General features: G+C 47.2%; 4 protein-coding genes across 4 annotated transcripts; all 4 read left to right on the top strand.

The window, feature by feature from the left end:
• The first annotated feature begins 10,613 nt into the window (after positions 1-10,613).
• Positions 10,614-10,961, top strand: LOC140223186 (uncharacterized). The gene has a single exon (XM_072294730.1). It carries the CDS (start codon positions 10,614-10,616, stop codon positions 10,959-10,961), a length of 348 nt encoding a protein of 115 aa, XP_072150831.1.
• A 2,679-nt stretch (positions 10,962-13,640) lies between these two features.
• On the top strand, positions 13,641-20,185 carry LOC117862263 (uncharacterized). Its single transcript, XM_034745797.2, has 3 exons — positions 13,641-13,982; positions 14,120-14,457; positions 18,004-20,185. Exons 1-3 carry the CDS (start codon positions 13,877-13,879, stop codon positions 20,077-20,079), a joined length of 2,520 nt encoding a protein of 839 aa, XP_034601688.1. The 5' UTR covers positions 13,641-13,876; the 3' UTR covers positions 20,080-20,185.
• Positions 20,186-21,168: 983 nt separating this feature from the next.
• Positions 21,169-22,341, top strand: LOC117862087 (senescence-specific cysteine protease SAG39-like). Its single transcript, XM_072294500.1, has 2 exons — positions 21,169-21,649; positions 21,755-22,341. The coding sequence occupies exons 1-2, from the start codon at positions 21,334-21,336 to the stop codon at positions 22,339-22,341; spliced, it is 903 nt and encodes a 300-aa protein (XP_072150601.1). The 5' UTR covers positions 21,169-21,333.
• Positions 22,342-36,316: 13,975 nt separating this feature from the next.
• On the top strand, positions 36,317-37,444 carry LOC117862174 (senescence-specific cysteine protease SAG39). Its single transcript, XM_034745702.1, has 2 exons — positions 36,317-36,752; positions 36,858-37,444. The coding sequence occupies exons 1-2, from the start codon at positions 36,317-36,319 to the stop codon at positions 37,442-37,444; spliced, it is 1,023 nt and encodes a 340-aa protein (XP_034601593.1).
• Positions 37,445-71,683: the final 34,239 nt, after the last annotated feature.

Raw genomic sequence — 71,683 nt, forward strand, 5'->3', positions numbered from 1 at the left:
TGTGGTGCAAAGATGCAGAGGAAACTATTCCTGTAGAGACAGGGATAGTGCCGAAACCTTTGACTACAGCATCTATTCCGCTGGAGGACTTCATTGTTGAAGAAATAGCAGAGGTTGACGATGACCGTCTTGGAGCTACTATGTCGATGCTTCAAGACGTGATTCGCTCAGTGGAGGAACCCGCTGCTGCATCAGGCTCAGGGAGTGCTGGCCTATCATCATCCTCTGGCAGAGCGCTGGCTGTTGTTGAGAAATCCAGACAGTCGACTGATCCAGGTAAGTGCTTGTAATTTGTTATTGTAATCATAGTCGGTAGTTGATATGGTAAATGTTTGTAGGTGCTTCTCTGGGTACGATTCCTCATCTTGTGGAGAGTACCCAAAGGCCAGTACTCGGCCCGCCTTCTGACTTGGAGCTCCAGAGGGCCATGGATGTGTTCCGGGGTGTCCAGGTAGATATTGCTGATGTTACTGCATGACCCGAGTAGTCGTGAGGCGTGAAACTCACCACAGCGTACTTGGATCCTTTCAAGAAAGAAACCATCAGCTGGAGCAGGAAAATGTCCGATTGAGAGAAGCGCTTCAGGTTCATGAAGTCGGGGCGAAATCCTTTGCCGTGGAACGCGCGGATCACGCCGTTCTGCAGGAGAAACTGGAGAGCCGCTATAAGTCCTTGAACAAGAAGTATCAAGGTAAGCATTGCGATGACTTTGGGTGTGTCCAACTGTAGTTGGCTGTGGCCTGAGTTCTTTTGCTTTGTAGAGCTCAAGAAACAGGAGGCATCTGCAAGGAGCCAAGTTATTGATTGGAGGAACGCTCATGACCGAGTGGCAGATGAAGCCGAAACATCTTCGGGCCGCGCTCACTAAAGCACAAGCTGCATGCGAGCATCAGTGGGACCGAAAGATGCAGAATGGCGTGATGCTTGCCATGGCCATGGTGGCATGCAGAGATCATGCCCAGACCTTGGGAAAGCTTCAGGGCGAACTCCGAGAGTTGTCTAGAGCGGCCGAAGATTTGGTGAATGCCATAGCCCCCGTGGAGGAAGGCGCAGGACCAAAATCGCTAGTAGAGCGACTAAGAGCTACCCCGAGTAAAGTAGCGGGATTTTGCAAGACTGTTTGCAAATAGGTTCTTGCAGTCGTGAAGTCCTACTACCCGAGGGCAGACTTGGCGGCAGCTGGTGATGGCGTGGCTCGCAACTGCACAGAGGAGGCCTATGCGTAGTACCTTGAGGAGGCGGAGCCCATTGCAGCCAAGATGTCAGAGTTCGTCTCCTTAGAAGAACTTTGAGCTTTTTGTGTGTACTCTTGTTCTTGTACCGAGTATGTTGATACTTTTGAATATCAAGATTTTGGATTTTGGAGTTCGTTGTCTTGCGAAAAATGTTGTTAAATCCCGAAGTATTGCAACTCTGTTGTGCCCGACCCTTCGAGGGTGGAACTCCGCATCGCCCGATCCCAAGTCCTGGAGTTCGAGGCGCTCGACCCTTTGAGGGTGGAACTCCGCCTCGCCCGACCCCGAGTCCTGGGGTCGGAGGCGCTCGACCCTTCGAGGGTGGATCTCCGCCTCGCCCGACCCCGAGTCCTGGGGTCGGAGGTGCTCGACCCTTCGAGGGTGGAACTCCGCCTCGCCCGACCACATGTCCTAGGGTCGGAGGTGCCCGACCCTTCGAGGGTGGAACTCCGCCTCGCCCGACCCCGTGTCCTGGGGTCGAAGGCGCCCGACCCTTCGAGGGTGAAACTCCGCCTCGCCCGACCTTAGGTCCCAGGGTCCGAGTAGTCGGAACCCCTGACATGTAGGCTAAGCTATGGTTGTAGTAGTCCCGAGTGTCGAGTAGTCGTAATACTGTGTAAGTACTTGTCTTCTGAAGGGCACGGGTGTACTGTACTCGTCTGTCCTTTGTTGATGTACGGATGTACTGTGCTCTTTTGTCCTTTGCGGAGGCACGGGTGTACTATGCTCCTTTGTCTATTGCAGCATGAGTGCAGTCACATGGGCAGAGTCAGGAGTTGTCAGGCTTATTGATCACGGGTGCACAGTAACTCTTAGGCCGGTGGTAGTTGGATCTTTCGGCTATAAAAAGGGCCATCTGCTGGTCGAACCAACTCAAGCTCCTGAGTAGCAATGGATTGCCTGCGGTTGCTTCTGATTGAGTGTAGAGAGCGAGCAAAGAGCGCACCGGTGCTAGAAGATTCCTCATAGATTAAGGCCACCTTCCCTCCACAGACTCTTGCGCTCGTAGGGATAGCCGCGATGCTAGAAGAATCCTCGTAGGAGGGTTCGTCACGTGCCTCATCTTGCAGCTACTGATCCAACGGAGTACGCGCTAGAACTTGCAGCGAGTGATGGGTGACGAGTGCCATGGTCGTCATCCCGCTCTGAAAGTGGAGGTGCGGTCGTAGAGTAGATGGGCTTCGCAAGGCTAGCAAAAGAGCAGCCTTGGTTCCCTCTAGGCGCGTCTTGCCGGATTTGACATCACCGTTGTCCAGGCGATGGCGGTGATGGAGTACCTGGCGGTGCCTTGGGTAGGATACCTGGGCGCGGCTGCGTTTTGCACAGCTTCCTTGCGTGTGGGCCCTTCCTGCGGTCGGCAGACCTGAGTGGCCTTGTGATATAGTAAAAGCCTGAGGCTTAAATGCAGCCTGCCAGTAGGCAGTTGCTTGTAGTCTTTGTTAAGCCGAGTCCTTGTACTCGTATGTAACTTGATGTACTCTTGTTTTAGTAAAGATTGATATGAAGAATTTGTATCAGGGCAAGTTTCCTTGTTGTACTGATAGCTCACCGGAGCTAACACCCCTTGAAGTCGGTAGTCGAGTAGTCATCCCGAGTAGTTGCCTTGAAGTGAGTACTCGAGTGCTGCTATGGGTAATAGGGATAGAGGTGTTCTATATTCCAAGAGTTTGGCACCTGTTCTCCTGAAAGCTCTTGGAGTCTGTAAGATCCGGGTCCTGTAACCTTTGATACGATGTAAGGACCTCCCCATGGTGAATTGAGTTTATGCAATCCTGACGTGTCTTGAATACACTTAAGGACCATATCGCCCGAGTTGAAAGATCTTTCCTTGACGTTGCGATCGTGATAACGCCTTAAACCGTCAAGGTATCTGGCAGATTGCACTAGTGCTGCACATCTTGTTTCTTCCAGACTGTCGATATCCGTTCGCCGCATTTCTATCGCAAGCTCTTCGTCGTATTGTTCAACGGATGGAGATTGCCACATGATGTCGGCGGGTAGTATGGCTTCGGAGCCATATACCAGAAAATAAGGTGATAGTCCCGTAGTCTTGCATGGTTGGGTACGTAGGCCCCACAAAGCATTAGGTAACTCTTTGAGCCATCGACCGCCTTTGGTGTTGCCGACGTCATGTAGTCGTTTCTTCAAAGCATCGAGTATCATGCCATTAGCGCGCTCGACTTGACCGTTGGCTCGCGGATGAGCAACCGAGACATAGCGGACATCGATGCCGCTGTTCTCGCAATATTCCCAAAAGCCGTGATTGTTGAAGTTTGACCCGAGATCTGTGATAATCCTGTTGGGAAAACCATAGCGGTGTACGATTTCATCCAAGAAGTCAAGGACTCGGTCCGCTTTTGGGCAAGTGACTGGTTTGACCTCGATCCACTTGGTGAACTTGTCAATTGCCACGAGTACTTTGTTGAATCCTCCTAGCGCAGTTGGTAACGGGCCAATCATTTCGAGCCCCCAACAGGCAAATGGCCATGTTGGAGGTATTGTGACTAGCTTGTAAGCCGGTACATGTTGTTGTTTTGTGAAGAATTGACAACCTTTTCAGTTTTGGACTAGTTGCTTGGCATCGGCCAGAGCCATTGGCCAGTAGAACCCTGCTCTGAAAGCCTTGCCAAGTAGAGTCTGCGAAGAGGCGTGGTTGCCGCAGATTCCTCTATGAATCTCTTTTAGGATTTCTCAACCATCTTCTCTGGTGACGCACTTCATGAGTACTCCAGATGATGCACCTTTCCTGTAGAGCTTGTCTCCGACTAGAACGTAATTCTTTACTCATTGGGAGATTTTCTCAGCTTGATTCTTGTCGGATGGTAGCTGGTGATCTTTGATGTAGTTGATGAAGGGTGTCCTCCAATCAACTTCTATCATCATGATCTCTCGGGAGGCGTCAGTAGTCGGGACTACTGGCGGTGTGACCTGTTCAGGTATGGATGGCTTGCGTAGTTCGTGTACGAAAATTCCTACTGGAACTTCTGCACGAGTTGAGCCCATTTTGGATAAGACGTCGGCAGCAACGTTGTTATCGCGGACGATGTGATGGAACTCAAGCCGGAGAATTTGTTTTCCAGTTTACGGACTTCTTTGCAATAAGCGTCCATGTTGTCCTTGTTTCTGTCCCACTCGTCATTGACCTGGTTTATGACGACTAGGGAGTCGTTGTACACCAGTAGTCGTTTGATGCCGAGGGAGATTGCGAGGCGAAGGCCCTGTAGCAGAGCTTCGTACTCGGCTTCATTATTAGATGCTTCCCAGAATATTTTCAGCACGTATTTGAGTTGGTCTCCCTTGGGGGAGATGAGTAAGACGCCTGCGCCAGCCCCTTCAAGTTTGAGGGATCCGTCGAAGTACATTACCCAATGCTCTGGTCGTTCGACTGGAGTTGGAACTTGATTTTCAGTCAACTCGGCTATGAAGTCGACCAAAGCCTGAGGCTTGATGGCTGTCCTTGGCTTGAAGCTCAAAGTAAGAGCTTCGAGTTCAACTGCCCATTTGGAGATTCTACCCGTGGCATCTCTGTTATGGAGAATTTCACCAAGCGGGAAGTCAGAGATGACTGTGATGTTGTGCTCTTGGAAGTAATGGCGCAGCTTCCGGGAGGTGAGCAGAATAGCATATAATAGCTTTTGTATCGGTGAATACCGAGTTTTGGAGTCCGAGAGTACTTCACTGACGAAGTAGACAGGTCGTTGGACCTTGTAAGCGTGGCCCGGTTCAGACCATTCGACTACTATTGTTGTGTTGACGACATGAGTAGCAGCGGAGATGTATAGGAGCAAGTCTTTGTTCGGTGAGGGAGCGGTGAGTACAGGAGGCTTTGACAGAAAGTCTTTGAGTTGTGTGAAAGCCTGATCAGCCTCTTCCGTCCATTTGAACTTGTCCTGGCGTTTGAGAAGCTTGAAGAAGGGTAGTCCTCGTTCTCCAAGTCTCGAGATGAACCGGTTGAGAGCGGCCACGCAGCCTGTGAGTTTCTGCACATCCTTAATGTTGGCTGGTGCCTGCATGTTTGTGAAGGTAGATATCTTTTCCGGGTTGGCCTCAATGCCGTGATGGCTAATGATGAACCCGAGTAGTTTGCCGGAAGGTACTCCGAAGACGCACTTAGTAGGATTGAGTTTCCATCGGAAAGCGCGGAGACTGGAGAAAGTTTCCTCCAAGTCGGCGATGAGTTCCTCCCGGTGTCTTGTTTTGACGACGACGTCGTCAACATAAGCTTCGATATTGCGATGAAGTTTTTTTTCAAAGCACATCTGTATGGCCCTTTGGTAAGTTGCTCCTGCGTTCTTGAGTCCGAAGGACATTGTTTTGACGCAGAAAGCTCCAAAGGGCGTGATGAATGCTGTTTTGGCTTGATCTTCCTCTTTGAGGCTTATCTGATGATAGCTGGAGTAGCAATCGAGGAAGCATAGCAAGGCGCACCCAGCGGTGGAGTTGACCACTTGATCGATCCTGGGTAACCCAAAAGGATCTTTCGGGCAGTGTTTGTTGAGGTCGGTGTAGTCGACACACATTCTCCATTCATTATTTTTCTTACGAACAAGCACAGGATTGGCGAGCCAGTCAGGATGGAAGACTTCTTTGATGAATCCTGCCGCGAGTAGCTTGGCTAACTCTTTTTTGATGGTGTCGCGTCTATCCTGAGCGAACCGGCGTAGTCGTTGCCGTTTTGGAGTAGCTTTGGGATCGACGTTGAGGGAATGCTCTATCAGTTTCTTGGGCACACCTGGCATGTCGGCCGGCTTCCAAGCGAAGATATCGTGGTTAGCCCGAAGGAAACTGATGACCGTGAATTCCTATTTAGGATCCAGCCCTGTTCCGATCAGGGCTGTCTTAGAAGGATCACCGGTCTGGAGGTCGATCGATTTGAAGTCTTGCTCACTGGCGGGTTTCACCTTTGTGGAGCCCGACTTGTTTTCCGGGATCTCGAGTTCAGTTGGATGGAGTTTCTTTGAAGCTGTGAAGACTTGCTGCATGGGACTAGGAGATTGAGTAGTCGCAGCAATTTCCACGGCTTCGGTGTCGCACTCGTAGGATCTCCGGAGATCTCCTCGTAGCGTGAGCTCTCCTTTGGGACCTGGCATTTTGAGTACCAGGTAGACATAATGTGGTATGGCCATAAACTTGGCTAGTGCTGGCCGTCCGAGTATGGCGTGATAAGATGTCTTGAAGTCGGCGACCTCAAATCTGATGTACTCGGTGTGGTAATGTTCCTTAGTTTCGAAGGTGACGGGAAGGACAACTTGCCCCAATGGTATGGCCGCGTTTCCGGGCACAATGCCGTAGAAAGGTGAATCCGTTGGAGTAAGCATGTCCGTGACATCGAGGCACATTTTCCTTAATGTTTTGGTGAAGATAATGTTGAGGCCGCTCCCGCCGTCGATGAGTACTTTGGTTAACTTTGATCCTGCCACGACTGGATCCAAGACTAGTGGAAAACGGCCCGGTTCTGGAAATTTCGTCCATTGATCTTTTTTGCAGAAAGAAATTGGAACTTCCGACCACTTTAGCGGTGTGGGGTCCATCGGCTCGATGGCCATGATCTCCCTGAGTACGAGTTTGTTGGCTTGCTTGGATGCTGTGCCAGGAATGCCACCAAAAATGACGTTGACAGTTTTTGAGGCTGGTTGGAAATCGCCGTCCTCATCTTCGTCGTTGCGGGCTTTGTTTTTACCCTTGTCTCTGTTTTTGGCGTACTCTTTAGGAGTTGGTGGTGCGGGCAAGTCTTGCATGACTCGGCGCATGCTGTAATAGTACAATGCGGAGTGCTTGCTAGTCGGGTGCCATGGGCACTGCTTTTTGAGTAGCTCCGTGAAGGTTGGTCCGTCGTCGTTTCTGCGCTGTCCCTTTTTCCCGGAGCTGGTCATGGCAGCAACAGTGTTGTCGGGCTTCCTTTTGCGATTATGATTACCTAGATAGGAATTCCGAGCATCGTTATGACGAGTTTTATCTGTGTCATTGTTGTGGGTGTTGTCGCGTCCGCGGTTATGGTGGGAACCGAACCGTTCGTGTTCTTTGTCTTCTTCATCGGCCCACTGTTGCACCATGAGTTTGAGTTCTTTGACATCGGCAGGCCGTCGGCGACCGAAGTCTTGGTATGTTCATCGATCATAGAGTTCGTTTTGGAAACACTCGATGACGTCTGCTTCGGAGATGTTTACTATGGTAGCCTTCTTTTTGAAGAACCATCGTAGATAGTCGTGCAGGGTCTCGCCCTCTTTCTGCTTAATTTGTTGTAAGTCAATCTTGTTGCCTGGTCTAGCCATGGAGCCGGTGAAGTTGTTGGTAAAAGCTTTTTTCAAGTCTGCCCAGGAGTCGATGGACTTGGGTTTGAGTGACTCGAGCCAGGTCAGTGGTGCGGGTTCCATGCATATGGGGAAATGAATGACTTTGGTGTTGTTGTTACCCCCGGCTGCTTGGACGGCTAGCGAGTAACAGCGTAGCCATTGAACTGGGTCTTGCTTGCCATCGTATTTGGTAATGCTGGTCGGTTTGAACTTTTCAGGTAATTTTGTTTTCATTACCCGGTTTGTGAAAGCAGGAAAGTGGTTGTAGCTGTCGACTTCCCGTTCGCGCCGACTGTTGAGGATTTCTCGTAGATCGCTGACGTTGGACATCTCGCGGATTTTCCGAGTGGGGCGAATACTTTTAACCGAGTTGGTACAGCTGGCTTCACCCACATCCTTCTGTTGAGTAGGAGCTTTATGCTTGCTTCGACCTTGGCTGTGTTGCCGGGGTTGGTTTACTGCATCATCATTTTGAGGGGCGACATTTTTATCTGCAGCCCCCCTGCTTCCGTCTGTAATGCGAGGAACGGACGGGATTGGTGATTCTTTGTCAAGCAGCTTGTAAGCTTGCTCCGCGAGTTGTGCGATTAGTCCGTTGCCACGCTGCACGAGTTGAGCTGTGGCTGCGTTATCCGTATCTTGAGGCATCAGTGTCGTCAAAAGGTTGATTGAAGCAATAGCCGCGAGTGGAGTATTATGCTCCTGAGCCTGAACTGCGTTGAAAGCCCGTTCGAGATTTGTAATTGGGATATTTGTAGCCATCAACTGTCGACGTTCAGCTCGAGTGGTATTGCGCGCCCTTCATTGGTTGCGCTGCTCGGGAGTTTCATTGTCGGCTGTAGACTCATCTTCAGAGATGTTGTCAACTTGTGCTAGTCGCCTGGGGGTTCTATTCTGGCTAGTACCCGGATTGTTATTCTGAGTGATAACCAGTATCTCCCTGTCCGGGTAATAGCTTCCGGAACTTGACGTAGCGATTTCTGTATAGCTTTCTTCATGGTTGGACGTAAGTGGAACACCCTCTTGATATGGTAGGTTGTCTATATGGGCGACGAGGCACGAGTCGTAGTCACGGTCGAAGAAAGATGGACGCAATCCCGGCCAGTGGACGAATCTGCCTTGTGGTGTCAAAGTTATTACCAGCCCTTGGGCTGGGCCAGATAATGGTATTTCTGGTGAGTAGGATGAGTCGGAATCAACGTCCTCGTCATACCCGAGTTCAGCTTGGGTTCGAGCAAGAAAACCTTGGTAGACTTTTGTCGCGTTGTAAAGTCCGTGCGGGAACCGCCTTGAAGTCGAGACTGATTTGGATGCTGACTGAGGCCGCTGAATCCGAAGTGAGTCCGACCCTAAGTCCAGGGGTCAGCTGAGCCTAACCCTTTGAGGGAGTAGCTCCGCTTCGCCCGACCCTGAGTGGAAATCTGCCTCGCCCGACCCCGAGTCCTAGGGTCGGGAGCGCCGGACCCTTCGGAGTAGTTCCGCCTCGCCCGACCCCGAGTTCTGGGGTCGGGAGAGCCAGACCCCCGAGCGAGACTCCGCCTCGCTGGACCCCGAGGCCTGGGGTCGGCGGAGCCCGACCCTTTGGAAGGGTAGCTCCGCCTCGCCCGACCCCGAGGGAGGCTCCGCCTCGCCCGACCCTGAGTACTGGGGTCGGCGGAGCCCGACCCTTGGGGGAGACGTTGGAGTAGTCCGAGGCGAAGTCGAATCCGTCGCGTAGTCGAACTCGAGCTTGTTGACTTTGAAATCTTGATTTTTTCTGGTCACTTCTTCTGGTTTCTTCTCCTGAGTGTCGATGATCTGGCGCCGGAATGATCCCGAGCCTTCGGCGACGCAGAGCCAGGATCCGAAAACGAAGGTGGCGCTGGCTTCGATGAAGAAGACGGGCCTGATGATGACTTTCGCCATTGAGTTCGCGCTGAGAAACTCGACGAGTTCCCTTACCTGGCACGCCAGCTGTCGGTGTTTTAGACCAGCAACCCGCCTAGGGAGTACCCTAGGTGGTCTTTTATGCGGTAAGGGTCGTCGAGAATCAAGGAATCAATGGTGACGCAAGGAACACGATTTAGACAGGTTCGGGCCGCTAGATCGCGTAATACCCTACGTCCTGTGTGTTGGTTTGTATTGATGTATGTTTTGGTCCTGAGGATTGTTTTTGAGGGGGGTCCCTGCCCGGTCTTATATACACAGGAGGGCAGGGTTACAAGTCTGAGTCCTAGTCGGGTACTATTATAGAGTTCTACTCGGTATCGGTCCGAGTAGTTTTCCATAAACATACAAGACTAGTCCGAGTAGGATACGCCCATCCTTGTCCTGATCATGTCCGAGTACGTCCCTTAGTGGGCCATCCAAGGCCTACTCGTGGGTCTAGGGAGTAGTCCCGACATGCTATTCTCTTTGCCTCACGATATTTGGTCTAGCTCCATGTCGACCGCTCTTTCTCGATCCTATGATTCGGAATCCCTTTGTAGGTTAACTCTTAACCTTACGTAGCATGGCCATATATTTTCAGATCCGATCACTCGAGGGGCCCAGAGATATGACTCTCAATTAGAGAGGGGCAAATCCCATCTTGATTTGACCATGCCTCACAGCATGCTTCTTGACAAACTCGAAAGTTACCTTTTTAACTACCCTGTTATGGTGTAGCGTTTGATAGCCCCTAAGTAAGTCAATCCACATGTCTCTACATGTCTCTACATGTACCCAATATTAGTTTGACATCTCTATGTCCATGACTCGTGAAAGATAATCATCAACTAATACATGTGCTAGTCTAATATTCATGTGTGTCCTCACATGAACTCCGACTAGGGACAACTTTTAGAATAACCATACAAGTAAAGAGTTTCACATACAATTCACATAATTGCAAATCATTTCAAGTGGCATTTAATGGATATTCAAGGAATACAATATAAATCATGGATACAAATGGAATATCATCATCTCTATGATTGCCTATAGGGCATACCTCCAACACAAACCTGCCATCAAGTTCAAAAGCAAAAGGCAGAAATGAGACTACTTCAAACAAGTGAATACAATCATACTTGACAGCCTCTCAATGAAGCCAGAATGGGCACACATGCCAATCACTTTCACAGAGGAAGACTTCAAGTTGAAGACAGCTTCACACAATGATGCGATGGTAATTGAAGCCATCATTGCCGGTTGGCAGATAGGAAAAATCTTGGTGGACAACGGTAGCTCTGCAGATATAATTTTTGCCAATACATTCAGAGAGATCAAGATTGATCCACACCTACTTGAACCAGCAGAAGTCCCACTGCTTGGCTTCGAGGGGAAACCAGTCAAGGCCCTTGGAAAGATAACACTTCCAGTATCGTTCGGGAATCTTGATAATGCAAGAACAGAGTGCATCACTTTCGACATGGTCGATATGCGTTACCCCTATTTTGCCATCCTCGGGTAAGGTTTGATCAACAAATTCGATGTGTCCATCAGGAAACTTTTTCTGTGTATGAAAATTTTGGCTCTAAAAGCAGTCATCACGGTATATGGTGATCAACAAATGGCAAGAAACATAGAGAAGGGTGCAACCCCAGGGCAAAAGAATGTTCACCATCTTGCAACACCCAGTGAAGCTAAAGAACAAGAAAAGATGAAGCCATATGTCAAACCCAAGAGGGACAAAGAAAAAAAAAATAAGTGTAGATGGTGAAACAAAGAGGGTCCTCTTGGACGGTTCTGTTATGGAAAGGCATGTCACAATAGGGGCTAACCTCGAGCCCGATGAAGAGAAGGAGTTAATTGATTTCCTAAACAAGAACAAGGATGTCTTCGCATGGTCTACAAGCAATCTTTAGGGAGTTGGTAGAGAGATCATAGAACATAGCCTCGATATCAGGCCCAGTGCGAAGCCAAAAAAGCAAAAGCTAAGAAAGATGTCCAATGAGAAAGCCCAAGCTGTGAAAGCTGAAGTAGACAGACTGCTGGAAGCTAATGTGATCAGGCCCATCATTTATCTGGAATGGTTGGCCAATACTGTCCCAGTCAGAAAGAAAAATGGAAGGTTGAGGATGTGCATAGATTTTACTGACTTGAACAAAGCTTGCCCCAAAGATGACTACCCATTAGAAAGGGTGGACAAAGTAGTGGATGATGCTGCCAATAGTGAAATGTTGTCACTACTGGATCTCTTCTTAGGCTACCACCAATTCAGAATCAATAAAGAGGATGCGGGAAAGACAGGGTTTGTAACCCCTTATGGAACCTTCTGCTTCGTCAGGATGCCAGAGGGGCTAAAAAATGCAGGACATACCTTCTCAAGAGTGATCACAATCATCCTCACCAAGCAGCTTCGCAGGAACATTCTTGCATACATGGATGAAATAGTCGTAAAGAGTGATAAGAGGGGAGACCACATCCATGACCTCGCGGAGACCTTTGCCAACTTAAGAGCAGCCAACCTGAAGCTAAACCCTCAGAAGTGTGTATTTGGAGTGCAACGAGGTAAGGTTCTAGGTTGTTTGGTCACCACCAAAGGCATTCAGGCCAACCGTGACAAAATCCAAGCACTCCTTGATATGAAAGAGCCATCTTCGGTAAATGATGTTCGCTGATCGGAAGGGTCGCCACCCTTAACATGTTTATTCCCCGAGCTGCAGAGCAAAGCTTGTCGTTCTTCAAAGTTTTGAGAAGCTCCAAAATGTTTGAATGGGGTGAGGAGTAGAGCAAGGCTTTTCAACAACTAAAAGACTACCTACAGAACATGATCAAGTTATGCCCTCCCGAACCAAAATCACCCCTATTGCTCTACGTCTTAGCCTCGAACACAGCCGGCAATGCTGCCCTGATCCAAGAAATAAAAATGGATGGCAAGCTAAAGCAGATCCCAGTTTACTTCACATCAGAAGCACTCGCCGGCTCGAAGCTATTCTATTTAGAGTTGGAAAAAAATCACTTATGCAGTAGTCATGGTAGCGCACAAGCTGTGCCACTACTTCGAGGGTCATAGAATTGTGGCTGTCACAAATCAGCCTGTTCAAGATCTCTTCTCAAATAGGGAAGCTTTGAGCAGGATCACTAAATGGGCATCAGAATTGTCAGTATTTGTGGTCGACTTTGAAAGGAGGAGTGCCATAAAATCACAAGTCCTGGAAGATTTTGTAAAGCATATTCTAGGAATGTAGTGGTTGAGTAAAGGTGTTTGTGGAATGTAAAATAGCATAAAATCCCAACCTCGTTCTGTCTTAACCTCGCTTGGATTTGAGAAACAACATTGGCGCCCACCGTGGGGTTCGTTCGAGGCTAGGCACATCCACATTATCCAAGTCGATTGTTATCTTTGCAGGACCGCACCTTTGCAGCAGGGGGCAGAACGCGAAGCTAGGCGCATCTCAGTCGCGAGGCCAGGGGAATCTGGACTACCGAGGCTAAGTTAATCCCAAGTACAAGGCGATGGCTTCAGACGCGAGGTCAAATGGTGTGGCGGCGTTGAAGCGGTTAAGGCAGAAATCACAGAGCCTTGTGAGAGCACAATTCACGAAGCTGTTGGGCGGTGTGAGAAGCGTGACCTCCAAATAAACTTCGTGTAAAGCATATTCTTGAAATGTAGTGGTTGAGTAAGGGCGTTTGTGGAATGTAAAATGCCCTCCGGGACATTATAAAAAGGGAGCTCTACCTGTTGTAAATTTAACGTTCACTGTTGAATGAAAAGACGTTTTAAGTGAAATCCCAACCTCGTTGTTTCTTGACCACGCTAGGATTTGAGACACAGCACTCTGCCAAACGCACCCCGAAGTAGTTTAATTTGGTCATGTGTCAATACATGTGATATGTCCCTGTGAGTCTGAGATGTTGCATCTGCCAGCGTTCTTAACTCGGGTAATCTGGATTACTCGATACCCGTACTCGAAAACTCAGGTACCTGGAAATTTAGGTCCCTCTTTTGTCGAGCGGTTTTGAAAACCCGAACTTTATATTACTCGTATTACCCTACCTGAAATTCTCGAATTACCCGAATGCCCACCGCTACTAGGCCATGAGAACTTTACTGTTCCGCAATTCAGCTCAACTCCATTGGATGCCATCGGATGGGAAGGTATGGCGGAGCGGGGTCAGGCGTCTCTCTTACCTAAAATACTCTATTATCTATGTTTACGATCCGATTCCCTTTCCGCGAAGAAGTAGAACAAACTTTCCTCCAGGTATGTTCCGATCGCTGGCAGTGTGGCACGCCCGTGCATTAATTGTCGTGCACTTGCCATGGCCAAAACTGACCCTCCGGGCCCTTCTCTTTTCCATGCGCCGTCTCGGCGTACAGGCCTTTTAATCACCATATAAAACCCAAAACCCTCTCTCCCTCTTTCTCTCCCGAAAATCGGCATGGAGTTCCAGTACCGCGCCGGCGACGAGCGCCGGAGCCGCTCTCTGCCTCCGACCACGCCCTCGACACCAGCGGCGCCGAGTACATCCGGCTCCGGGTCGGCAGGTGAGATCTCTCCCTACTCCTATCCCGGCCCCAGCCGATTCTAATTTCTAACTCGGTTTGTTCACCGATCGGTCGATCGATCCCCCTGTTCCTTCTCAATGTTTTCATCGCGCGCGATGCATGCTGTTCGATTACAGACAGCCACGGCGGTGGCGGTCCGGCACAGAGCGTGGGGAATCCGGTCATGCCCTCGCTCTCGCCTGCAACGCCCCCACCGCCCGCGACGGCGGCGGCCGACTCCGCTGATGAGTTGAGGCGCCAGGCGGAGAAGGCGAGGATCAGGGAGCGGATCCTGCGGGAGGAGGCGGAGCAGTGGGAGCTGGAGCTGGAGGTTAGGCGCGAGATCAGGGAGCAGCTGCTCCGCCTCTCGTGGCCCGCGCTCGGGAGCTCGGCGGCGGGATCGGGCGCGCCGGTGGCGCCGCCGCCGGCGAGGATTGTCACCGGCAACGCATCTCTGCCTGTTGCCGCGCGTGAGGTACGGCTGTCTTTCCGCCTTTTTCTGTTTGGTAATTTACGTGTTTGTCCATCTCGGTCGGCCTCACGTTTTCTACGTCCCATCAAATCTTTTCTGGTGAGCACTAGCTGCAGCCATCATTGCTGCATTACTTTATGCTGCATCTTTCGAGCAATCATGTGTCATTTGATCGTCTTCTGTGTTAGATTTTTCACCTGAGCGAATGGCAAATCCAGTTACCTATCAAATTGCACTGTTTTTTTTTTCCAGATAATGAAATCTTTAGATCATGCTGTAGATCTGATATTTGGTAGAAATTTCATTTCAAATGTGGGTTGCTGCATAATATTTTGGATCATTGAGTTGATTCTTGATTCCATAGGCCAGGAGTGTACAGCACTGCTTTTGTTTTGTCGGCATCCAACATGTGTCATGTGAGACTCCTTAGCTTGCTTTGATGGATATGAGTATATGACTGATCCCACTCAAATAATGGTTTCGAAAAGGACAAGTGCTAATATACGACAACAAAGATATAACTCATGCTACGAATAGTCCAATTAGCGAAACAACTTTTTGTGTACCACTAGCTGAACTCCAATCATTGTTGTATGTGCTAATAAAAACCACGCCAATAATGTAAACAAATCGAACTATGACTTGGAGACATGTATGTCGCCACCATATTAAAGTAGCATGCTTTTATGCTACCAAAGTTTGATTGTTTAATGCAGTAGAAGTGCCTGGGACTTTGGATACCAGGGGCTAAACTTTAGCCCTGTCACATTGGATGTTCAACTACTGATTAGGAGGACTAAACATAAGCTAATTACAGAACCCCTGTGCTAAATCGCGAGATGAATTTATTAAGCCTAATTAATCCATCATTAGCGAATGGTTACTGTAGCACTACATTGTCAAATCATGGACTAATTAGGCTTAATAGATTAATCTCGCGATTTAGCCTAGAGGTTGTGTAATTAGTTTTATAATTAGTCTAGGTTTAATACTCCTAAATAGTGTCAAACATTCGATGTGACGGGGGCTAAAATTTAACCCCTCCTCCCAAACACCCCCCAAGTGTGCTACCGTAGAGCACATTTTGCATAAGTTTTCTTACAGCTCTACTCACTAATTAACCAAGGCCATCATTGACAAAGCCCCACACTTAGCCATCGTTTGTTTTTATACAGCTATTTTTATCCTTTTCTAGAAAAGAACTTTTTTGTTTTCTTCAAATTTTCTAAATCCCCCCCCTTTTTCAATGTAGGTACTTTTCTAGCAAGACTTTAGTCACTGGTAGAGCCTTTAGTCCCGGTTGGTAAGGTGCAAATATCCCGAAAATCCATCCGGAATAAACCAATCGGGACTAAAGGGGGGTCCTTTTGTTCCGGGTCACTCAACCGGGACAAAAGACCCCCCTTTTATCCCGATTGGTAATACCAACCGGGATAAAACGGGTCACCACGGCAGGCGCTGCAAAAAAAAAAAAAGAAATCCCAGGCTCCCAGGAGGCCCCCCACATGCGCACGCCGCAAATCACAAGTCACGCAATTTTTCACGCGAAATATGCAACCGGGATAAAAGACCCCATTTTATCCCGGTTTGTATTACAAACTGGGATAAAAGGGTTCGAGGGATTTACTCCTCTTTCAGCCACCCCGTTGGGGACCCTTTTATCCCGATTTGAAACACTAACCGGGATAAAAGACCCCCTTTTATCCCGGTTGGTATGATAAACCGGGATAATAAAAGGGGGGGCTTTTATCCTGGTTGGTGTTTCAAACCGGGATAAAAGGCCTCTCAGGGTCTTTTTTTTTCACTAGCCTTTGCAACCAGGATAAAAGGTCCCGGTTGGTGAGCCCCCACTAGTGACCGAGCTTTAATCCCGGTTGGTGAACCTTTTATCCCGGGCCAACTTTAAACCGGGACAAAATGGGGCATATGGAAGGTGAATTCTCTACTAATGAGTTGAAACTTATGATTTGTCATAACTTGGTCTCAAATATGTTACCAAAATATGAAACTGGACTGAGACAAGTGCTACACTTGCTTATCATACTTGAATGCTGATTGAAACTTGCTCGAAACATGCACGGTTTCCTCCTGAAGTATGCTTGGAATGTTAAAATTCATGCCAACTTTGTTGTTTGGATGTTTAAAACACGAACCATAAGTGAAGCTTCTATATAACGTACCAAATATGTTGTTCCTGAAATTACTTCGAATGATAAACTCTCGTGTAGAAGTATCCTTGTAAATTATTTCTCATAAATAATCCCTTTGTCATTTGCCATAGGTGTTCCTCCCTTTTCTATGACTGCAAAATTTGTCTATTTTATTTCGGCAAAATGGGCGTTTTGATCCCTCAACTTTGCTCTGAGCTTCAAGTTCGTCCCTTAACTTTTGCTTTTTGGTCAAACTCATTCTTGTGCTAATGTGGGGCTCCATTTTGGCATGCGACTAATATGAAAAGTTCTTTTTGCCCTTTGCTCCTTCTTCCTCTCCTCAATTTCCGTGGTTAAGTACAATAAGGGCCTGTTTGTTTGAGCTTCATGGCAGCTTCTCAGCTTGAACAGTATGATCCAAACTGTTTATACATATTTGCTGAGAGAGTATGAATACATATATGGAGCCTGTATATTGTACCATGAGTATGTGAGCACATGCTGATTGTAGAGTATGCATACATATATTGAGTTGTATATATACCAAAAAGTATGAGTACATAAATTTTCATATTGAATTTGTATGAGCACATGCATGACTTTAAAGACTATCACTACATACATTTTTAGAAACCATATTATGTGTTAGTTAACAAATATATTTTTGCGTGTATATATCAAGGGGAATATGAGCACATACATGTTTGGTCTACATGTGTCAAGGGCAAAAAGCACTTGTCGCCTTAGTTTCATGCCAACAAATTGCACTGTATTGGCACAAGGGCGAGTTTGACCTAAAAACGGAAGTTGAGGGACCAATTAAAGTTGAGCGAAACTTGGACCTCATGTCAAACATAAGGGACAAAAATGTCTATTTTTCCTTTTATTTCATATATGGTTTGTTGGATCAGGGATGCTTAAAACTGATAACAACAGTATTTCGGTATGCACAAAAAATTGGATAACCAGTTTGTCATATTGTAGACTTTGCGGTATATGATGCCAATGGCAAAACTGGTACACATTTCAATTGTCTAACAAAAAGACACCTACAGTCTTGAAATTTTAATAGTAAACTTTGACAGGAATTGCTCTTTGATAAGAATACCCACGGCATGTTTGTTCATTTTTTTTAACTCCTATTATGTTGACTGAAAAGCTATTATGTTGTTTATTTAAACTAAAAACTAACCAAATTTAATGTGTCTTGTTAGTGTATTGAACCTTTTTAATATTCAAATACATGGAACTTTCTTTTGTATACATAACATATAATCATGGTTTTGATGATCAAGACAATATATATTGCTGTGAAAATTGGACTTCATAGGTACTTCTGTTTTTTGCTCATTGAGAAATTTACTCTTGAAGAAATTGATTGTGATAATCTCATGCGCAGGCCCATCCTGAAGCAAACGTAGCAGCCACCTCACGGGTCAAGCGGAAGAGCCCTGATCATGCGGCAGCGTCCACAGTATCAGCAGCAACAAGGAGCAAGAAGCAGAAGATCACCTTAACCTGCATGGTGTGTGGCATCTCGACAAACAGCGAGAAGGCCATGCAGGACCATGTCAATGGGAAGGTGCACAAGAGGAAGGCCACAGCACTTTTGGAGCTGCCAAAGCCAATGACAGAACCAGAGCCTGAGGCAGGGCACGAGGCAAGGGACGGAGAGTTGGCTCAATCGGGGGACTACACACCAACTAAGCTCACAATGCTAACGAACACAGGAGCGCTGAACGAGGTGATGCAGATGGACGGGTATCTTCTCTGTGAGGTGTGCAACGTGAGGACAGCAGATCGTGTCACCATGATGTGCCACCTCGAAGGGAGCAAACACATATCCAAGGGCCAGAATAAGGGTCAAGCGTCCAGCAAGCCACCAGACCAGGCTGCAAAGGAGGGCGTGAAAGGCTTGTCTGTGCCAGAAGCTGACACATCAGCTGTTGCCACTGCTGATCCTGAAACGCTGGTTCTGGAGTTGTATGGTGTGTCACACACCGTGCGGATGTTGCAAGGCTTCCTGCTGTGTGAGCTGTGCAATGTGAAGGCCCCATCGATGAATGGAATTCGGCACCATCTGTTAGGGAAGAAGCACAAGAATAAGGCAAATGCTAGCTCTGATGTCTCTGCCAACGTCTCCACAGGTGGAAATGCGGCAGCAAAAGTACAACTGATGGACAATGACACAGCTGTCATCGCTGCCATGGCAGTTCAGGTGGAAGCACCATTGGCGAAGTCAGTGGAAGCAAAGGTTGGTGATGATAGTGAGCTGCAAGTAACAACTATGGCTTCCACAAAAGAAGACGCTGCCACTGGGGACAGTACCGAGACTCATGGAGATAAAGAGATGAAGGCCAGTGCAAGTGCTGCTGTGGCTGAGGAAAATAATTTCTGTCGTTTTGACTCTCTGACCATGGAAGTAGATAATGTATGCCATCCTATACAGCGGGTGGATGGCTTCCTCGTCTGCCCTTGCTGCAACGCTAAGGCACCATCTGAGATCATCATGCGGTCGCACCTTACTGGGAAGAAGCACAAGCACAAGATGAGACTTGCTGTACGAAACAACAAGAAGGATGCATCTGTCCTTTCCACCGGGGGTGATGAGGTGCTAGGAAAGAGCTCAAAGTCCATGGAAGCCAATGTAGAGGCAGAATCAGCACCACCGATAGTGACACAAGCAAAAAACGCTGCTGCCATGGCACCCATGGGAGTAGATAGTCCAGCTGAGGTTAAAGGCATTGAACCTGCGGAGGATGGCGAGATTACTCAGGTGCAAAGCAACAGCTCAAATTCAGTGAAAGCTGGTGAAAAGGCAGAACCAGTGCCGCCATTAGCAGTGCTACAAGTAAAAAATGCTGCTGCCATGGTACCCATGGAAGTAGATGATCTGGCAGAAGTTCAGCCTCGCATTGAACCTGCAGAGGATGGTGAGATTACTCGGGTGCAAAACAACACCTCAAAGTCAATGAAAGCTGATGAAGAGGCAGAATCAGAACCGTCAATGGCAGCACCAACAGTGAAAAACATTCCAGCCATGGCGCCCATGGAAGTAGATGGACCGGCAGAAGTTCAACCTTACGTTGAACGTATAGAGGATGGCGAGATTACTGAGGAAGCTGTAGGAGAGCACTCAGCTGACAGAGCGAATGGCTCTGTGGCCCAAGCGAAGGAATCCGTGGAGACCAATGACAATGCTGCGCCTGGTAAGACAATCAAGATCCAGGTGGAGGGCAAGGTGTTCACCGTGCTGCAGCAACAGAATGGCGGGCTCTCGTGCCAGACGTGCGGCGTGCACGGCTGCAATAAGGACGGCATGATTCTGCACCTCTATACTCGGATGCACTGGGACAAGGCCAATCTTGCACAAAAGGAGAAAGAGGCTGCTGCAACAGCGGTGGACGACAAGGACGGCAATGGCGGTAGTGCGGCTGGTGAGTGCTCAGGTGGAGCACTAACGACAACAGTGTGATCATCTGAGCAGTTCGTTGTTTGCTTTTTCGGGTTGCTGTATTATCTGTTCATGTGCAACAACCAAGTCATGAATACTAAACTTTTTGGGCAATTATTTTCTGTTACAGTATATCTGTTAAAATGGACACATTAACTTTCAAAAACACCATCTACATATATCCGCAGAATAATTTTGATATACGCGGAACTCTAAAAATTTCCAACCCGTGCATGGCTTGGCTCCCACCTAGGCGAGAAATCATGGTCGTGGAGGCATGCAGCATAGAGGGGAAAGGAGGCAGCGGAGAACTTAGGAAAATTAAGTGTCTAGTTTTTGAGGTCTTTTAACAGAACCGACAGTGACGGATAGCACTATGGTTTGTGATAAAGACCATCAGTAAAAAGGATTTATCTCACAAAGTCTGCGTCAATATATCACTGAAGATTTTTAGTGGAGTGGCAAACTGATATAAATAAGTTGAATGGCATCGTTTAAAGTGTTCAAGCACAACCGACTATGTTAATTTTTAAGTTTATAGATATCTATAACAAGTGAATCGTTACGTTCAAGTACAGGATATAAGGATAATAAGGAAAATTGTGGAGTGGCAAACTGATATAAATAAGTTGAATAGCATCGTTTAAAGTGTTCAAGCACGTCTGACTATGTTAATTTTTAAGTTTATAGATATCTATAACAAGTGAACGTTCAAGTATAGGATATAAGGATAACAAGGAAAAACTTATTTTGGAATTATATGTCAAAATCACATTTCTGTCCCTGGTGGTAGGTTTTTTTTTCCAATTTTTATTCTATATGTCGAATATTATTAATGCCTGTGATCAAATGTGGGGCTTAATCTTTATTATGCTTTTAGAACGCTGGGCATAAACAACGGGCATTCTCAGCAGTGCGGCAAACGCACGTTTCAAGCACAAGTATTTTATACCATCTGTCAACCACACCGTACTTCACGGCCACGGACTTGTCCCTTTCCACACAGTACATCGTACAAGAACCGTATCTTAATACTTACAAAAATACAGGCCCGTAGCTATATATACCCGTGCAACTCTTGCATATCCAATCACCAAATCAAAAGCACAGTGCACAACGCCACCAGTAGCAACCTATTGAAAGGCCTGATCGACCATGGCCAGCCCTAAAGCTTTTCTCCTCGCAATCCTCGGCTGTGCATTCTTATTCAGTGGTGCTCTCGCAGCTCGCGACCTGAGCGACGACTCAGCCATGGTGGCAAGGCACGAGCAATAGATGGCACAGTATAGCCGTGTCTACAAAGATGCTGCCGAGAAGGCTCGGCGGTTCGAGGTGTTCAAGGCCAATGTTAAGTTCATCGAGTCATTCAACGCCACTGGGAACCGCAAGTTCTGGCTCGGCGTCAACCAGTTCGCCGACCTCACCAACGATGAGTTCAGGGCCACCAAGACTAACAAGGGCTTCAAACCTAGCCCAGTGAAGGTCCCTACCGGATTTAGGTACGAGGATGTTAGCATTGATGCGCTTCCAGCGACCATCGACTGGAGAACCAAAGGTGCTGTGACTCCCATCAAGGATCAGGGACAGTGTGGTAAGTACATTTAATTAGAAGGATGATACACTTGTGTCAACACTATTTTTCTGCAACTAGTGTTTGATGGCATCCATACGTTGAAACATACTTAACCAATTGCAGGCTGCTGCTGGGTGTTCTCGGCTGTGGCCGCCACAGAGGGCATTGTGAAAATCAGCACCGGAAACCTCATCTCGCTCTCGGAGCAAGAGTTGGTGGATTGCGATGTCCATGGAGAGGATCAGGGATGTGAGGGTGGTTTGATGGACGACGCCTTCAAGTTCATCATCAAGAATGGCGGCCTAACCACCGAGTCCGCCTATCCTTACGCAGCTGCGGATGGCAAGTGCAAGAGTGGATCGAACAGCGCTGCGACCATCAAGGGCTATGAAGATGTGCCGGCAAACAATGACGTAGCCCTCATGAAGGCTGTAGCTAACCAGCCTGTCTCGGTGGCCGTGGATGGAGGAGACATGACATTTCAGTTCTACTCCGGTGGTGTGATGACTGGCTCTTGCGGCACAGACTTGGATCATGGAATTGCAGCAATCGGTTATGGAAAGGCAAGTGATGGCACAAACTATTGGCTGATGAAGAACTCTTGGGGCACCACATGGGGTGAGAACGGTTACTTGAGAATGGAGAAGGATATTTCGGACAAGAGGGGTATGTGCGGCCTAGCCATGGAGCCTTCCTACCCCATGGAGTAGGTTTACCTTAGTATTTCTCAGATTCGTACGTATATAGACTTACGTCGAATAAAGATGGATGCTTCTTTGTCTCATCATGTATATATAGTCTGTTCTTATTGTCAGTAAATTGTTATATATACAAATTCATCTACTATTTTAGGACATCTGTGCATTTCATGTGAAGACCATGTAAATATGTTGGATCTGTAATGATAATTAAATACACTACATGCTGGTTATTTTCCAATGTTGGTCACCTGTGCTTATGGACAACGTGCCTTGTCAGAATAAGGAACCTAACAAGCACATTGCTAATCTGCTATAGGCTTTCCTACGCTTTGAAAATCACCATCACTGATGAAATGAACTTTGGTGCTGTTTGGTGGTACGTGAAATGGTAATGCAAATGCAAAGGGAATCAGATTGCGGCGTATCTTATTACATGATGGCAATTACGAATTTTATTTGGCTGCACAATGTAACGTCATTCGATACTGAAGGGATCGTGACACATTAAGAGGGGGTGAATTGGGTGTTTAAAAACTAAGACTTCAAACACATATAAAAGCTTATTGCAATTTCTATCTAGATGTGCACTAGGTTTTTCTATATGTTGCTATCTCTATCCAAAAGAGTTTTGCACTATAGGTTCCAATCCAATAAATTACACATAGCAATTTTAGGAAAGGTAAATGCGGAATGTAAAGTGCAATAAGAAATGCGGAAGGTAAATGAGGCAGAGAAGGCAAACTCCCGGTACGGCGACACAACAATTTTTATCGAGATTGAAAGCAAAGCTTTCCATTAGTCCTCGTTGTTGGAGCCCCTCTCAAGGAAATGCCCAAGCAAGGGCATATGCTTCCTAGTCAAGTAACTCGTAGGATAGTCAATGAGTCTTCCCCACGTGCAAGTGGGTTTCTACCTAAGGCCCTCCTAGATGCTTCTTGCCACTCTTCACTTGGTAGAGTTTTGTCAAAATGCCCAAGAGCCTCTCCTCCCATTCACAAGCACTACCGGCCACTACACTTACATAGTTGGAGGGTATTGCAAGACTTACAAGCCCCGGATTTACAACCATTGGTGCGTGGAAGCACCAATAACAAGGAGGTGTGCAAACCTTTCAAAACTCTAGGCTAATCCCTAAAGTAATGCGCTAATCTGCCTAAACTAGCACTAATCAATACCTAAATGTGTTAATCTTGTCTTGAGCACTTAGGTGAATAGAAAACTTGTGTATATCTGGAAACTAAGCCTATAGCTTCTCCAAAACTCTAACATAGACGAATTGGCCGGGCAATGGGGTATGAATAGCCTAAAGCCAAGAAACTAGCCGTTGCTCAAACTGTCACAAAAAACAGTGATCGCCGATTTATACTATAACCACTTCATGGCCATCACTGTACCATACTATGATCACTAATTGATCCCATGCAAAAAAAACTCCATAGCCCAATTTGAGCCGAGCCTATCAAACCGATTCATCCTTTGCTCCCTTCATGGCTATCACAATATAATCCTATGATGAATGTTAACATTGAATCGAACTGATCACAGATTCATCAGATGCTCCTGTCGTACATACATCTATGGGCCTACCAGAAGGTTTGGACAGTCTTAAATATGGAGTTGGACACCGAGATGTATCTGACAGAGAGACTATGGTGCAGAACAACGTAGTCTACGTGACAAGATAGGAACTAGTCGAGGATTAGGAAGACTACTCATAGAAATTAGAGTAGAACTCTTCTAGTCGTATCCAACTGGTATTCTTGTAACCCACCGACCTGTAACCTTGCCCTCGGCAATATAAGACAAGGCAGGGACCCCCTCCAAAGCAATTCAATCCATCCAACACACATGACGTAGGGTATTACGCAATCTAGCGGCTGAACTAGTCTAAATCATGTGTCTGCATTTAGCTTTGAGTTCCTGATCTCGACGAGCCCCACTGACTAAAACACTACCTCGAGCAACCCCCTCGGTGGGTTGCCGGGTCTAAACACCGATAGCTGGCGCGCCAGGTAGGGGCGCTCGCTGTGAATGCGTTGGCGAACTCAATGGCACAAGTCATCATCAAGCCAATCGTCGCGTTTGAAGCAGGCGCGACGTTCGTCTTCGACTCCTGGGTTTACATCACAGACGGCGCTGGAAATTTCCACCGCCACATTGCGTCGACCCCGGAGAAGAATCAGCAAGCCTTGAAGCTCCAGCACCAAACTCTGGAGGATCTCATCGAGAATTTTGGCGAATTTTAAATTTCTGACCTAGTTAGAGGCTGGGGGGGACGAGTCCGAGTACAACTCAACTTCTTCCACCAGATGGATTAACTCGCACGAGCTGGCTTATAAGCCATCGTGCGAATTGGATTGCAACCAGAGTCGACTCTCATTCGAACTCTTCAACGTGGCCACTGTTTATTAGGCAGCCCTGTCCAGATTACAGCCTGATAAACATATGATTGAGGACCCCGATTACTACTCAGACCTAGATGAGGAGACTCCTTTATCAAGTCCGCAGCAGGGCCTGATGATCACATCAACTCCCCAAGGCAGATTCGTCTACTAGCCCAACATGGAGCCACCTGCTCTTGCCAAAGACAACAATTCGTGCCTCATTGCCTACCTCGACACCCTCCCGTACCAGAAGGGAACTCCTCTGTCACCCACCTATGAGGAAGGTGACACCACAGAGGTCATCACTTCAAGCTTGGGAAGCTACTCTCCAGAGCGAGAACTATTCGCCCTCATTGCTAGACAAGAGGATGAAAAAGAAGAGCAAAGGGATAGAAACCCGTGACATGAACATCACTCGGATGACGTCTCACAGGATGATCTCACTACTAATGTTGTCGAAGAAGAGACTAAAGCTCAAAGAACTCAACAACGAGTAAGGAATGCCACAAGAGGAGAATACCGCCGCCGCCTTGCAGTGGACCTACCAATAATGAACCTGGATAGTGCCTTTGAGGCAGTTCAAACACGTCACCATCATACTCCCCTCAACACCATCGCGTCCATTAACCTTATCACCCGCGCAATGTCGTAGAACAAGTACACTAGGCAGTTAGTTGAACTGGTAGAACGCGCATACGAACAACTCAATCAAAAGAATCCAATACAGTCAGTCCAACGCTCCCCATCCTAGCATAGTCAACATGGCAGCAGCCATAGAGGCCCTCCATCCAGACCAAGCCAACTTGGAGGCGCCAGACCAAGCCAAGCTACAGCAGAGGGTAGTTGGGCAGAAACTTTGGAGGCCGTGGCCACCGTGGGGCTAACCCAGAGCCTGAACGCCTAGTAGAAGACCTTCGCAACAAGATCAACGTCATACCATCATTGACGGACGGTGTCGCGAGCGCGAGCAAGAAGTTAAACACCTAGGGGATGATTCTGACGGGTTCCCTACCTTCTCCATAAGTGCAAGGAGGATAATGCTACCTAAAAAATTCAAACCCCTAGTTATCACCATGTACGATGGCAAGTAGGACTCAGTTCAATGGCTACGGTGCTACTCGCTGTCAGTAATAGCGGCTGAGGAAAACGACGACACCAAAGTCATCTACTTCCACATCTCCATGGAGGCAGCACCACTCACATGGCTTGAATCATTGGATAAGAACTCCATTGACTCATGGAAGAACCTCAAGGTAGCGTTCACCAACAACTACGCAGGGGCAATGCAGTATCCTGGCAACAGGATCGACTTGTCTCAGGTTAAACAACAAGAAGGCGAGACCCTGTAGAGTTACTGACATTGCTTCTTCGACAAGAAGGCCACAATTCTGGACATCATAGAGCATGACGTTATAGATTGATTCCAGAACGGCCTCCATGACCGCCGAGTGTTCCAGGACATCGGCAGAAGATGTCTCGCTGATGTCAAATCTCACAAGATCATGGTGCAGGCGTGGGCTGATGAACAAGACAAAGGAGATTGAAAGGTTCAAATCCAATCGCAACAAAGGCTAGAACAACAACAATCAGCACAATGCCCAACGCAACGACAAGAACCGCAACAATCGCCCTTACAATGACAACCAAAATAACTTCTCGGGAGATCACAACCGCAAGCAAAAGCTAGCCAATACTATCGCAGCAATGTCGCAGTCATCCAAGAAAAGGTGGCAACAAGAATAAAGATAAACCCTCGTTCAATGAGCTCCTGAAGAAATAGGGCATGGCACCCATACCACAAGCACTCTGCGATAGATTGTTTTACCTTATGTAGAGTCATGACGGACCTCCTAGAGCCATCTAGAACCAAAGACAAGGGCAAGGCTAAGGAAGACGAAGATTATGGTGACAATGGCAAATTTCAGAACCCATCCAACAGCGTCAATGTCATCTTCTATGGAACCTCGGGTACTGCTACTAAGCGGTCCCAGAAGCTCGCTCTTCGAGAGATAATGTCCATTGAACCTACGATGCCAACATTCCTCAAATGGGTTGAGGTGCCAATTACCTTCTCCAGGAAAGACCAATGGACTAGTTTCTCAGACCCAGGATGGTATCCCCTCATTCTGGACCCAATTGTCGCTGGCTCCAGACTTACTAAAGTACTCATCAAAAGCAGTAGCGGTCTCAATGTCCTATTCGCCAAGACACTAAAGAATATGGGCCTCGACATCACTGATATGCTCACCCTAAAGAACTCTCCATTCTATGGGATCGTCCCAGGCAAGGCAGCTGTACCCCTTGGATAGGTGGTTTTGCCAGTTATCTTTGGGACCAAAGAACACTACTGGACATAATACATCTGGTTTGAGATAGTGGATTTTGAAACATCATACCACGCCATCCTCGGAAGACCAGCATTGGCCAAATTCATGGCCATCCCACACTACATGTACTTAGTACTCAAGATGTCGGAACCCAAGGGAGTATTCTCCCTGCATGGAGACTTGAAGAGGTCATATGACTGCGACACAGCAGCCGTGGAGCTAGCAGCAACTACATAAGTACCAAATTCGATGATGCAAGTCTTCGCTGCATTCAAGAAGCTGTCCCCATCAGAACTTGAAATCCCAAAAAAGAACTCAGGGACAATCAAGGTCAAGCCAGCAAGTGAAGTAGACATCAAGGCCATTGATCTTGAGACTAGTGATAGCTCCAAAACAGCCTTGATTAGCACAAGGCTGGATCCTAAATAGGAAAGCACCCTCGTCAGCTTCCTCCGGACCAACTGAGACATCTTCATGTGGAAACCAGCGGACATGCCGGGGGTGCCTAGGGAGCTGATCAAGCATTCACTCAATGTGAACCCAAAAGCTACACCTAAAAGACAACGCCTACGATGATTCACCCAAGACAGAAGGGAAGGCATCAAGAAAGAGCTGGCCAAACTACTCATGGCGGGCTTTATAAAAGAAGTCTATCATCCAGAGTGGCTTGCTAATCTCGTCCTCATGCGAAATAAAATAACAATGAGTGGAGGATGTGTGTCGACTACACAAAGCTCAACAAACACTATCCAAAGGATCCCTTCGGGCTCCCTAAGATTGATCAAGTCATCGACTCCACAGCTTGATGCGCCTTACTCTGCTTCCTTGTTTGCTACTCGAGGTATCACCAGATAGCTCTCAAAGAAAAATATCAGATCAAGACCGCGTTCATCACCCTATAGGAAGCTTTTTGCTACACAACAATGTCTTCTAGGTTAAAAAATGCAGGCGCTACTTATCAATAGGCAATCCAGGAGTGCTTCAAGAAACAGTTACACCACAACGTGGAGGCGTACATGGACGACGTGGTCGTAAAGACCAGAAATCCCGATGACCTGATTGTGGATCTAGAAGAAACCTTCGCAAGCCTGCGAGAATTTTGGTGGCAGCTCAACCCGACAAAGTGCGTCTTTGCCGCGCCTTCAGCGAAACTACTCAGGTTCATCATTAGTCACCGAGGCATTGAAGCTAACCCCAAAAAGATCTCCACCATCACTGACATGCATGCCCTATGATGCATCAAGGATGTCCAGAAGCTGACTGGATGTATGGTGGCCCTCAATAGACTCATCTCAAGGCTTGGAGAATGGGGCCTACCTTTTTTCAAACTACTGAAGCGACAAGACAAGTTTAGTGGACCGAGGAGGCAAATCAAGCCCTACAACAATTAAAGGACTTCTTATCAAAGCCACCGGTCCTCACGGTGCCAAACCCCAACAAATACTTGCTGTTGTACATCACCACGACTACCAACATCGTTAGCACAATGACCGTGGTTGAAAGACCAGAACCAGGCAATGTATACAAAGTATAGATGCCCGTTTACTTCGTTAGTGAGGTATTGTTAGATTCCAAGGTCAAATACCCGCCAGTCCAGAAATTGCTATACACAATACTACCCGCCTCGCGAAAGCTACAACACTACTTCTAGGAGCACAACATCTCTGTCATCACAGACTTCCCCCAGAGAGAAATTCTCCACAATTGGGATGCAACGGGAATAATATCTAAGTAGGCGGTAGAACTCGGAGCATTGTCCCTGGAATTCAAGTCGAGGACTACAATCAAGTCCTAGGCCCTAGTCGATTTCATGGTAGAATGGTGGGAAAATAAACTACCAACATCAGGAGAACATCGAGAGCATTGGGTCATGTATTTCGACGGATCACTCAAGCTCGTGGGTGCCAGTGCAGGAGTACTCGTGATATCTCCCAAAGGCAAACAATTCAAATACGTCCTACAAATCTGCTGGGAAGTATCCAATAATGAAGCTAAATACGAAGCTCTTCTACACGGGCTCTGCCTAGCACTCTTGCTAGGAATCAAGCAATTGCTAGTCTACGGCGACTCACTGGTGGTAATCAATCAAGTCAACAATGAGTGGGGTCGCCACAAGGCAAACATCAATGCTTATTGCCTAGAAGTACGCAAGCTAGAGAACAAATTCTCTAGTCTGGAGTTCCACCATGTAGTTCGCGACAACAACATCGTCGTGGACTCCTATCCATGCTTGGATCTACTCGTGCTCAAGTTGCAACAGGAGTTTTCGTCCATGAGCTACACAAGCCATCCATAACGGAGCCAGCATCATCAACAACCATTGATCGAGGTCCTACCGCACCAGATAGTGAGCTCATGATGATCGACGTGGACTAGAGAGTACCCTTCATCGACTACATTAAAGAACACAAGTTACCTCCAGACAAGATATAAGCAGAGCAAGTCTCACGACGCAGCAAGAATTATGTTCTAGTCGGAGACAAGCTTTATAGAAGAGGTGCATCATCAGGAGTACTCATGAAGTGTGTCTCACGGCAAGACAGCAAGGACATATTGGTGGAAATCCACAAAGGCATTTGCAGCAACCACGCATCCTCACGAACGATCGTGGGCAAATCTTTGAAAGCAGGGTTCTATTGGCCTATAGCTCTCACTAACGTTGAGGAACTAGTTCGCCCATACCAAGGATGCGAATTCTTTGCCAAACAATAGCTTGTCCCTACCTACAAGCTGATCACCATACCACCCTCTTGGCCCTTCGCATGTTGGGGGCTCGACATGATTGGCGCACTGCCCACGATAACTGGAGGATTCAACCGAGTACTAGTGGCAATTGACAAGTTTACCAAGTGAACCGAGGTGAAGCCAATAACCTGCCCTAAGGCAGGCAGAGTACTCGACTTACTCAATGAAATTGTCCATCGCTACGGCTTTCCTAATTGCATTATCACAGACCAGGGCTCGAACTTCAACAATCATGAGTTTTGGGAATACTACGAGAACACTGGATCGACATCTGGTATGTCTCTAGTGCTCATTCGTGGGCCAATGGCTAGGTTGAGTGCACCAATGGGATGGTACTAGAAGCTCTCAAGAAAAGGCTACACGATATCGGAAACACGAAAGGGGGCAAGTGGCTCAAAGAACTACCCAATGTCCTCTTGGGGCTGTGTACCGAGCCATCCAAGCCTACAGGAAAATCGCCCTACTTCCTGGTCTACAAATTTGAAGCTATCCTTCCTATTGATGACATGTGGAAATCTCCAACATTCGAGAAGTACAAGGATGCCGCAGCAGAAGAAATAAGGCACCTGGACTTAGACAACCTCGAAGAAGCTCGCTATGCAGCACTCGTCAAGTTTGCAAGGTACCTTGATGGAATCCACCGCTATCATGATTGCAACGTCAAAGAATGTTCGTTGAATGTAGGCGATAGGGTCCTCAAGCGTATCCAAGACACCAAGGGGCTACACAAGCTAAAGTCACCATGGGAGGGACCGTTCATCATCTCCAAAGTCACTGGACCTGGGTTGTATAGGCTCCAACATCTCTCTGGTGAAGATGTTGACAACTCGTGGAATATCGAGCAACTCTGTCAATTTTATCCGTAAATTTTGATTTACATGTCCATGTACATCGGCCCTAGTTGTAGAATTACAATTCAATAAAGTAGCGCAAAACAAGATTTTTCTATCACATAAACAAGGAATAACTGCTATTATAGATCACGAGGTTACCACTCAACGCACAGGTGCAGAAGTTGTAGAAATGCATCGGGACAGCGAAGTCGATCACACGTCGACGCAGTGTAGTCGAACACGTCGATGTCGAGCAGCTCCTCAGTAGCTCATCCACGTGCAGCGATGCCCTCCTCATGCCACGGCTCGTCAGGCTCGTCGTCGGCTCCTTGTTGGCTCATCAGGTTCCTCGTCAGAGGTCTCGTGCGGCGGCTCGTCCAAGTGCTACAGATGCAACAGCTCCAAGGTATCCACACGTGCGGGGAGGAAACATCACAAGCCGGACTGCTAGGTCCGCGAGTGCAACAAGGCGAGGGCGTGGGAGGCACGACTGCTGCTGGTGTGAAAGGGGATAAAACCCTAAGCCACCTCCACCCCTCAATATACATAGGGGTCCCTAGCAGGCCTCTAGGTCTGAGGCCCATTAGTACTCTAAACCTGGTCCAATTCAGATCATATCCGAATTGGACTTCCAGGCCTTTAAGTGTGTGACCCTATAGGTTCGTATACGTATAGATATGGCGCGAGTACTCTTACTTGCCCAATAGCTAGTAGTAGCCTCTAGCAAGACATGCCAACTCCTATACGCACACAAAGATCATATCAAACAAACCATCATAACATCACGACATGCTATTCCCTTTACCTCACGATATTTTATCTAACTCCAAGCCGACCACTCTTTCTTGATGCTGTGATTTGGAATCCCTTTCTAGGTTAACTCTTAACCTCACGTAGCATGGCCATGCATTTCCGGATCCAATCACTCGAGGGGCCTAGAGATATCTCTCTCAAATAGAGAGGGGCAAATTCCATCTTGACTAACCATACCTCACAGCATGCTTCTTGACAAACTCGAAAGCTACATTTATAACTACTTAGTTACAGTGTAGTGGTTGATAGCCCCTAAGTAAGTCGATTCACATCTTGAGTACATGCGACAATCTCAGGTCTAAGGACAAAGCGTACATGTTGTGTAAAGAGAGAACTATGTAACTCGCGTTGAGTCAGTCCTAGCACATGTCTCTACACATGCCCACATTATTAGTTTGACATCTCCATGTTCATGACTTGTGAAATATAGTTATCAACTAATACATGTGCTAGTCTAATATTCATGTGTGTCCTCACATGAACTCCGAATAGGGACAACTTTTAGAATAACCATACTAGTAAAGAGTTTCATACACAATTCACATAATTGCAAATCAATTCAAGTAGCCTATAATGGATATTCAAGGAACACAATATAAAACATGGATACAGTGGAATATCATAATCTCTATGATTGCCTCTAGGGCATACCTCCAACAGGAACTACAGCAAGGGTTGTCGACGGACCGGGCTCGAAAGATAGGTCGACAGCCATGACTTCCACCATTGTTGCTACTTCAATTTCCACCTCTAGCTCGGGGGCTACGACAGTATCCATGGTGCCAGAGGTAGTCGCCACCACGTCTTCGGGTACTTGTTGCTCGGGGGCTGGCACTAAAACGTCAGTCAATGATCATATGACATCTTGCGTCAACGCTGCTACAAGAGGCACATCACCTAGATTACTCGTTGTTGTGGGCTGATTCTCTAGCTGCAGACTTGCTTGGGCCAGGGTGACGTTCTGGACTGAGTAGCTACCGCCATCAGTCACGGGCCTCAAGCTTGGCCCTCCCAAGTCCACAGAAGAGGATTTGACAAAGCCTCTGAGACATGACAAGTTGATCATGAGCCACAATTAGAACTCAAAGGAGCAGTAAAGACATACCTTGTCAATATCCTCAACTTCAAAAGGGGTTCACCTATCAGGCGCAGCGGCTTGATGGTCGGAGATAGTTTCTTTGGCGCGGCTTGAATGGTCGTAGCACGATCATCGCTAGCCTTAGCCATCGCCTGTGCTGTTTGAGTTGTTCTTGCACTACCAGGGTCCACCTCAGCAACAGGAGGCTCTAGATCATCTTTGATTTTGATGACCTCCTCGATGACCGGCAACCTGTCTTGCATGGCCAGAGCAGCTGCTTTCTCCGCATCCATCGCCGGCTCGAGTACCTGCAGATCATCAATGTCAGCTTGAGTAGACACGGTCAATGGCAGCACCAACAGTGAAAAACATACCAGCCATGGCGCCTATGGAAGTAGATGGACCGGCAGAAGTTCAACCTTACGTTGATCCTATAGAGGATGGCGAGATTACTGAGGAAGCTGGAGGAGAGCACTCAGCTGACAGAGCAAATGGCTGTGGCCCAAGCGAAGCAATCCGTGGAGACCAATGACAATGCTGCGTCTGGTAAGACAATCAAGATCCAGGTGGAGGGCAAGGTGTTCACCGTGCTGCAGCAACAGAATGGCAGGCTCTCGTGCTAGACGTGCGGCGTGCACGGCTGCAATAAGGACGGCATGATTCTGCACCTCTACACTCGGATGCACTGGGACAAGGCCAATCTTGCACAAAAGGAGAAAGAGGCTGCTGCAACAGCGGTGGACGACAAGGACGGCAATGGCGGTAGTGCGGCTGGTGAGTGCTCAGGTGGAGCACTAACGACAACAGTGTGATCATCTGAGCAGTTCGTTGTTTGCTTTTTCGGGTTGCTGTATTATTTGTTTCATGTGCAACAACCTCACAATCATGAATACTAAATTTTTTGGGCAATTATTTTCTGTTACAGTATATCTGTTAAAATGGACACATTAACTTTCAAAAACAACATCTACATATATCCGCAGAATAATATTGATATTCGCGGAACTCTAAAAATTTCCAACGCGTGCATGGCCTGGCTCCCACCTAGGAGAGATATCATGGTCGTGGAGCATGCAGCATAGAGGGGAAAGGGAGGCAGCGGAGAACTTAGGAAAATTGAGTGTCTAGTTTTGAGGTCTTTTAACAGAACCGATAGTGACGGATAGCACTACGGTTTGTGATAAAGACCACCAGTACAAAGGATTTATCTCACAAAGTCTGCGTCAATATATCACTGAAGGTTTTTAGTGGAGTGGCAAACTGATATAAATAAGTTGAATGGCATCGTTTAAAATGTTCAACCACGACCGACTATGTTAATTTTTAAGTTTATAGATATTTATAACAAGTGAACGTTACATTCAAGTACAGGATATAAAGATAATAAGAAAAAACTTATTTTGGTATTATATGTCAAAATCACATTCCTGTCCCTGGTAGTAGGTTTTTTTTCCAATTTTTATTCTATATGTTGAATATTAATGCCTGTTATCAAATGTGGCGCTTCATCTTTATTATGCTTTTAGAACTCTAGGCATAAACAATGGGCATTCTCAGCAGTGCGGCAAACGCACGTTTCAAGCACAAGTATTTTATACCATCTGTCAACCACACCGTACTTCACGGCCACGGACATGTCCCTTTCCACACAGTACATCGTACAAGAACCGTATCTTAATACTCACTACGGGAAACAAGAAATTTGCCAAGTGCCAGGGGCACTCGGCGAAGGGCGAAATACACTCGGCGAGCCGTTTGCCGAGTGTAACACTCGGCAAACGGCACACGGCAAACTCTGTGACGGCAAACAAGGTTTTGCCGAGTGTTTTCTGTCGCGCACTCGGCAAAGACTTTGCCGAGTGGCCAGAAAACACTCGGCATACAATTGTTGAAAAAAATAAAAAAAAAACCTGTTCCGGCCGCCGGCCACCACCGCCAGCACCGCCACCGGCCGCCGCCGCCAGCCCCCACCGCCAGCACCGCCACCGGCCGCTGCCGCCACCATCCACACCCAGCCACCGGCCGCCAGCAGCACCACCACCGCCAGCCGGGAGGGGAAGGGCCGGAGGAGAGGGAGGGGAGGGGCGCCGCCCGCGCCGGAGAGGGAGGGGAGGGGCGCCGCCTACGCCGGAGAGGGAGGGGAGGGGCGCCGCCCGCGCCGGCGGATCTGGAGGAGGGAGGCGGTGGCGCCGGAACCGGGGGAGGCGGTGGCCGCACCACCAGCACGTCACCACCATCCACACCGCCGCCGCCGCCACCATCCACGCTGCCGCCACCTTCGCCGCTGGCCACCATCCACGCCCACCGCCACCATCCACGCCCGCCGGATCCGGGGCCCTCGACGCGAGTCCCCGCCGGATCCGGCGAGGAGGGGCGGATTCCCCGCCGGATCCGGCCGGATCTGGGGAGAGGCGGGGCGGCCACGCGAGGGAGGGAGGAGGGGAGAGGAGGGGGAGGGGCGCCGGTAGGAGAGGGAGAGGGAGAGGGAGGGAGGGCGGCGGCGGCGGCAGCGGGAGAGGAAGGTGGGGGAGGGGGGCATCGGTAGGAGAGGGAGAGGGAGAGGGAGGGAGGGCGGCGGCGGCGGCGGCCGGGGGGGGGGGGGGGCGCTGGAGGGAGGGGGCCGGGGGGGGGGGGGGGGCGCTGGAGGAGTTGGGCCCGGGGCCGGGCGCGGTCTGTCGCGGGGGGAGGCCGGCCGGGGGGATTGTTTTTGAGGGGTGGGGGCTGGTTTGCCGAGTGTCCTACGTGGACACTCGGTAAAGAGTTTCTTTGCCGAGTGTCCAACGTAGGACACTCGGCAAACTTTTTTTGAAAAAAATTTAAAAAATATCTAACAGTTTCAAAAAAATACCAAATTTTCACACGAACCAATATAGGTTCTCTACTGACTATACAAAAAGTTTTGTAGTCAAACCGAACTCGACCGTCACTTCGACTCTAAATTTTATCGAATCCTTCTTAAAGTTACTATTCTTCTTCTGAGATGCTTCGGTTTGTAATCATCGTACATGATGAAATGTGCAAAACCTTCTCTATTTTTTTCCACAGCCTCCACGTATTATATCATCACATCATGACAAATCTTAAGATTTTCAGACTTTGATTGTTTTTTTTTACAATTTAAAAATACTACTGCCACACGTTCATGGTCATGTTTTCTGAACAAGATGTTCGAAATTTCTTTTCATTTCATGGGTCAGGTCTCAAATTGGTCCAAATAACATGAATATCATTTTTCTACTCATTTTATTCCATAATTTGAATCACTTGCAGTTCAAATTTTGACTTATACCAAAAATTCCCTTGAAATGCAATTAATTAATTAAATATAGCAAATAAATTCAAAAATATACCAAATTTTAACATGGAGTACCACATGTTGTATGTGGGGAGTAGAAAAAATTTCATGGTGAAAAGAGAAAAAAAAATTATTTTTTTGCCGAGTATCAAAAAAAACACTAGGCAAACCCCCCTCTTTGCCGAGTGTTTTTCTTGACACTCGGCAAACCCCCCTCTTTGCCGAGTGTTTTTTATTTGACACTCGGCAAAGCCCCGATTTGCCGAGTGTTTTTTTTGCCGAGTGTTTTTGGCTTGGCACTCGGCGAAGAGCTTGTTTGCCGAGTGTCCGAAAAAAAACACTCGGCAAAAAGAAAATACTCGGCAAATTTAAGGTTTCCCGTAGTGACTTACAAAATACAGGCCGGTAGCTATATATATACCCGTGCAACTCTTCCATATCCAATCACCAAATCAAAAGCACAGTGCACAACGCCACCAGTAGCAACCTATTGAAAGGCCTGATCGACCATGGCCAGCCCTAAAGCTTTTCTCCTCGCAATCCTCGGCTGCGCATTCTTATTCAGTGGTGCTCTCGCAGCTCGCGACCTGAGCGACAACTCAGCCATATGGGCGAGGCACCAGCAATGGATGGCACAGTACAGTCGTGTCTACAAAGATGCTGCCGAGAAGGCTCGGCGGTTCGAGGTGTTCAAGGCCAATGTTAAGTTCATCGAGTCATTCAACGCCACTGGGAACCGCAAGTTCTGGCTCGGCGTCAACCAGTTCGCCGACCTCACCAACGATGAGTTCAGGGCCACCAAGACTAACAAGGGCTTCAAACCTAGCCCAGTGAAGGTCCCTACCGGATTTAGGTACGAGAATGTTAGCATTGATGCGCTTCCAGCGACCATCGACTGGAGAACCAAAGGTGCTGTGACTCCCATCAAGGATCAGGGACAGTGTGGTAAGTACATTTAATTAGAAGGATGATACACTTGTGTCAACACTATTTTTCTGCAACTAGTGTTTGATGGCATCCATACGTTGAAACATACTTAACCAATTGCAGGCTGCTGCTGGGTGTTCTCGGCTGTGGCCGCCACAGAGGGCATTGTGAAAATCAGCACCGGAAACCTCATCTCGCTCTCGGAGCAAGAGTTGGTGGATTGCGATGTCCATGGAGAGGATCAGGGATGTGAGGGTGGTTTGATGGACGACGCCTTCAAGTTCATCATCAAGAATGGCGGCCTAACCACTGAGTCCGGCTATCCATACACAGCTGCGGATGACAAGTGCAAGAGTGGATCGAACAGCGCTGCGACCATCAAGGGCTATGAAGATGTGCCAGCAAACAACGAGGTAGCCCTCATGAAGGTTGTAGCTAACCAGCCTGTCTCGGTGGCTGTGGATGGAGGAGACATGACATTTCAGTTCTACTCCGGTGGTGTGATGACAGGCTCTTGCGGCACAGACTTGGATCATGGAATTGCAGCAATCGGTTATGGAAAGGCAAGTGATGGCACAAACTACTGGCTGATGAAGAACTCTTGGGGCACCACATGGGGCGAGAACGGTTACTTGAGAATGGAGAAGGATATTTCGGATAAGAGGGGCATGTGCGGCCTGGCCATGGAGCCTTCCTACCCCACCGAGTAGTTTTACCTTAGTATTTCTCAGATTCGTACATATATAGACTTATACCGAATAAAGATGGATGCTTCTTTGTCTTGTCATGTATATATAGTCTGTTCTTATTGTCAGTAAATTGTTATATATACAAATTGATCTACTATTTAAGGACCCTTGTGCATTTCATGTGAAGACCATATAAATATGTTGGATCTGTAATGATAAATACACTACATGCTGGTTATTTTCCAATATTGGTCACCTGTGCTTATGGACAACGTGCCTTGTCAGAATAAGCAACCTAACAATCACATTGCTAATCTGCTATATGCTTTCCTACGCTTTGAAAATCACTATCACTGATGAAACGAACTTAGGTGCTGTTTGGTGGTACGTGAAGTGGTAATGCAAATGCAAATGGAATCAAATTGCGGTGTATCTTATTACATGATGGCAACAATGTAACGTCATTCGATACTGAAGGGATCGTGACACATTAAGAGAGGGTGAATTGGGTGTTTAAAAACTAAGACTCCAAGCACATATAAAAACCTATTTCAATTTCTATCCAGATGTGCACGAGGTTTTTCTATATGTTACTACCTCTACCCAAAAGAGTTTTGCAGCATAGGTTCCAATCCTATAAACTACACCTGGCAATTTTAGGAAAGGTAAACGCAGAATGTAAAGTGTAATAAGAAATGCAAAAGGTAAATAAGGTAGAGAAGGCAAACTCTCAGTACGGTGACACAAAGATTTTTACCGAGGTTGAAAGCAAAGTTTTCCACTAGTCCTCGTTGTTGGAGCCTTTTTCAAGAAAATACCCACGCAAGGGCATATGCTTCCTAGTCAAGTAACTCGTAGGATAGTTGATGAGCCTTCCCCACATGCAAGTGGGTTTCTGCCTAAGCCTCTCCAAGATGCTTCTTGCCAGTCTTCACTTGGTAGAGTTTCGTCAAAATGCCAAGAGACTCTCCTCCCTTTCACAAGCACCGCCGGCCACTCCACATACACAGTTGGAGGGTGTCGCAAGACTTATATGCCCCGAATTTATAACTCTTGGTTCGTGGAAGCACCAATAACAAGGAGGTGTGCAAACTTTGCATAACTCCAGGCTAATCCCTAAAGCAATACGCTAATATGCCTAAACTAGCACTAATCAATACCTTAATGAGCACTTTAGTGAATAGAATACTTGTGTATATCCAGAAACTAAGCCTATAGCTTCTCCAAAACTCTAACACAGATGAATTGGCTGGGCAATGGGGTAATAGCCTAAAGCTAAGAAACTAGCCGTTACTCAAACGGTCACAAAAAATAGTGATCACCGATTTATACTATAACAACTTCATGGCCATCACCGTACTGATTGATCCTATGTACCGACTACTGTAGTCACTGTATCATTTGATTTATGCATAGAAGCTCCATAGCCCAATTCGAGTCGAGCCTATCACCCCGATTCATCCTCTGCTCCCTTTGTGCCTGTCACCGTATCATCCTATGATCACCGGTTGATCCTATGCTCCTGTTACTGGAGTCCCCTTATCATTCTATGATGCATGTTAACTTCAAATCGAACTGATCACCGATTCATCAAATGCTCCCTTCATGGCCATCACTATATCATCCTATGATCACTGATTTACTTTATTTATTCGCGTGTCTATGATATGTGACTGTGATCACCGTATCTTTGTGCCAACTTCTCTTTTATGATGTCTTGGGTTGCTTTAAGGTCTTTGGTGGTCTTGTACATATACTCTTTTACCTTTGTTTGATGTGTTTCATCACACAAGTCCATTACCTTACATCCATGTGACTAAACCTTGTATACTAGGCATGGCCATAGTGGGCCATGCCCCCCCCCCCCCCCCCCGCCAAAAGCAAAATTTCTATTGGTTGAACAGTGATTTTGGTACTGTTTATTAGTTTAATGGCTTAATGAACATTGGCTGGCCCCCTCTGTGTTCTTGTTAAGCTCCACCACTGTCCCCTAAGTTAGTGTTGACACACAATCACCAAAATCACTAATGACCTAATTAAGACCACTTTCCTTACAGATACCATGTGTTGTCAGGTTTGTAGAACAGATTGATTGGAATACAGGCATTCCCGGTAAACAAAATTGATTAGAATACAGGCATTCCCGCAGAAAGAAGAGCTAGAATTGAAAAGAAGAAACAATCCAATTTTGGGAGAACTTCACTGATAATTGGGAAGGAAACTAGTCTATGCATGCATAATCAAACTTCAATGTGAAGCTAGATAGAGGAAACAAAGCTACAACAAATCAGGGTAAAGCTTCATGCCCTTGGCGCCATCATGCTCTTCATCCTGCTTTGAGCTATTATTCATCCGATCAGGCCCGGTCTGGGGGGGTGGCGGCAAGACGGGCAGTCATCCCGCCCCTTGTATGTATGCAGTATAGCAGCAGTAAGTAGTACTAGCTTTACTCCCTCTGTTCTAAATTGTAAGTCATTTTGACTTTTTTAGGTTCATAGATATTATTATGAACCTAAACATACACTATACTCCCTCCATTCCAAATTATAGGTCGTTTTAGCTTTTTTAGTTCATAGATATTGTTATGTATTTAGATATAGTATATGTATAAATCTAAAAAAATTAAAATGACCTACAATTTGAAACGGAGGGAGTACTTACGATGCCGCGCATACTCTGTGAACGGAAGGGAAACGACGCTGGGCCAAATTTAACCAAATGACCCAAAGCTGCCCGTGCATGCCCGTGTCCGCGCATCTCCTCAATCCTCTTCTCTGCCCTCTAATCCTTTTTCGCTAACTACAAAGCAAGCTAACAATTAATCAATGCAGCAACCGGGATAGAGAAGGTATGAATTTTTAATTAGATCGATATTGTGTGCTCATTGCAGTAGGTTTTTGACATTCGATTCATTTAGACGACATCAATGGATAGATGATATTTGGATTTGAGAGTTCTTCGTAGTAACCAGTAATATTTTTTAAGTTGATCTAAGAGTAAATTGCACCTACCATATATACAACTTATCAGGTTCTTATAAAATGCTCAATCTAGTATAATAACTTGTCAGGTGGGTGAATTTGATCCAACAACTTGTAAAATGTTCAATTTAGTATAATAATTTGATATAGGTGAGTGTATATTAGTCCAACAACTTGTAAAATGCTCAAGTTAGTGCAATAACTTGCCAACAACGAGAACATATTAAGCAAAGTACATGGACATGTGAATTTTCTTGCAATCAATAATTCTTATTTTTTCTATCAATAAAAGTCGTTGATCATGATTAGTCTAACAACTTGTAAAATATTTAATCTAGTACAATAACTTGTTAGGTAGGTATAGATTGGTCCAACAACTTGAAAAATATTTAATCTAGTACAATAACTTGATAACTAGGTGCTAATTGATCAAAAAACTTGTAAACTACTCAATTTAGTGCAATAACTTGGCAAATTGGTATATCCGCAGTCCAAATATTATAACAAGCAACATATTTCCTAATACCAGGTTAGAGTATATTTCCGTCGGAACAAATTATTGAGCATTATTTATCATTGATATTCATGTCGCAATGGTAATGTATTCGGCTAGGATAAGAACCTCATGTTTTAGACAATTAATGTTATATCTTCGTATCAATATTTTTTTTATGCAATGGTTTAATTTCGATTAGGAATATTTAATTTCATATTCAATATTGATAAGTCTACCCTCACTATTTTATATATTTGATTACATGCATTTTTTGTTTAGCTAAAAAACAATATGTTAATATATACTAACAATATCTTTTAGAAGTTTGGCATAAATATATTTTAAAGTCTCATGCACTTGCTTAGAAAGTAAAAATGAGCAAAAACAATAGAAAGAGACATAGTTCTTTACAGTCGCTGAAATACATGAGCGGAAGCACAGAAGAAACCTAATGTCCTACGATCTTTCTTATGTACTTTGGTCTTTAGATAATGCCAAATGCATAATTCTAAACTTTGATTCAATTTTAACTAAGGAACACATAAGTTGCGCGCACAGTTGAGAAGCGACGGACTGGTCACGATCAATGACTTTTTTTGACAAAAAAATAAAGAATTATTGATTGCAAGAAAATTCACATGTCCATGTACTTTGCTTAATATGCTGTCGTTGTAACATTTTGACTGTAGGTGCACAAATTTGGCAAGTTATTGCACTAACTTGAGCATTACAAGTTGTTGACTAATATGCATTCACCTATATCAAATTAATGCTCTAAATTGAGCATTTTACAAGTTGTTGGACTCACCTGATAAGTTATTGTACTAGATTGAGTATTTTACAAGTTGTTGGACCAATCTGCACCTACCTAACAAGTTGTTGTATGTACCCTTGCAACTTCCGCTAACTAGCTTTCAATTTGTAACTATTTATTAATTTTTAGCATATTATTAATCATCAACGACTTTCATATTTAGAAGTTTTAAAAAGATTAAAGTAATATATACATAATGTTTTATATGAATATTTTATATGCATGTTGAATTACCAGTATTATTATTATTATTATTGTTACATATTATTGAAAGGGTCCGATTGTTTACCCTAAAATCTCAGGACCGGCCCTGCATCTGATCTTCGAATGCCCTTCTTCCTCAGATTAGGGAGGTGGAAGATGATTTTGTTAGGTAGAAACGGCAGGGGGAGGAAGCAATTGGTGCAGAACCAACCGGATGACCTGCTGAGGGGAGGAGTTGCTCCCCTGCTACGCGGTTGATGTGCCGCGCTTGTCTGAGTAGAAGACAATGGTGGAGAGCATATGCCCTGTCCATTTATTTAGGCCAGATAATCTGCTTTCTCCAAAAGCACTCCATCAATTGCGTCTCCGTGATGGAAACAAAGAAGAGGAAACATGAAACCCTAGCTGATCCGGCGCAATGCGCATCCTCCCAGCGCCGTCTTCTCCACCGCGACTTCAATCCTCCACCGCCGCCGCCGCTACTGGGGACGAGGTACTGGGTGGCGCTGCTCGGCAATCTTCAATGCGCAATCTTTAGCCGTGTCCCGCAGGCCGATATCCTCCACGGGGCAGGGGCTCGTGTGCAAGTCGTGCCAGCGTATCTTGACCGACGAGCCCATGCTGTGGTGTCACATCGGCATCACTGCCAACAAGGATAGCAACCGACAAGCGGGACAGATGACGATGGCATGCGCTGTGCTCGACCGCAGCGCTGGCCGGTGCAAGTCCTTCCGCGGCCCCGCCAATTGCTAAATCCTAGCCTACCTCGCCGCCAGGCAAGCTTGCTCGGATTCGGTCGACCACTGAAATCATAATCCGCCACCTCGGTTCTCACATAACAATTCTGCAATAAACATTGTTGCCGAGCGCCATCACTGAAGAGCCTCCACGTGACGTGGAATTTGGCTTCGTCCTGCCTGAGGAGTTTGTAGACCATGTGGCCAAGAAGCTCCTGCTGCTTGAGCATCTCATCCTCTCTGGGGCTACGTCGAGAAGTCTGTGCTACTCGCATTTTTGGACTGGTGCCCGCGGCTCGCTCTACTCGACGCCAGTGGCTGTAGCTTGTACAAGGTGATGGGATCCATGCTGTAGGCGAGATTCTACCACTACAGGACGATCGACCTGTAGTAGCGGTCAGTAACCTCCCTTTAGTACCAGACGCCTAGGGATGAAAACGGGTCGAGAAAATCCCGTCTCGACTGACACCGTATACCGCCTTAACTGACTGCATATCATTTTTGCAGGAAATACAGGAAACTCAAAGGGAACGGGAGCAGAATCAGGGGAGGCTGTTTCCCGATCGTATTCACGGTTCCCATATTTAGTCGGGAATATTCCCAGCAGTATTCCCGTATTTTGTACACCGAAACCTCATATTCATGCCCCATAAACATTTAGCCTAGGAAACCTTCTGTGCCACACGCCCAGCGGCCTGGCCCATTGGTTGCTAGCCCGCCACACCACACCCCCATCCGGCCACCCCACGTGCCCAGCCAAACCCTAGCACGTCTCCGTTGCATTTCCACCGCCTCCTCCAGGCTCCACTCGGTCCTCCTCAGTCATCTGCGCTGCTGCTGCCCGTCCTCCTACTCGCACCCCGGCGTGCGGCGGCGCTTCCCGCGGCCACGTTCCCGGGCAACAAGCCAGTGCTAGTGGTGCTCAAGTCTGCGGTGGCCGCATCCTCCGTCCCTCCCTATTCCTGCCTCACGTCATGGGAATTCTCCTCTCCAAACCGACAAACCCTATCAGCCTTCGCCGCCACCCCATGGATGCCGTCTGAGCCCCCCGCCCGAGTCCTCCCTCCCCATCTTCCCAGACGCCCCTTGGTCGCCGCCCTAGATCCAGCCAACCTCATTTCGTGCCGCCGGCCTTGTCCCGCCGTGGCCAATCCGCCACCTTTTCGAGCGCCACCATCCCCCACCTTCCCTAGCACAACCGATCCCTGAAGTACTATTGCCCCGACACCACAAGCGGGGTCCTCTGGCGATCCCTGAAGTACTACTGCTTCGACGGCCCACAAGCGGGTGGAGGAAGCAAACGGGACCTAGTGGAGTCGGAGGCACCGTAGGATCTTAGTATGTTATGATCTTATCTGTGTATTGTTCATTTGTTTGCATATGGATTATGCATGGTTGCAATTGTTGTGTCGAGCTAACTGTTTGAAGTGGTTACATATATCGATTCAGGATCGTAATCGACATGTTCCCGATTGAAATATTCCATTCCCAATATCCTGTAATATTGAATTTGTTTTTCCATTCAGCTTTCCCATTCCCGCTACCGTTCCCGGCTAAGAAATACAGGAGCTAGAATGGTTAAGGCATTTTCCCAACCGTTCCCGATCGCTTTCATCCCTATGGGTGCCTGACTGGTACCACTTGTTCGATACGAAATACCACATCATTTAGTACCAGTCGGTAGTACCAACTAGTACTAAACTGCGAGCCACGTCGCGCTGTTTTGGACATACTAAACTGCGAGACACGTCGCGCTGCTGCGGATGGCAGTTACCAACATGTACTAAATGATTATTCTTTTTATTTTCATTTCATTTTAATTCATGGATTAGTTAGTATTCGTGTTAGTGTACAGTATATGTTTGTGTATAGTTGTGATATTACACTAATATATATTGATCTAGCATATAGTAAAGGTTACATATATTATATCTATACAATTTATATACACTTCAAATATTACAAGTATTCCGAATATGCACTACGCGTCGTCATCCAAGTCCATGATTGGATGAAGTTGCTCCACACTTGTTCCATTGTAATAGAATTCTTCCTTTGGATTAACGACCTCCTGCAACAGGAATCCACATAGTTGTTCTTGAATTGCCCTGAGTCGTTCTGGGACAATGACATCTTCTCTCATTTTAGAAATCTGTCATGTGCAAATTAACATCATCATTTTAAACCAATATACGTGTAGAGTGAAACATATTGAATTGTTATGAATTGTGTTTACGTACTTGGTGTTCACGATCCATTATTTTCTTGGGACCTACAAAGCCATGGATGAACTCACAATTGTAGTATCCACATAAGGTGTTTCCATCCTCCTGCCTCAAACACTAAATATGGAAAAAGAACTTATGAAATATTCAAGCAATCATGGTTTTTAAAGAAATGACATGCACTAGATGTCCGAATTGAATTCATACCAGAAAGTTATCCCTGATATGAAGTTGTTCCTTGAACGGTCCTGGGTATTTTTTTGAAGCAAGCCCATACCCTGTTAAGAGCGTCTATGAGGCTTTGGTACTCTGATTTTGGTTTCCTCTTCGGGTCCAGCACTGTGATATGGCTTCGATCAATCTTGATAACAAGCAGTATCTAGTGGTACCTGTTCATATATGTATACACACGCAATGTTAGATATACTTATTATTAACTTGAACGGATGAAAAAAGGGATGAATGACTCATTAAAAGTTGTACGGCAAAAGTATGTATTGCATGTGATGCTGTTTATCCAGGAAGTTGAAAATAGTCTTCATGGTCCGATTTGACCATTTCATTAAGCATGCCTCGTTTATAACATGCAGGTCCATGAAGCCGACACAATAGTATTGTTTTATCCGGCACTATTGAATCTCCATTCTGCATGATACAAAATAAAAGAGGGGATGAGATGGCGCACAATTAATATAGGAGCTAGGATGTAGAAATTAGAGCAAACACTTAAAGAACCCATGCACTAATGAAGGGCGTCTTGATGGTACAAGTACTGAATACTTTCAAACTCAATCCATATGCCATCTGGCCCTCGAAAGTAATCACAATCTTGAACCCGAGCAGTGAACATGATCCGTCCATCTACAGCTGCCTCCATGTACCATTGATGAAATGCATACATTTTCGTTGGTAGGTGATCCACCAACTCTGGCCACACAAGAGGTTCCCCCAACTTAAACTCCCATTTACCTGCACATGGGTGAGTTTGGATATCGTCCGCCCCTAGGAGTTGCTGTTTTCTGAGATTGGTCTCAGCAATCCATTCAGCTACAATCTCATGTTTTTTTTAAAGTACTTTAAGCGGATCGATCGATTGTTGAGATTGTTCTTCAAGCTGGGGAATGGTGGACCGTGATCTTTTTTTCTTCTCATATGACTTTGTGATTGAGCGGTCATAGTTTGAGATGGGTTCTTTCACCACTTCTTTAACCACTAGGGATTTAAAGTATTTCTTCATTGCTTCATCAATTGGTGGTTCCTCGGGCTTCTTCTTTCACCCAAAGTGAGCAGCAACCTCAGCCATAGATATCCGGTCACATTCCTTATCTGCTAGATCATATGCAAACTTCTTTGGTGCAGGATTATCTTTCTTAGGACATGGGTTTTTCTTCTGCTTAGGAGGTGGCGGGATCGAAGCCTTCGAGTTTTTCTTTTTAGGAAGTGGAGGCTTAGGCAACGGTGGACTCATGCTTTGGTCCCTAGTAGCTAGTGGGGATGATGGACTCATCCTTCGGTCCCTTGTAGCTGGTGCATCCCTGGATGGTGGCATTGGTGATCTGTGCCTTAACCTCTGATGGGATGATGCAGCAACTGTGTCTACTTGTGGAAATCTTATGTAGCGCTTGGCCCAACAAATTGTGGCGGAACCGCTCAAATTAATTTGGCTAAAGCACACTTACGCCGCTTAACACGCGATCATGTACTTTAAAAAAATCAACTTGGTCATCCGTCGGATTTCATCCGATAAACCACTTATCTCAGGATCGAGAAAGCAAGACTCGCATGAAGGCGAGCGGTTACAGAGATTACAACAGTCCATCATAATTAAACAAGTGCATTAAATTATTACAACCTCAAGTTTGAAATTCAAACAAAGTTTGCAAAGTTCTCAAATAACTGAAATAACTAAGGGGAGGCTAAATGTCGTTGCATGATATCATGAAGAAGCCGATCATGACATCAATGATCTCGGTCCTCGCCATCCGAGGAGGGATCCCACTCAACCGTCCAACCAAGAGGAAGTTAGGGAGGCCAAGTGCCACTTGCAGTGAGCTCAGAGGCATCATCATCACCTGAAAAAGATGTGCCACAATAAGGCTAAGCGACTACGCTCAACAAGACTTAACCGACCGGTGGTACTACTCCACCAACACCTAGACATGTAAGCTTTTTGGCTCTGGGGTTTGTTTTTGCCAAAAGCAACCAGTGTAGGTCCTTACTTCCAATATTTTAGCCACAAGTTCTACGTTCAATTACCAATCTAAGTTAGCAACTATACTAAACAAGCATAGTTTCCAAACAATTAATGTAAGGAATCATATTAGATCATCACCATCTTTCATTCTTACTTAGTGTAGCATAGCGATCAAGCAGTCCCAAACTGTGAGAGGCAGATGAATCGATTCGAATTTCTTAACCATGCATGGTGAACCTAATCTCACGACATCCGCGCACCGCGAAGGGCCGCTTCACTTGTCAGCCGTCCCCATCAATTCCTAGACCCGTGTTAGGCCCACTTTCCTTGGTACAAGGCTCCATAAACCTGGCCTCTACCATTCTATGACCAAACTTGTCACCACATGCGGCCGCAAGGGAACTCTGTTCCAAAGACAGTGGAAAGATCCGCTCACGTTCCGGTTCAATCAGGTACTAGGCTTCCCCATCCCATACTAGGTATGAGATTAGTACTTCCAAACACTTGATCATGAACACTATCACTGTAGGGATACGAGGTATGCTACACTAGCGCAAATCAAAATTTTCTACCGCGTAGACTAAGAAAACTGTCATATAAGGATCACAGGATTACCACTCGATGCACTGATGAGGAAGATGTAGATTCGCGTCGATGCAGCGAAGTCAATCAGCGTAGTCGTACGTAGTCGATCAGGTCGACGTCCAGCAGCTCCTCAGCAGCTCGTCCACGTGCAGCAAGATCGCCCTCATGTCGCGGCTCATCGCCGGCTCGTCGTGGCTCGTCGGTGGCTCGTTGTAGTGCTGCAGGCGCAACACCTCCAAGGTATCCACACGTGCAGGGAGGAAGCGTCGCAAGCCGGACTGCTAGGTTCATGAGTTGCAACAGGCGAGGGCATGGGAGGCGCGACAGATGTGTTTCGCCAAAAAGGTGTAAACCCTAGGGCGCCCCCACCCCTCTATTTATAGAGGTTCCTAACGGGCCTCTGGATCCGAGGCCCATTAGTACTTCTAAACCTAATCCAACTCGGATCACATCCGAATTGGGCTTCCAGCACCTTAAGTGTGTGACCCTATGGGTTCGCATACGTATAGACATGGCCCGTGTACTCCTACTCAGCCTAATAGTTGGTAGCGGCCTCTAGCAAGACGTGCCAACTCCTATATGCACACTAAGATCATATCAGATGAACCATCACAACATTATGTACATGCTATTCCCTTTCCGTCACGATATTTGGTCTAGCTTCAAGCCAGCCGCTCTTTCTCGATCCTATGATTCAGAATCCCTTTGTAGGTTAACTCTTAACCGTACGTAGCATGGCCATGCATTTTCGGATCCGATCACTCGAGGGGCCCAGAGATATCACTCTCAATCAGAGAGGGGCAAATCCCATCTTGATTGACCATGTCTCATAGCATGCTTCTTGACAAACCCGAAAGCTACTTTTATAACTACCATGTTACGGCGTAGCGTTTGGTAGCCCCTAAGTAAGTCGATCCACATCTTGAGTACATGCGACAATCTCAGATCTAAGGACAAAGCGTATATGTTGTGTAAAGACAGAACTACTTCTCGTGTTGGGTCAGTCCTAGCACATGTCTCCACATGTGCCTACATTATTAGTTCAACATCTCCATGTCCATGACTCGTGAAATATAGTCATCAACTAATACATGTGCTATTCTAATATTCATGTGTGTCCTCACATGAACTCCGACTAGGGACAACTTTAGAATAACCATACAAGTAAAGAGTTTCACATACAATTCGCATAATTGCAAATCAACTCAAGTAGCCTTTAATGGATATTCAAGGAACGCAATATAAATTATGGATACAAATGGAATGACATCTCTATGATTGCCTCTAGGGCATACCTTCAACAGTCTCCCACTTGCACTAGAGTCAATCTAGAAGGTACCTAATACCCATAGCTCTTACATGCGCATCATGCTTAGCCTGCGGGAGTGGTTTTGTCAATGGATCAGAATTGTTCAGATCCGTGTGTATTTTGCATATCTTGATCTCACCCTGGTTAACGAAGTCTCGAATGAGATGAAATCGCCGCATTACGTGTTTGTTCTTCTGGTGGTTCCTTGGCTCCTTTGCTTGCGCAATTGCCCCATTGTTATCACAGTAGAGATTCAATGGGCTGGACGCATTCGGGAACACACCAAGCTCAATGAGGAAATTCCTTATCCAAACACCCTCCTTCGCGGCTTCCGAAGCCGCGATGTACTCGGCTTCTGTCGTAGAATCGGCCACCGTCTCCTGCTTGGAACTCTTCCAACTAACAGCACCACCATTTAGCGTGAACACAAATCCTTATTGTGACTTTGAATCATCTCTGTCGGTTTCGAAACTAGCATCGGTGTAACCTATTACAAGGAGCTCCTCCTCACCTCCGTAGACAAGGAACATATCTTTAGTCCTTCTCAAGTACTTAAGAATGTTTTTCACCGCTGTCTAGTGACTCTCACCTGGATCAGACTGGTGTCTGCTTGTCATACTTAGTGCATATGAAACATCTGGGCGAGTACTTATCATTGCATACATGATAGATCCAATAGTCGAGGCATATGACACTCTACTCATGTGATCCCACTCATCAGCAATCGAAGGACATTGAGTCCTGCTGAGATGTATGCCATGTGACATAGGCAAGAACCCTTTCTTTGCCTCTTCCATGCTGAATTGCTTCAACACTTTGTCAATGTAAGTATCTTGGATTAATCCTATAAGCCTTGTCGATCTATCTCTATAGATCTTAATGCCTAGAATATATGCCGCTTCCCCTAAGTCCTTCATCGGAAAACTATTTTTCAGTGAAGTCTTTATGGACTCAAGCATTGGAATGTTATTTCCAATCAACAATATGTCATCGACATATAAGATTAGAAATACTACAGAGCTCCCACTAACCTTCTTGTAAACACAAGACTCTTCTTAATTCTTGGTGATGTCAAACCCTTTGACCACTTCATCAAAACGAATGTTCTAACTCCTAGATGCTTGCTTCAATCCATAAATGGATCTCTGAAGTTTGCATACCTTTCCAGCATTTTTTGGATCGACAAAACCCTCGGGCTGTATCATATACACGTCCTCAGCTAGGTTTCCATTCAGGAAAGCTGTCTTGATATCCATCTGCCATATCTCATAATCGAAATATGCAGTTATAGCTAGAATAACCCGAATGGACTTAAGCATCACTACGGGCGAGAAGGTCTCATCGTAGTCAACTCCTTGAACTTGTTGAAAACCTTTTGCGACAAGTCATGCTTTATAGATGTGAACATTTCCATCCATGTCCTTTTTCTTCTTATAGATCCACTTGCACTCTATGGCTTTAACACCATCAGGCAGGTCAACCAAGTTCCAAACTTGATTGTCTCCCATGGACTCTATTTCGGATTGCATGGCACTCTACCATTTTTCGGAGTCTGGGTCCATCATTGCTTCTGCATATGTCGCAGGCTCATCATTGTCCAACAATAATATTTCCCACATTTCGCGGAGCCTTGCCGACCTTCATGGTTGTGGCGGTGCTTCTCTTGCCATGGGTATCTCAACTTGTTCTGCTACTTAGCATCACTCATTGATTCTTGCCCGATCGGCTCATCTTGAACTTCTTCAAGATGCACTGTCTTTCCACTGTTTTCTCCTTTGAGAAACTCTTTCTCTAGGAAAACCCCGTTCTGAGCGACAAACACCTTGCCCCCTGACCGGTTGTAGAAATAATATCCCAAACTTTCCTTTGGATATCCCACGAAAATGCACTTATCTGACTTGGGTGTGATCTTGTCCGACTGAAGTCGCTTCACAAACACTTCACATCTCTAAATCTTTAGAAAAGACAAACTGGGAACTTTTCCAGTCCACATCTCATATGGTGTCTTAACTACGGATTTAGATGGTACCCTGTTAAGTGTGAAAGCTGCTATTTCTAGAGCGTATCCCCAAAATGACAACGGTAGGTCCGACTGGCTCATCATTGATCGAACCATGTCTAACAAAGTTCGATTATGTCGCTTGGATACACCGTTTCTCTGAGGTGTTCCAGGCGGCGTAAGTTGTGGAACAATTCCGCAACTCTTTAGATGATTGCTAAACTCGTGGCTTAAATACTCGCCTCCACAATCAGATCGTAAAGCCTTAATTTTCTTGCCACTCTGATTTTCAACTTCATTCTGAAATTCCTTGAACTTTTCAAAGGTTTCAGACTTGTGCTTCATCAAGTAGACATAGCCATATCTACTAAAATCATCAGTGCAAGTTATGAAGTATTGGAATCCTCGTCTAGCCATCGTGCTCATTGGTCTGCATACATCGCTATGTATGAGTTCCAACAAGTCTACTGCTCTCTCAGGAAATCCTGTGAAAGGCATCTTGGTCATCTTGCCTAGCAAGCAAGCCTCACATGTCTCGTATGATTCAAAAATCAAACAAAGTTAGAAGTCCATCAGAATGGAGCTTCTTCATGTATCAAATACCCAAGAATTAATAATTGTATCAGCGAGAAATATGTTTTCTATAACATTAATAACAAGCGTACCTGAGGTGGAAGTACTCTTACTTCCGCCATTCTTCAACGAAGCTAGGTTCTGCTTGTAATTTCTCTTCCAGTGACCAAGTTCTTGACAGTAAAAGCACTCTTTGTCTGGTCTAGGACCAGCTTTAACCTTGGGCGTTGGGTTTGGCTTGGACGTTCCAGCCTTGCCCTTCTTCTTCCAAGAATTTCCCTTCTTCTTAAAGCTAGGCTTGTTCTGTATAGCCATCACATGGCTGCTACTAGCACTTTTGTTGATGTCTGCCTCTACTGTTTTAAGCATGCCACATAGCTCATTGAGACCCTTCTCCGTTCCATGCATATGGTAGTTCGAGATGAAGCTCCCATAGCTAGGCAGAAGAGACAAAAGAATGAAATCAGTGGCCAACTCTTGACCCAGTGGGAAGCCCAGCTTCTCCAACCGTTGAGTGTAACCAACCATCTTGATTAAGTGTGGTCCTACTGTTGCGCCTTCTGCTAGCTTGCTCTCCACAAAGGCCTTAGACACATTGAACCTTTTAGTCCTGGCCTGTGTTTGGAACATGTCTCTAAGCGCAACGATCATATTGTGCGCCTCATGGTTTGTTTCGAACTGCATCTGCAGCTCGAGTTCCATGCAAGCAAGCATAAGGCAGCTTGCTTCGAGGTTAGCATCACATGCTTTCTTGTAAGCATTCTTAGTAGCAGCAGGTGCATCCTCAGCAGGTTCTTCTGGTAGTGGGTTGTCTAGAATATCTTCCTTTTTCTCAGCCCTGAGAACAATTCTCAGGTTACGGATCCAATCCGAGTAGTTTGTTCCATTCAACTTGTCCTTCTCAAGGACCGAACGCAAAGCAAACGGTGTAGTGCTGCTAGGTGCCATTTAGGCCTTGTTTGGCATGGCTCCAGCTCTAGATGGAGCTGCTCTACTCCAGAACTCCAGGTGGAGTCATCTCCACTTCAGAACTTCAGAACTAAAATGGGGTGTTTGGCTAGATGGGTGCTCTCAGCTCCAAAAAAATCAATTTTCAGTGTGGATTGCCATTGTTAGCCCCCAATTTAGGTCCCACTTGTCATTCTCTCCATCCCCATCTTCTTCTTCCTCAGAAAGGCTGCTTGGCAACCACAACACACTGTTCCCTCCTCTTTTTTTCCTTGCCCCGGCGCTCCCGTCGCCTCGAAGGAGGGACGACGCGTTGCATGAACACTAGCTCCCCCACGGCCTTTTCTCCTCGCCAGCGCACGACCACCCCTCACCTCGGCCTTATCTTCCCAAGCTGCCATCGCCAAGTACTTTCTCGCAAGAGCAAGCAAGCAGCTCACCTGCACCCTTGATCTCCCTGCTCTGCCATCGAATCCAACAACTAGGGCACCAGCTACTCCAATTAGTCTCCCCTTCCTCTTTAATCTCTATCTCTCACACGTCAACCACCAGCAGCACAAATCCATGGAGGCCAAGACATTTCCGGTCCTCTGCTCCTCCCTTGCTCGGGCAGAGCAAGCAGATCAGCGCCCCTCTTTCTTAAGCTCCATCCCCTTCTCTGATTCCCTTGTGTGGTGTAGGGAGGCAGCGGATGGCCGGCGGCGTGAGGGAGGCGTGGCCGCCTGCCGGCGGAGGCGCGCCCGACGGGGCCACGGCGCGGCTGCCTGCCGAACGTGAGGGAGGGGCCGGCGGCTTGGTCCGGCAGTGGAGGGAGGTAGTGGGCGGCCGACGGCGTGAGAGCGGCACGGTCGCCCGCCGATGGAGGCATGCCCGACGGGGCTGTGGCGCAGCCGCCCTCCGGATGTGAGGGAGGGGCCGACGTCCTACTCCGGCGGTGGAGGAAGGCGCGGCCGCCCGCCGGCAGAGGTGCGCTCGACGGGGCCACGGCGCAGGTGCCCGGCGGGGGAGCAGGCGCGCCCGACAAGCGAGAGGTAGGGCGAGGCGACTGGCGGCGCTAGCCGAGGGAGGCGCGCATCCATGCGAGTAGCAACGGTGGCGGGAGGGAGTCAGGACATGGGGGCTCAGAGAAATGAAAACGAACCATTTTTTCTGTAACGAGTGGTATTGGTGGGTAATTACCCACCAACTCCACGAGAAGGTTCAAAAGAGAGAGTTTTAGAGCAGCAAAAGAGGTGCTCCAAAACTCCATCCCCATTTGCACTACAGCTCCTTGGAGTTGGCAGCTCCATGGAGTTTTGGAGTTGGAGTGTTTGGCTATTTTTTTTGCTAGAGTCGCTAGAGTTGTGGAGTGGAGCTGTGCCAAACAGGGTCTTAATCTACAACAAAAGTAATGCAAAATAAACTAAGACAAACGTATCCATGATAGAGCAAATCACATTAAACTTTTTAACAGAATCTACTCCCACTAAAATCAATATCCCTCTATTGATACTTAGTGATTCAGGATCCACAACTAACAAGTCTACTAGTGAGCTTTAGCATCACCGCTAGCAAACAAGATAGATCGGTAAGCAACTTCTTGCTAACCATATCACATATGACTCCTATTGTTGGGTGACATCTCCATGTCTCGGCGCTCAACCTTTATGCCCCAAGGTCCTTAACCATTAAGATAACCTTGTTAAGCAAACCAACCCTTATGCGTGTAAGTGTCCGACACAAACCCGTCTAGTCAAGGAAAACTAGTGGCACCCTAATTTCATAGACCCGCCACTAATTCTACAAGACATGGGATGGTGCAAGTTTTAGTTGGGAGGGCATACTAACTTAAACTTTGTGAGGGATCGTTCTACTTCTAACATCACAGCATGCAGAAAGTAAAAAAAAATAGAATAGCATTCACACAGTTGTGACACAGTATGACCCGTTTTCTTATGGTGATCTCCATCTCCACAGAACGTGTTCACCATGGTGATCTCCATCTCCATGTTCCATGTGCGCCATCCTCCTAGTGATGAGTCCTCCAAGAACTAGAACATGCTATTATGCCTAATAGCTAGTAAAGAAGCTAGTAATGAAGATTACATAGTTGCTTGGATCATCACAGATTGGTACGCAAACCATTAATTACATTAAAGTGAAAACACATATGGCTCCAGCCGTGTTGCCGTATGTGCGACACGTAGGTCACGAATGAGTTACACTCATGCATCACATACACAAAGGGCCATACGGATCACAAGATACATACATCATGCAAAACAGAGTTAGGCGTTCTAACGTTCCAAACTTCGAAGGACCGAAACTCCATCTTCCAAGCCGAATTTGGGAAATCTAATTTCTCTGAAAACGGCAAAGCCATTGAATTTCATATGTAACTTTTTATGTAGATCAATTTTCATATAAAATTCGCCCCGATTTGAGATCGTACCGAAAAGTTACAGCTGATTTACCGAAGCACACGCATACGGCAAAATCCCGACCCGGTAGTAGATCCAATCTACTATTGCACATCTTATGTGCTTAGCGTATGAACCTGGATCTTGATTCAACCAATCACATTAATCTTCGCTCGCTGCAACTGGCAGTACGTGTATCACTTAACTCTGATGGCGGAAACCCGACCGGTAGGAGTATGTCGCTACACAACCATTGCAATAAGAACACGAAACCAGGACATAGATGAAATTGAAAACTCGCATATCTCCATATGCACACATCCCGAATCCAAAACTAAACAGCTACAACTCTGATACAACTGTAGGGATACGAGGTAGGCTACACTAGCGCAAATCAAAATTTTCTACCGCGTAGACCAGGAAAACTGTCGTATAAGGATCACGGGATTACCACTCGACGCACTGATGCGGATGAAGTAGATTCGCGTTGATGCAGCAAAGTCGATCAGCGTAGTTGTACGTAGTCGATCACGTTGACGTCCAGCAGCTCCTCAGCAGCTCGTCCACATGCAGCAAGATCGCCCTCGTGCCGCGGCTCATCGTCGGCTCGTCGTGGCTCGTCGGCGGCTCATCGTGACTCATCGGCGGCTCGTCGTAGTGCTGCAGGCGCAACACCTCCAAGGTATCCACACGTGCAAAGAGGAAGCATCGCAAGCCGGACTGCTAGGTCCATGAGTTGCAATAGGCAAGGGCGTGGGAGGCGCGGCAAATGTGTTTCGCCAAAAAGGTGTAAACCCTAGGGCGCCCCCACCCCTCTATTTATAGAGGTTCCTAACGGGACTCTGGGTCCGAGGCCCATTAGTACTTCTAAACCTAATCCAACTCGGATCACATCCGAATTGGGCTTCCAGCCCCTTAAGTGTGTGACCCTATGGGTTCGGATACGTATAGACATGGCCCGTGTACTCCTACTCGGCCCAATAGTCGGTAGCGGCCTCAAGCAAGATGTGCCAACTCCTATACGCACACGAAGATCATATCAGACGAACCATCACAACATTATATACATGCTATTCCCTTTGCCTCACGATATTTGGTCTAGCTTTATAACTACCCTATTACGGCGTAGCATTTGATAGCCCCTAAGTAAGTTGATCCACATCTTGAGTACATGCGACAATCTCAAGTCTAAGAACAAAGCGTATATGTTGTGTAAAGAGAGAACTACTTCTCATGTTGGGGCAGTCCTAGCACATGTCTCGACATGTGCCCACATTATTAGTTCAACATCTCCATGTCCATGACTCGTGAAACATAGTCATCAACTAATACATGTGCTAGTCTAATATTCATGTGTGTCCTCCCATGAACTCCGACTAGGGACAACTTTAGAATAACCATACAAGTAAAGAGTTTCACATACAATGGCTTAAACAAGGATTAAAACATATAACATTAATTCTAGCAGAGACATGTGCCAAAAGTATTTTTATTAGAAACTACACTTTACTCTGAGTCTAGCAAAATTTGTTTGACATTTTTCTAAATTTTTACGAGTTTTGGTGAATTTTCAAAGTTAAATATATATATATTTTGCCGATATAAAAAGATAAACCGTGCAAACTTACAGTCTAGCCCCTAGGTCTACGGTTTAACCAAGCAAAGGCCCCTAGTTTTTGCACTAAAACCCCTGATTCGACTTTCTCAATCGCAACCGGGTTCTCAGGCACGTGATGGTGGCGGCTGGCCAATATTCCGGCGACTCGCCGGCGGCCTTGGGACGGTAAGGGGCCGGGAAGGCTTACGGGCTCACCTTGGGCCGGTTTGAAGTAGTTGGGGGCGACGGGGAGGCTCAGCTGAGGTAGAACGTGGCGGCGGGCAGCATGCGGCGGCGGTGGCTAAGGGCGGCAGTGTTCCGGTGGTGGCGGTACTCTTCGTGGGCAACCTACAGGCTCTAGAGCTGCATGAGGGAGAGGCGAAGTGGCGGTGGTGTCGGTGTGGTGTGGGGTCGAGCGGAGGTGGGGGATCCATGGAGGATCGAGCGGCAGAGGAGAGAGTGAAGACAGGGCAGCTTTGGCGAGGCAAGGGCGAGCGGGAAAGGGGCCACTGGTGGCGCTGGGCTTCCATTTAAAGGCCAGAGCGGAGCGGCGAACGAGGCGGGACCGTGGCTCTAGCGGGCGGGACCGGAGGGGAGCCGAGGTGCTGCTGCGGCCATTAATGGCGACGGCGCCATTGGCGGAAACAGGAGGAAGGGTGGTGTGGCAGGTGAGGCATGCAAGCGCGGGTGAAGTGAGCGAGCATGCGCGGCAACATCAGCTTTGCTGGGACGCGTCACTGGTGAGGCGGGGAGGAGTTGTCACAGTTGGGGCGGTGGTTGGCGGAGGCGGTGGCGCCAGGCAGGTGTCCGCGGGGGCGCGCGCTCTCGGGGCGGGGCGTTCCCTCGGGTGGAGCGGGACGGCGCAGGCGCGACAGGTGACCGCGCTCTCACTAGCGGCGGGGCGCGCAAGGCGGCATCTTGCCGGGGCCGGTGACCGGGCGGAGGCGCTGCGCTGGTGTGGCCACACCATGTGGCGACGGTGCTCTGGAGCGTGTGGCGCACGTGCCCTAGCGCTCTCTGGGCCGAGGGATTTGCGGGATCCCTCGTCGAGCTGATTTCCAAGCACAAGATCTCCTGATTCTTGAACCGCACAACATTAACTCCCTTAACAAAAGTTGTAGTCCTCATATGAAAGTTGAACTTTTGTAATTGAAGCGAGTTCAAATTCGTGGTAGATTCGGAGATACAAAGCACCAAAGTTTGGAGGAACGCCAGTTTTTCGGACTTAAGAGAATATGAGCTGTTTGGCTGTTTTCATGGTGTTTAGCTGACTTGAGCTTCAGTTTTGAAAAGCTTCGGAGGCGAATTGGACTAGAGTCCAATTGACAAAGTTGTTGTATAAACTTAGTTCTCAAACTCTTATGGAGGATTTTTCTGATGTTCAGTTCAACTTTTGAGAGATAAGTTCATGCCAAGATGCATGGTTGAACTGATTTCTGGACAGTCTAGATTGCAAGTCTTGGGCTGAGTTGACCAAACTAGGTGACTTTAACCTGGATTTTGAAGGCCTTCTGTGCAGATTTAGAACTTACTCCTTTGGTTAAAGTTGTTGAGGTCTCGAAGCTCTAAAACTTTGGTATACAGATCAACTTGAGTTTATATTAGAAACTTTAAAATAAAGAGCCCCAAAGTTGGGACTTTATCTGTTTTTCTTAAATTGACACAGTTTTGTGCTTCGAGTTTTTGAAGGTATTTTTCTCAGATTCAAGCAAAACACCACAAAATAAAAGTTGTTAGAAAAGTTGAGTTCTACAACTCTTAGTTGGACAGATTTTTAAGTTCTTAAGCAAAAAAAAATTCGAGTTATGATTTAAATAGCGGTTTAGCTTGTGAGGGGCACATGTGTCTTTTTACTTGGTTTCACAGCTACTACTCGTTCTCTTATGCTCTAATAACTTTACTTATGATTAAAAAGGGTTTAATTAGGCTAGGTTGTTACACAAATCTAGATGTGGATGGCGTGTCCCAGTTCCATTTCACCATTGCCTCCAGGGATCTCGAGGTCCAGGTCTTCCCATCCCGTTTCCACTTGGTCAACCTGGACTCTAGCATATCCTTCAAGAATATGCATGCCATGAATCATCCCATCTAGTACCGGTACTTCAACAATACCGTGAGCCACTAGTTTGACCATTTTCCTCACTGGAGTAAGAAGCTCACATGGGGTCCCCTAGGTGTCATACGATTCTTCTGGTTGGAACTCCATGGAAGCGACTCCATGGAAGCGACTCTACTACGACACTGGGAAGCGGGGCTTATTATGTGCACATTAGCTTGGCAAAGTGATAACGCTTCTTGAAGCCGATCCATTCTTCCATTAGTCGGAGCTACTTATTCTTCTAGGATACACAGCTTCTCTTCTGTTGCGGCCTTGCTTCTTCTTCGACTTCTGTAAGACTCGATATCTTTACTAAAGCCTTTCTTCCATGGAACTACACCCATGCCTCAGACACGTCCAGTGTGTTTCGAATTCCTAAGTGCATAAGTCGGCTCTAAAATTTCCTTGCCATGTAGCCTTTAGTGCAGCTTCTAACCTAGTGAATTATGCTATTAATGAATCGGTAGTAATAAACAATCCATCTTCCCTATTTAGTGCGCCGCCATGAGCATAGAAAAAGTTCTTTGCTCACAATGGCCAATTAAGAGTTGTCAGCATGATTCCTGTTGCCATTAGGTCATCTTCCATCCTCTACCATTTTGCCATTGCTGTCTTATAACCTCCTTGGCCAAGATAATGAAAATGTTTCTTTTTGCTCGCATTATCTTTGGCACTTTGAGCTTTCCTGTTGGCATCTTCTGACAACTTGTATTGCTTGAATGCTTCCCAATAAGGTCGTAGCTTCTGGAACTTGTTCTCCAAATTTGGTTCGATGCTCTTCTTGATAAAGTCTTTGTGCAAGTTTTTCTTGAATGTCTGGAAAGCAATTGTCATGTTCCTATAGGCAAATTCCTTCAGTTCTTTTGCTTTCCCTTCCGGGTATGTGAAGTGTAGTATCAACTGTTGGCGACACATTTCTTTCTCTTGCTCAGGGACTATATCTTCAAGTGCATCAGTTAGTGCAGTTTCCCTCCTTTTTTAATGCTTATGGGGATGTTTTCCCAAACAATAAACCCACATTGATTGGCAAATGTCGTTAGCACACCGAGGGGAGCAATTGGTGTGCCTTCATTGTCCAGTTCTGTGATGATGGTACGCCCCTCCAACTTTTTCTTCCTGCCTCGTTTCCATTTAGGCCTCATTGAGGATCCAGATGGCTAAAAAAAGATGCATTAATTATAACCATTGTTGATAGGTAGAGAATTCAAATCATGTTTATGTATATAGGGATTCATATATCTCGGCAATTTCTTCCTCCTCTTCACTAGGAGCATCATGACCGCCATCACCAGTCATATTTAGGTACTAGCTGCCATCATCCTCTTCACCTGCACTATCATCTACTTCTGTGTTGTAGTTGCTGCCTTCATTAATAATCACTACAAGAAATCTTTAGACCTATGACAAACCAAAAAGTATCATAAACATGTTTTTTGCATCATAAACATGACACGGGAGTGACAAAAATCCCTCATCATTAGTAGAGCATCATAAACCACAACTAGTGACGTTCCTTATTTCGCTGCATCACTACGATTATGACGCCTATGAGTCGTCAAATAGAAACGTCATAAATTAGATCCTACGGTTTCACCATGATGGACAGAATCTGATGTGGCATGACAATTGTGACAAATTATTTTGTCATAAAATGAATTTGGCCCATTTGTTATTGGGTTGATCCCAAAATTGTTCACACATGCCAATGTTGTTCAGATTGCCAAAATTGATCTCGGTAGGTCCATTTGTTATTGGGTCGAGTCCAAATTTATTTCCCACAGGCTAATGTTGTTCAAATGGCCCAAAATTGATTCTGATAGGCCCATTTGTTGTTGGGTCAAGCTCAAAAGTTGTGCAAATTGTTTGCGGCCCTTTTAGTCCTCATTTATGAATGAAATTGACTTTTGGCCTAATTATATGTGGGGTAAGCCCACTTAAGGCAAACATAAATTTAACCAATCAAACCTGACAAATAATTGATTTCATTTCAATTTCGATCTGGTTGGCAAAATAATAAACAGAACACACATATTTATGTATACAAGAAAACAAATTATTGTTTCCCATCACAACCACTACCATATTATTCATCACATATCACAACCTATTAGAAGATAACTGTCTCACAAAGAATAGAGATTAATAAAGCTGCATCCAGGTCATAATCTCAAGAGACAAAGTAGAGCATTGATATTAACCTCTTGTATAGGTTAGCAGTTGATGAAGGAATACTTCAATTTCTCAATCTTGGCTGACTACAATTCGAGAGTTGATTCTGGTGAAAGAAATGTGGTCACAGTTTTCTCACACGCCATGTCCCACATCTTTGATGCAAAGTGTAGCTTCAACCATTCGACATAGTACATGTTAGCGACTGAGAGTAACACAGGCCAGGCGTTGAGAGGGGTGTCCCATAAATCAGCCTCCTCTGGAGTGATCCTTCACAGGCATATTTGATCAGCAGCAAGAAGCAAGTAGGGTTAGTGTCTTTAACTAAAATAATTTTGACTTTGACTCCACTCTGCTGCCATAGAGCTATGCCTCCATCACATGAGATAGTGCCGCCACATCGGCCCGTCTTGGTCAAATTACCCGGCCGCCTATGTCGAAGACGACGTCCACAGGGGCTTGGGCTGCAATTGTTGTGCATATGCTTCTACCTACTGATGGAGGTGGAACTTCAATGCAGTTGTCCTCCCATACTAAAATAGTTCAAGATATGTTTACGCAACTGGAATGGTCCCACACATGCTCAATCTCATAATTTCCCATGAGGCAGTTAAAGTTCCTTTAAATCTTGAACTCAAAATGTATCATCACAATCGGTTGCATCTCCAGCCACCGCACAGAACAAGACTCATACCTACGTGCAAGCATTCACAAGGTTAACCATGCAAGCGTATATGTGTGCATGTGAATTCATAGCAACGAGACAACTACCTCTTGCCCATTGTTGATCAGAACGAGGATGATAGAAATTCCTTTTGGTCCTGCTGGTGGGTACTACGGATCATGAATACCTGTACAGTAGCAACGTATCCTCCATTGAAGGCCTCCAATCATGAATGTACTAGATTCCTTTTAATGCCCAATAGTTTCTTCTACATTTGCTTATGCGCTTGAGAATGAGAAGTCGACTTGCGATGCAGGGAATATGGTAGTGTGTAATGCCATAACTGCAAATGACAATGATTGACTCGTGGATACATTGCCTCTTATAGGTGGGAGTGTGTCATTCTGAAACGGTCATTCGTGAACGTCTGTTACCAGTCTTGAATCGACACGTCCCTATAGTGGCAGTTATGAATGCCTGTTACCAGTCTTGAATCGACACGTCCCTATAGTGGTGGTCATGAACACCCGTTACTAGTCTTGATTCCCACCCTTTGGTGGTATTTGTTCGCCATATTTCTCCTAGGCCTAGTCACATCAACCAGTTCATGTTTTTCAGGCTCTGCTGGCATGGGAGAATCATCTAGTGTGAATCCATACCCTTGGCAGACCTTTTCAGCCATGCACCATAGATGAGTTGGACTAGTCATGACATCATGCACTATGCGTCTGACAAAGTAAGGACTATCCAACCTTATTCATTTGTGGAACATGACAACAATTATTCTCTTTCTCCAGATGAATGGTGGCAACATCTTTCTTACATTTAACTTACATTCAAAAGGGAACCTATGACTCATAATCTCGCATGAATTGTTTTTGCATGAATGTCTTGTGTTGTATGCTGGATTGTCCAGCAAAATGTACACCTGCACACGTCGGGCTTATCCCATGACACCCGTCATGCACACATGTAACTGATGTGCAAAATTGAAGATTCCTACCTACATTCGTGGTCGGCTTAGGCCTAAATATATTCTGAGCATCACACATTTTTCATTGCAACTTTGTCCGGCCACACCAAGCTTGCATGCCCGCCGTAGTGCTCATTAAATAGGCGGGTGTACAACATTCTTGCAACGCAGCACCTTGACTCATCAGTTCACCATCTTGCATTGTTCTATTGGAGGTACGCGACGTCATTTTCTTTTTTTATCTCATTTACTATATGCATGGTATTGATATGGTCAGTATTGTAAGCCTATGTGCCTTTGTTCTTCATTTGTGTATGCAGTGAAGAATGGCTGAATATGGAAGAGACGGAGCATGGAACTTGGAGGAGTCGGAGAACTGGGAGAAGCCTGCCCCCATGGCACCACAGCAGCAGCCAGCTCTGATAGCACATCCGCTTCTGCCACTGGCAATGGCACCTCAGCAGCACCCTATCTGCATGGCACCTCCGCTTCAGCCGCTAGCAACGGCACCTTAGCAGCACCATGTCCACATGGCACCTCAGACTCAGCCGCTGGCAACGGCACCTCAGGATCAGCTGAACCTCATGGCACCACCTTTTCACCCACGGCCCAGGCTACCACCTCTGCTGCTGCTCATTGAAATGCCACCTCTGCGGCCAATCCTCATTGAACCATATGAATCACAAGAGCTGAAATGGTCTATGTTGGCTTTTCTTCAGTAGTCTGGGCTCAACAGTGTTCGTCTCCATGGTATGTGGCTCTGCCCTTTTTGCCACATGGGTCACAGGCAATGGACCATTCATGACCTCTTGTTCCATGTGCATACCATTGCCATTTCACCTAAGTGGCTATGGGATACTAAGGCGAGGCATTGTGCTTTAGAAGAGTATCTATGCTAGGATGACCATTTTGCTGAATTTCGTGCTGCCGTGGGGTTGCCATGAGTCATGATGGTAGTAGTATGCCGGTGCACCACTTGTATGTTGTTGACTGCTCTTAAGTAACAATTCTAGGCCGTCAACTCCTGCATAAATACCGGAAAGATGAACATCAACCTAGTGGTAGGGGTTTATTACTAACCATTTCAACAAGTGTTGGTGAATAATTGTATGCAGGTCACTTATCCTTAGAAAGGAGGAGGAAACACACCCAAGTGACAAACTCCAGCCAATCAGGGAATAGCACATGGATCCATGGGCCCACCAGAGGGGGTAAACTGCCTTAATTTAGTGTCTCCACCTAGGAATGACTTGAGGGCCCATCATGCAGCATCCCAGATGAAAGGCGGCACGAGAGGTGGTGCCCGAGGTACGGTCGAACTAGTGCTAGCTCTCCTCGTGCTCAGCTTCCACATGGTGGCCCTTGGTGACTTCCTAAAGGCAGTTGTGGCCGTTATCCTAGGAGTTACTGTACGACCCTGGTTAAATCAGCTGAGTTAATCCTAATCCGAGTCCCTAATCCCTCTGTCTCAGCTCCCCTGAGCTTAAGCGCTCAACCTCCAGTTCCCGGTCCCGACCCCTGAAAACCCAACTAGAACCACCGGTTCCTTCTAAGTCTCAATAGCAGTGTTCCTTTCCATCTTGAGCAGAGGAGAAACCGAGACTAACGGGTGGACCCGCAAATCTCTTCCCTGGATCTCCCGAGGCAGACGCGCCCAAGCAGCATGCGCCCGCTTCCGAGCTTCTCCGCCGCGTGGCTTGATCTCTCCGACGCCGCCACTTCGCCCAGTCGCCGGCCGTGACAAGATGGATCCACGTGCCCTCCTCCCCAATCGCAGCGGAAGCCCTCTGCAACCCTTTCTGCCTCACCTTGTCTCGCTCGTGCCCTTGCTGGCCGCACCATGGTGCCCCGTCGCCGCCGTGGCAAAGCTTTGCCGCTGCTGCATCAAACCGCCTCACGACTCACGCCTATCATCTCGCTAGATCCCCTGCTGCAAGCCCCGATGCCTTCCAGCTTTTCCACCTCTCCACAGTCGTGCCGCCCACAAACTCGCTACGCGATGATTCCTCCCTCGCCAACCCTGACTCCGGTAGCGACAGCTCCTTTTCTCGCCCCACTAGTAACGTGCTTCGGCAATGCCGCTATTTTGCGCTCGCCTTCACCACCGCTCGCCCTGTCTTCTCACCTGTTGCAACCTCGCTTGTAGCGCCTTTCTCCCGGTCACACCAATCAAATCCACCGTTCGACGACGCCCGCCTCCGCCAAATCTAAACCCCGGCTGAACCGCGCCTGCGCCGCCTTGTCTCCAGGGCCCAATGGCCGAAGACGCTATCTCCAAAGTTCTGTTCCACCATGGCAGCGCACTCCATCCTTTTCTTCCTGGTCTTCGTGCTACTCCAACTCTCTCTCTTCCACGCCGCTATAAAAGGGAATGCTAGAGTTCCACCGGAGTTCCTTCGCCATCGCTGTTTCACCGCCCCTACTCTGAGCACACTTGAGCAATCCCACTGAAACTCTTGAGAAGTTCCCTTCTTCGCTCAAGTCCGCTTCTCCCCAGTCCACCCAGCCACCTGCTCCTTCGCGCTGTGCTAGAGTGTGGCGGATCCACTTCGGATCTACTTGGTTAAACATGATTTAGCTGTCTGATATGCGACGCTCATGCCTAAGCCGAGTAAACACGAAGTGCTGTCGGATTTTCCTCCGATTTAACCACTTGAACAGGACCATTTTAGCAGACTCACACGAAGGTGAGCGATTCCAGAGAGTACAACAAGTCCACCGAGTTAACAAATTAACCACTTGATTTAGTTGCGAAATGAACATCAGAGTTTTACAGGATTTCGAAAAACAACAGAAGGTAAAACACTAGCGGAAGCAATCGTCGGGGTCGGACGTCCTGGTGAGGCCAGCCGGGACATCACTGATCCCTCTCCTCGCCGTCCGAGGAGGGATCCCACTCGACCGTCCAACCTGGAGGGAGCTGGGGCGGCCAAGTGCCAGCAGGAGAAGGGTCGGGAGCAGCAACTTCACCTGAAAAACAGGAGCCACAACAAGGCTGAGCTACTAAGCTCAACAAGACTTAACCGGGAGGAGAAACTACTCCACACTTCTAGACATGCAGGGCCTTTTGGCTGAGGGTTTGTTTGCCAAAAGCGCTAGGTAAAACCCTATTTTCAAGTTTTAGCTCCGGTTCTAGGTTCATTAACCGGTCTAGGTTTTGCAACCTATTCTAAGCAATCATAGAGCCCAAACAAGGTATGTGGATATATCAAGAAAACCATGTCATCATCAGATTCCTCATTTACTCAGGGTGACATAGCGATCAAGCAATCTCAAACTGTGAGAGGCAGACGAATCGATTCGAGTTCTTTAAACCATACATGGTGAACCTAACCTCATGACATCCGTGCACCCGGAGGTCGCTTCCTGTGTCGGCCTTCCCCATCAATCCCCTAACCCGTGTCGGGCCCATTTCCTTTGAAACAAGGTTCCACAGACCCGGCCTCTGCCGTTCTGTGACCACGCTTGCCACCACGTGCGACAACCAGCAGGGGAAACTCCGTTCCAAGAACAATGGGGCGATCGCTCACGTCTAGGTTCAATCCGGTACTAGGCTTCCTCATCCCATACTAAGTATGAGGTTAGTACTTTCAAACACTTGATCACGAACACCACCACTGTCGGGCCTTAGCAAGTTTTCATAGACAGACGGGGCAACCATCCGACCACCAAAGAGTTACCCAAAACCCTACCCCGTCCATCGTCCTTATAGTTGTAACAGAAGGGTAGACATCCAACTCCTACAACTCGCGAGTGACAGGGAATCACTCGGCTTTTACCGTCTCCTAATTAAGCAAGCAGCTACTCGGTCCAACAGCTAGTGCTCAGATCATAGTAAACTAGGTCATGCATCTAGTGTTTCAAACAACTCCTATACGTAAATGCACAAGCATATTTTAAGGAAGGCATGCGCAAGTTTGGAAAAACAACACAGGGTTTTCATGCAACCGGGGCTTGCCTTCGAGAAAAGAGGAAGAAAACTGCTCGACTTCGGGGGCGGCTTCGGCTTCTGGGGGCAGGAGCTCAGCTACAGCTTCGTCTTCTTGCGCCGGGTGTAGCTCATAGAAGCTGTCGGCGAGGCGCAGCTCTACACGAATGCAATGCAAGAGTTAGCATAGACGGTTATTTCAACAGCAACACTTGCTCGCCTGAGCCCAGAAACTCGTGACAAAGAGCAGGAGGGTGGAGGTTCAAAGGAGCTTGGTGGAGATCAAAAGGTAAGGGTTGCAAAGGAACTTATGATCTGATCCTCCAACTAGAGGATTTGGTATACTGGGGATCCTCAGACTCAATCGCTGAAGGGTTCCCAAGTTTTACAGATACACCCCCGGTTTGAAGAAAAGATCACAACCGAGCCCTCGGGCGAGGCGGATAAGGGTCGACGGAACAGATAGAGTTGGGCGAGACGGAACCAGGGTCGGGCGGATAAGAGGGGTCGGGCGAAGCAGACTGGGGTCGGCAGGTTACCTTCTTCCTACAAGGAAAGCTTGGGGTCGGGAAGAAGCAGACTTGGGCGGAGGGACTAAGGCTCTGAACAACGGCTAAGTCCGGCAATGCTCCGGTGGCGGCGGTGCTTCTTGTGGATCACAAGTGAGCTTTTACGTGGCACGGAGGAGCAAGCGGCTGGGGTGGCTTGGGGAAAATGGAGGGCAGCTAAGAGGAGAGTTCCTCAGGAACATTGGGTGTGGCGCTAGGAGCTAGAGCAGGGAGCAAGAGAAATGGCGGAAGGCAGCAATGGCGGAGAGAACTCCGGCGGGCTCGCGCATTCCCTTTTATAGCGGCTGGGACGGGGGTAGGGAAGCGGCGCAGGAGCGAGAAGGGGAGCGGCGCGAAGGCCAGGGAGAAGCAATGGAGTGCTCTGCCGGGGCGGTGATTGAGCGACGAGGGCGGTGGTGCAGGACTTCGGGGGTGACGCCAGCGGTCATTGGGTTCTGGCATCAGGGCGGCGCAGGAGCGGGTATGCCGATGGTTGAGATTTGGCGGAGGCGGGCGTCGTCGTGCGGTAGATTTGATGGACGCGACCGGGTTAACGACGCTAGAATCGAGGGCGCACAGGTGAGAAGACAGGCAGCCGCGGGCGCGCGGGCGAGCGCGGAGCAACAGATTGTCGGGCGGCTTCTGACAAGGCGGGAAAAGGAGCTGTCGCTGCCGTGGTCGGGGTTGGCGAAGGAGGAATCGTCGGGTAGCGAAGACCAGCGGCGCGACTGTGTTCGAAGTGACGGAAAAGACGGGCGACATCGGGCTCTACGGCCGGGATCTGGCGGTGTGATGATGGGCGCGGGAGGCAAGGCGCTGCAGAAAGGTTGCAGAGGGGCTTCCACTGCCATTGGGGAAGGGGGCGCGAGAATCCATTTGGTCGCGGGTCAGAGACGAGGCTGAGCGGCGGGCGTCGGAGAAGACGAGCCACGCGGCGGGGAGACTCTGCAGCGGGCATGCAACTCGAGTGCGCCTGCCGCGGAAGATCTGGGGGAAAAAGATCTCGCGGGTCCACTGGTCAGATAGAACGAACGTTTGGGAAAGACTTAGAAGGATCCGACGGTGGGCTGGTTTTGGCGGGGTCGGAACCGGAGCGAAGCGGGGAGGGGTCGGGTCTCAGGGGTTGGGACCGATCGGAAGATTGAACTTTCAGGCATGGCAAACTAGATAGATGATCAGGGGCTAGATTTAAGATTAGCTTGGGAGATTTGGGGCCGGTCGTCACAGCCTACCCCTCTTAAAAAGAATCCCGTCCCGAGATTCAGGTATCAAAAGGGGGTGTGCCGTTCTTACCTCCTTGACGAGATAGAAAACCTGGGAAGCGCTTGTTCAGATACTCATCTGTTTCCCATGTTGCTTCATCTTCGGTGTGGTTTCTCCAGAGGATCTTGTACATTTTTACCACTTGGCGCCGGGTATGCCTTTCTTTCTAGTCAAGAACTCGGTCTGGGTACTCGGCGTAGGTCAGGTCGGGCTCTATCTGAAGCTGTTCTTGCTCTAGGATCTCTGCTGGAACTTGGACACATTTCTTCAGTTGAGACACATGGAAAACATCGTGTATGGTCGATAGCTGTTCTGGGAGTTGGATCCGGTAAGCAATGGGTCCACAGATCTCCACAATCTCATAAGGGCCAATGTAACGGGGAGCCAACTTGCCTTTTACTCCAAACCGTTGTACTCCTTTGGTCGGGGAGACTCGAAGATACACATGATCACCAAGGTCAAACTGTAGGGGCCTTCTTCGTCTATCGGAATAACTCTTTTGTCGAGATTGGGCAGCCTTGAGATTGGCTTGAATTACCCTTACTTTCTCTTCGGCTTCTGCCACTAAGTCAGGGCCATAGACCTGTCTTTCTCCTGCTTGGGACCAGTTCAAGGGTGTCCGACATCTCCGGCCATACAGGGCTTCGAACGGTGCCATCTTCAAACTGGCCTGGTAGCTGTTGTTGTAGGAGAACTCTGCCAAGGGTAGGCACTTGTCCCAATTCTTGTCATAGTGGATGACACAAGCTCTCAACATGTCTTCAAGGATCTGGTTGACTCTCTCGGTTTGGCCATCGGTTTGAGGATGATATGTCGAGCTACGGATGAGCTTGGTGCCCATGGATGCTTGTAGCTGTTCCCAAAAGCGTGCCACAAACTGAACTCCTCGATCAGAGACGATGGTCTTGGGTACACCGTGTAGGGAAACTATGCGGTCGAGGTACAACTCTGCATACTGCTTGGTTGTGTGGGTGGTGCGGACAGGAAGGAAGTGGGCGGTCTTGGTGAGGTGGTCCACTATAACCCAGATGGAATCATATCGCTGTGAGGTAAGGGGCAGTCCAACGATGAAGTCCATGCTGATATCTTCCCATTTCCAAGAGAGAATAGGTAGTGGCTGCAGGGTACCTACTACCTTTAGATGGCTGGCTTTGACACGTTGACAGGTGTCACATTCTGAGACATACCGGGCTATTTCCGACTTCATTCCACTCCACCAAAAGGTTTGACGGAGATCATGGTACATCTTATTGCTGCCAGGATGGATTGAGAACTTGGAGAGATGAGCTTCATCTAAGATCCGCTTCTTAATGTCGGGGTCAGCTGGTACAACCAGTCGGTTTCCATAATACACCTTCCCAATCCCATCTTGTCGAAAATGCTTATACCCTTCATCCTTCAAGGAGATCTTCCTGATGATCCGCTTTATTTCCTCATCTTTTACTTGTGCTGACCGGATTTGGTCTTCCAAAACTGAGTTAAGGGTGATGTGGCCGAGGGTTCCATGGGGAATAATCTCCAAACTGAGTTTTCCCATCTCATGACACAGAGTCTCGGTGAAAGCTGTTACCAACAAGCAGTTGCAACGGTGCTTGCGACTAAGAGCATCGGCCACCACATTGGCTTTGTTGGGATGATAGTGAACTTCCAAGTCATAGTCTTTTATCAACTCCAACCATCTTCTTTGGCGCATAGTGAGGTCGGCTTGAGTGAAGATGTACTTGAGGCTCTTGTGGTCGGTATAGATGTTGCAGTGGGTACCCATCAGATAGTGTCTCCATATCTTTAAGGCATGTATCACTGTTGCTAGCTCAAGGTTGTGGGTTGGGTAGCTCAACTCATGAGGTCGTAATGCTCATGAGGCATAGGCAATGACTCGGTTGTCTTGCATAAGAACACACCCAAGTCCAGTGCCAGAGGCGTCACAGTACACATCAAACGGCCTAGAAGGGTCGGGCTGAGCCAAAACTGGGGCTGTGGTCAGCAGGTGCTTCAGGGTCTTGAAGGCTTCTTCACACTTGTCGTTCCACACGAATTTGACCTCCTTCTTCAACAACTCTGTCATCGGCTTAGCTATCTTAGAGAAATTCGGTATGAAGCGCCGATAGTAGCCTGCCAGTCCAAGGAAACTTCTGATCTGGTGCACTGAGGCAGGAGGCTTCCATTCCATAACTTCATGTACCTTACTGGGGTCGACGGCTATACCGTCCTTAGAGATAGTGTGTCCCAAAAACTTGACACTATCTAACCAAAACTCACACTTGGAGAACTTGGCATAGAGTTGGTGATCTCTCAGCCGTTGGAGAACTACATGAAGATGATCGGCATGTTCTTCTTCGCTCTTCGAGTACACTAGGATATCATCAATGAACACCACTACAAACTTGTCCAGCTCGGGCATGAACACCGAGTTCATGAGGTACATGAAATAGGCGGGTGCATTGGTGAGTCCAAAAGACATGACCAGGTACTCGTATAGTCCATACCTTGTGGAGAAGGCTGTCTTGGGTATATCGCAGGGTCGGATCTTGATTTGGTGATAACCAGAACGAAGATCGATCTTGGAGAACACTTTTGCTCCGGCTAACTGATCAAACAAGACATCAATGCGTGGCAGTGGGTACTTGTTCTTGATGGTCACAGCATTGAGGGGTCGGTAGTCCACACACATGCGTAGACTCCCATCCTTCTTCTTCACAAACAGGGCAGGGCAACCCCAAGATGATGTGCTGGGTTGGATGAAGCCTTTTTTCCAACAGGTCATGCAACTGGGTCTTCAACTCGGCCAACTCAGCGGGTGGCATCTAATAGGGTCTCTTAGATATCGGTGCGGTGCCAGGGATCAACTCTATGGAAAACTCCACCTCTCTATCAGGTGGCATACTAGGCAAGTCTTCGGGAAACACGTCAGGGTACTCACAGACAACAGGGAGGCTTTCTAGACGAGCTCCCGATAGAGGGTATGCACAAGGAAGTGCAGACTTAGGATGTTTTAAAGATAGAATAGAACTGCCATGGAAGGGTGAGCCGATGTAGAGAGATCGGGCGGCTGTATCTAGAACCACATGATGTCGGGCCATCCAATCCATACCGAGGATGACATCTATGCCTTCTAGGTCAAGGATGATAAGGTTTTCCTTGAAAAAGGGTTGGGCCTAGCTAGAGAGGTACAAGAGTAACGATCTGATCCGATGCTATCTTCCCTCCCGGAGTGACGATCACATAAGATTCCTTAGTGTGACCGACATCCAACTCACATCTTTCTCTAGCCTTACTCCCGATAAAGCTATGAGAGGCTCCCGAATCAAACAACACAACAACAGCTTGATTTAAGACAAGGAAAGTACCCGTCATTACTGGCGCACCTTCGAGGAGCTCGGTCAAGCTGGTGTAGTTGAGTCGGCCTTGTCGGACTTGCACTTTGGGCCTTCTTCCTCTGTTCGCCATGGGGTTCTGGCTTTGCTGCTGATTCTTGTTCCTGGGGCAGTCCTTAGCAAAATGCCCTTCATTGCCACAGGTGAAACAGCGGCTACTAGCTGCAGGGCGGGGTGGTGCT

The sequence above is a fragment of the Setaria viridis genome, chromosome 6 (assembly GCF_005286985.2).
Source record: "Setaria viridis chromosome 6, Setaria_viridis_v4.0, whole genome shotgun sequence".
NCBI lineage: Eukaryota > Viridiplantae > Streptophyta > Magnoliopsida > Poales > Poaceae > Setaria > Setaria viridis.

What these genes read in the sequence shown, in the direction of transcription:
- LOC117862263 (XM_034745797.2), top strand. Translation starts at nt 13,877, where the DNA reads ATGGAGTTCCAGTACCGCGCCGGCGACGAGCGCCGGAGCCGCTCTCTG. An exon ending in ATCCGGCTCCGGGTCGGCAG is followed by an intron (nt 13,983 to 14,119) that starts GTGAGATCTCTC and finishes GTTCGATTACAG; the next exon opens with ACAGCCACGGCGGTGGCGGT. An exon ending in TGCCTGTTGCCGCGCGTGAG is followed by an intron (nt 14,458 to 18,003) that starts GTACGGCTGTCT and finishes TCTCATGCGCAG; the next exon opens with GCCCATCCTGAAGCAAACGT.
- LOC117862174 (XM_034745702.1), top strand. Translation starts at nt 36,317, where the DNA reads ATGGCCAGCCCTAAAGCTTTTCTCCTCGCAATCCTCGGCTGCGCATTC. An exon ending in CAAGGATCAGGGACAGTGTG is followed by an intron (nt 36,753 to 36,857) that starts GTAAGTACATTT and finishes AACCAATTGCAG; the next exon opens with GCTGCTGCTGGGTGTTCTCG.
- LOC140223186 (XM_072294730.1), top strand. Translation starts at nt 10,614, where the DNA reads ATGCCAATCACTTTCACAGAGGAAGACTTCAAGTTGAAGACAGCTTCA.
- LOC117862087 (XM_072294500.1), top strand. Translation starts at nt 21,334, where the DNA reads ATGGCACAGTATAGCCGTGTCTACAAAGATGCTGCCGAGAAGGCTCGG. An exon ending in CAAGGATCAGGGACAGTGTG is followed by an intron (nt 21,650 to 21,754) that starts GTAAGTACATTT and finishes AACCAATTGCAG; the next exon opens with GCTGCTGCTGGGTGTTCTCG.